Source organism: Dendrobates tinctorius, unplaced genomic scaffold (genome assembly GCF_039654945.1).
Source record: "Dendrobates tinctorius isolate UK_male_01 unplaced genomic scaffold, ASM3965494v1 ptg000019l, whole genome shotgun sequence".
In the NCBI taxonomy this organism is placed as follows: Eukaryota; Metazoa; Chordata; class Amphibia; order Anura; family Dendrobatidae; genus Dendrobates; species Dendrobates tinctorius.
Genome location: NW_027361687.1, coordinates 11447943 through 11520031, shown reverse-complemented (window position 1 = coordinate 11520031; position 72089 = coordinate 11447943).

Below are 72089 nucleotides of genomic sequence, written 5' to 3'. Positions count from 1 at the left end.
AATGATTATGACATCATCAAATCATTATGACATCAACAAAATGATTATGACATCAACAAAATGATTATGACATCATCAAATGATTATGACATCAACAAAATGATTATGACATCATCAAATGATTATGACATCAACAAAATGATTATGACATCATCTAATGATTATGACATCATCAAATGATTATGACATCAACAAAATGATTATGACATCATCCAATGATTATGACATCAAATGATTATGACATCATCAAATCATTATGACATCAACAAAATGATTATGACATCATCAAATGATTATGACATCAACAAAATGATTATGACATCATCCAATGATTATGACCTCAAATGATTATGACATCATCAAATGATCATGACATCAAAAAAATGATTATGACATCATCTAATGATTATGACATCATCAAATGATTATGACATCAACAAAATGATTATGACATCATCCAATGATTATGACATCAAATGATTATGACATCATCAAATGATTATGACATCAACAAAATGATTATGACATCAACAAAATGATTATGACATCAAATGATTATGACATCAACAAAATGATTATGACATCATCCAATGATTATGACATCAAATGATTATGACATCATCAAATGATTATGACATCAACAAAATATTTATGACATCATCCAACGATTATGACATCAAATGATTATGACATCATCAAATCATTATGACATCAACAAAATGATTGACATCAACAAAATGATTATGACATCATCAAATGATTATGACATCAACAAAATGATTATGACATCATCTAATGATGATGACATCATCAAATGATTATGACATCAACAAAATGATTATGACATCATCAAATGATTATGACATCAACAAAATGATTATGACATCATCTAATGATTATGACATCATCAAATGATTATGGCATCATCAAATGATTATGACATCAACAAAATGATTATGACATCATCTAATGATTATGACATCATCAAATGATTATGACATCAACAAAATGATTATGACATCATCCAATGATTATGACATCAAATGATTATGACATCATCAAATGATTATGACATGAACAAAATGATTATGACATCATCTAATGATTATGACATCATCAAATGATTATGACATCAACAAAATGATTATGACATCATCCAATGATTATGACATCAAATGATTATGACATCATCAAATGATTATGACATCAACAAAATGATTATGACATCATCCAATGATTATGACATCAAATGATTATGACATCATCAAATCATTATGACATCAACAAAATGATTATGACATCAACAAAATGATTACGACATCATCAAATGATTATGACATCAACAAAATGATTATGACATCATCTAATGATGATGACATCATCAAATGATTATGACATCAACAAAATGATTATGACATCATCAAATGATTATGACATCAACAAAATGACTATGACATCATCTAATGATCATGACATCATCAAATGATTATGGCATCATCAAATGATTATGACATCAACAAAATGATTATGACATCATCCAATGATTATGACCTCAAATCATTATGACATCATCAAATCATTATGACATCAACAAAATGATTATTACATCAAAAAAATGATTATGACATCATCAAATGATTATGACATCAACAAAATGATTATGTCATCATCCAATGATCATGACATCAAATGATTATGACATCATCTAATGATTATGACATCAACAAAATGATTATGACATCATCCAATGATTGTGACATCAAATGATTATGATATCATCAAATGATTATGACATCAACAAAATGATTATGACATCATCAAATGATTATGACATCAACAAAATGATTATGACATCATCTAATGATTATGACATAATCAAATGATTATGACATCAACAAAATGATTATGACATCATCTAATGATTATGACATCATCAAATGATTATGACATCAACAAAATGATTATGACATCATCCAATGATTATGACATCAAATGATTATGACATCATGAAATCATATGACATCAACAAAATGATTATGACATCAACAAAATGATTATGACATCATCAAATGATTCTGACATCAACAAAATGATTATGACATCATCAAATGACTCTGACATCAACAAAATGATTATGACATCATCTAATGATTATGACATCATAAAATGATTATGACATCAACAAAATGATTATGACATCATCCAATGATTATGACATCAAATGATTATGACATCATCAAATGATTATGACATCAACAAAATGATTATGACATCATCAAATGGTTATGACATCAACAAAATGATTATGACATCATCCAATGATTATGACATCAAATGATTATGACATCATCAAATGATTATGACATCATCCAACGATTATGACATCAAATGATTATGACATCATCAAATCATTATGACATCAACAAAATACTTGCTCCCGTGTCTCAGTGGGGTTCAGTAACGTCAGCTGATCCCCTGCTGTGTGGATGGCAGTCTCTCCTGCTGTCACCTCATTCAAAATTCAGTAGGCCTCTGCCTACACCCTCCTATTTCCTGGGCTTCAACACAGCCAGTTGTAGTTCGGAAGTGCCGTCCACACGGAAAGAGATACTTGCTCCCGTGTCTCAGTGGGGTTCAGTAACGTCAGCTGATCCCCTGCTGTGTGGATGGCAGTCTCTCCTGCTGTCACCTCATTCAAAATTCAGTAGGCCTCTGCCTACACCCTCCTATTTCCTGGGCTTCAACACAGCCAGTTGTAGTTCGGAAGTGCCGTCCACACGGAAAGAGATACTTGCTCCCGTGTCTCAGTGGGGTTCAGTAACGTCAGCTGATCCCCTGCTGTGTGGATGGCAGTCTCTCCTGCTGTCACCTCATTCAAAATTCAGTAGGCCTCTGCCTACACCCTCCTATTTCCTGGGCTTCAACACAGCCAGTTGTAGTTCGGAAGTGCCGTCCACACGGAAAGAGACACTTGCTCCCATGTCTCAGTGGGGTTCAGTAACGTCAGCTGATCCCCTGCTGTGTGGATGGCAGTCTCTCCTGCTGTCACCTCATTCAAAATTCAGTAGGCCTCTGCCTACACCCTCCTATTTCCTGGGCTTCAACACAGCCAGTTGTAGTTCGGAAGTGCCGTCCACACGGAAAGAGACACTTGCTCCCGTGTCTCAGTGGGGTTCAGTAACGTCAGCTGATCCCCTGCTGTGTGGATGGCAGTCTCTCCTGCTGTAAACTCATTCAAAATTCAGTAGGCCTCTGCCTACACCCTCCTATTTCCTGGGCTTCAACACAGCCAGTTGTAGTTCGGAAGTGCCGTCCACACGGAAAGAGATACTTGCTCCCGTGTCTCAGTGGGGTTCAGTAATGTCAGCTGATCCCCTGCTGTGTGGATGGCAGTCTCTCCTGCTGTCACCTCATTCAAAATACAGTAGGCCTCTGCCTACACCCTCCTATTTCCTGGGCTTCAACACAGCCAGTTGTAGTTCGGAAGTGCCGTCCACACGGAAAGAGACACTTGCTCCCGTGTCTCAGTGGGGTTCAGTAACGTCAGCTGATCCCCTGCTGTGTGGATGGCAGTCTCTCCTGCTGTAAACTCATTCAAAATACAGTAGGCCTCTGCCTACACCCTCCTATTTCCTGGTCTTCAACACAGCCAGTTGTAGTTCGGAAGTGCCGTCCACACGGAAAGAGATACTTGCTCCCGTGTCTCAGTGGGGTTCAGTAACGTCAGCTGATCCCCTGCTGTGTGGATGGCAGTCTCTCCTGCTGTAAACTCATTCAAAATACAGTAGGCCTCTGCCTACACCCTCCTATTTCCTGGGCTTCAACACAGCCAGTTGTAGTTCGGAAGTGCCGTCCACACGGAAAGAGACACTTGCTCCCGTGTCTCAGTGGGGTTCAGTAATGTCAGCTGATCCCCTGCTGTGTGGATGGCAAAGTCTCCTGCTGCCTACACAGTCGTACCACTACTGATTTTTAACCGTGCTCCAATTAGGCCTGTGGCTACACTGTCTCTCGTATTTCCCCTGTCCTCCAACCCCGCCAGTTACAGCTCCGAAGTGGCGTCTGCACAATCCACACTTGTTCCTGTGTTACAGGTGTTCAGTCCGGTCAGTTAATCCCCTGATGTGTGTCCGGCAATGTCGCCTGCTCTGTCCACATTCCCATTATCGGAATGTGAATCAGTGAAGCCACAGGCCTAAGTGGAGCTTGGTTCAAATTAGTAGTCTACAACCGATCTTAAAATTTCTTCAATGCAGCCTAAGCCTGCTCCGTGCTTGTCCCTGGGCTTCAACACAGCCAGTTGTTGCTCGGAAGTGCCGTCTTCACAGAGTAAAACACTAGCTCCTGTGTTTGTGGGGTTCAGTAACGTCAGCTGTTCCCCTGCTGTTTTGATGGCAATCTGTCCTGCTGCCTCCCAATTGACAGCACATCAGGCCTCAGCCTGCTAAGTGCTTGTCCTGGGCTCCAACATCGCCAGTTGCTGCTCATAACTGACTTTGGCACGGGTACTCCCTCCTGCCCAGCTTGGTTCCAGCCCTGCCTGCTGTTTCCGGGAAGTGTCAATGTCAGTTTGCCACCCCAAGTTGCCATGTCGTGTTGCGGTTGGGTTAGCCGAGGCTAGGGTGCCAGCAGTTTAGGTGCTTCCTATGTGGACTGCGGGTTCTGGTAAGAAAGGTTTGTTCCATAGTGCCAGTAGGACAAGCACCCCCTGTAGGACTGTGTGATTCGGTAACTGCGGCCAGCTTGCGGCATGCCAACTTTGCTTTTCAGGGGTAACTTCTGATACCCCTTTCGGGTTCCAGCACCGTCAGCTGGTTCTCATCAGAGCCTTTGGCCTAGGTGCCTCCATCTCGGTATCCGAGTTCCGGCAACGTCTGCTGGTCCTTGGTAGTGCTTTGTAGCACAGGTACCTCCTGCTTAGTAACCGGGTTCCAGCACCGTCAGCTGGTCCTCGGTTGTGCCATTGGCTCTTATTCCTTCTGCTGCCCCTCCGGGTGCCAGCACTGTCAGCTGGTCCTCGCTATTTCCATTTGCTCTTGCAGCTTATGCTACCCCTCCGGGTTCCAGCACCGTCAGCTGGTTCTCGTCAGAGCCTTTGGCCTAGGTGCCTCCATCTCGGTATCCGAGTTCCGGCAACGTCTGCTGGTCCTTGGTAGTGCGTTGTAGCACAGGTACCTCCTGCTTAGTAACCGGGTTCCAGCACCGTCAGCTGGTCCTCGGTTGTGCCATTGGCTCTTATTCCTTCTGCTGCCCCTCCGGGTGCCAGCACTGTCAGCTGGTCCTCGCTATTTCCATTTGCTCTTGCAGCTTATGCTACCCCTCCGGGTTCCAGCATCGTCAGCTGGTTCTCGTCAGAGCCTTTGGCCTAGGTGCCTCCATCTCGGTATCCGAGTTCCGGCAACGTCTGCTGGTCCTTGGTAGTGCTTTGTAGCACAGGTACCTCCTGCTTAGTAACCGGGTTCCAGCACCGTCAGCTGGTCCTCGGTAGTGCCATTGGCTCTTGTTCCTTCTGCTGCCCCTCCGGGTGCCAGTACCGTCAGCTGGTTCAAGAGGACAAAGAACAGGAAGACAACCACCAAGATGCAGAACAACAAGAGAGAGAAGACAAAGAAGCATAAAAAAAACAAAGCAGAAGAACATTAAGCATAAGACTAATACTCTGAGCAAATGATATTATCTTATTTATAAGCAGAAGAAGACTAAGCAGTGTATGGGGGTGAGTCCGTTCCTCCTCGTGGTGCCCCTGGAAAAGGCCTGCTTCTGCAGGCCAAACTGAACGCGGACAAATCCTGTTGTAAATCTTTTGTGACAGGCAGAACGGAAGGTGTAAACTTCTAACTTTTCTAGATAACAACTACAGGAATGCCTGACACAAACAAGAATATGATGAAGAAGAATAGGAAGAAGATGAAGAAGCTGAATATGTAGAATAATAATTGTTGAATAAGAAGAATATGAAGAATGTAAGAAAAGGAAGAAGAAGAAGAAGAAGAAGAAGAAGAATGTAAAAAAGGAAGTAGAAGAGGAAGAAGAAGAATGTAAAAAAAGGAAGTAGAAGAAGAAGAAGAAGAATGTAAAAAAAGGAAGTAGAAGAAGAAGAAGAAGAATGTAAAAAAAGGAAGTAGAAGAAGAAGAAGAAGAATGTAAAAAAAGGAAGTAGAAGAAGAAGAAGAAGAATGTAAAAAAAGGAATAAGAAGAAGAATGTAAAAAAAGGAAGTAGAAGAAGAAGAAGAAGAATGTAAAAAAAGGAAGTAGAAGAAGAAGAAGAAGAATGTTAAAAAATTAAGTAGAAGAAGAAGAAGAAGAAGAATGTAAAAAAAGGAAGTAGAAGAAGAAGACATACATGTCTGGCAAAATATAAATGAGGCTAACATAGTCAATATCTTTGTAACTCCTAACATCTTTAAAAAAAAAAGTTTAATTCCTGCTATTCCATTTGATTGGGCTAAACCTCTATGGCTTTAATGTCTCCTCCACCTCCCACAATACATTCTACATTATTCTTAGTTGTTTTTCTTCATGTAGAATTAACCTACAAGGAAAGAAAGGGTTTTTTTTAATTCCGATATTTTGGCCCCATTGACTTGCATTGGTTCCCGGTATCGGAATCGGCGATACCGATACTTTTTTTAAAGATCGGCCGATCCATTCCGATCCGATATTTTCAAGTATCGGCTGGTATCGCTCAACTCTAGACATCATCCAATGATTATGACATCAAATGATTATGACATCATCAAATCATTATGACATCAACAAAATGATTATGACATCAACAAAATGATTACGACATCATCAAATGATTATGACATCAACAAAATGATTATGACATCATCTAATGATGATGATATCATCAAATGATTATGACATCAACAAAATGATTATGACATCATCAAATGATTATGACATCAACAAAATGATTATGACATCATCTAATGATCATGACATCATCAAATGATTATGGCATCATCAAATGATTATGACATCAACAAAATGATTATGATATCAAAAAAATGATTATGACATCATCAAATGATTATGACATCAACAAAATGATTATGTCATCATCCAATGATCATGACATCAAATGATTATGACATCATCTAATGATTATGACATTAACAAAATGATTATGACATCATCCAATGATTGTGACATCAAATGATTATGATATCATCAAATGATTATGACATCAACAAAATGATTATGACATCATCAAATGATTATGACATCAACAAAATGATTATGACATCATCTAATGATTATGACATAATCAAATGATTATGACATCAACAAAATGATTATGACATCATCTAATGATTATGACATCATCAAATGATTATGACATCAACAAAATGATTATGACATCATCCAATGATTATGACATCAAATGATTATGACATCATGAAATCATATGACATCAACAAAATGATTATGACATCAACAAAATGATTATGACATCATCAAATGATTCTGACATCAACAAAATGATTATGACATCATCCAATGATTATAACATCAAATGATTATGACATCATCAAATGATTATGACATCAACAAAATGATTATTACATCATCCAATGATTATGACATCAAATGATTATGACATCATCAAATGATTATGACATCAACAAAATGATTATGACATCATCAAATGATTATGACATCAACAAAATGATTATGACATCATCCAATGATTATGACATCAAATGATTATGACATCATCAAATGATTATGACATCATCCAACGATTATGACATCAAATGATTATGACATCATCAAATCATTATGACATCAACAAAATGATTATGACATCAACAAAATGATTATGACATCATCAAATGATTATGACATCAACAAAATGATTATGACATCATCTAATGATGATGACATCATCAAATGATTATGACATCAACAAAATGATTATGACATCATCAAATGATTATGACATCAACAAAATGATTATGACATCATCTAATGATTATGACATCATCAAATGATTATGGCATCATCAAATGATTATGACATCAACAAAATGATTATGACATCATCCAATGATTATGACATAAAATGATTATGACATCATCAAATCATTATGACATCAACAAAATGATTATGACATCAACAAAATGATTATGACATCATCAAATGATTATGACATCATCAAATGATAATGACATCTACAAAATGATAATGATATCATCCAATGATTATGACATCATCAAATGATTATGACATCAACAAAATAATTATGACATCAAATGATTATGACATCATCAAATGATTATGACATCATCCAATGATTATGACATCAAATGATTATGACATCATCAAATCATTATGACATCAACAAAATGATTATGACATCATCAAATGATTATGACATCAACAAAATGATTATGACATCATCTAATGATTATGACATCATCAAATGATTATGACATCAACAAAATGATTATGACATCATCAAATGATTATGACATCAACAAAATGATTATGACATCATCTAATGATTATGACATCATCAAATGATTATGACATCAACAAAATTATTATGACATCATCCAATGATTATGACATCATCAAATGATTATGACATCTACAAAATGATTATGACATCATCAAATGATTATGACATCAACAAAATGATTATGACATCATCTAACGATTATGACATCATCAAATGATTATGACATCAACAAAATTATTATGACATCATCCAATGATTATGACATCAACAAAATGATTATGACATCAAATGATTATGACATCATCAAATGATTATGACATCATCCAATGATTATGACATCAAATGATTATGACATCATCAAATGATTATGACATCAACAAAATGATTATGACATCATCAAATGATTATGACATCAATAAAATGATTATGACATCATCTAATGATTATGACATCAACAAAATGATTATGACATCATCAAATGATTATGACATCAACAAAATGATTATGACATCATCAAATGATTATGACATCAACAAAATTATTATGACATCATCCAACGATTATGACATCAAATGATTATGACATCATCAAATGATTATGACATCAACAAAATGATTATGACATCAAATGATTATGACATCATCAAATGATTATGACATCATCCAATGATTATGACATCAAATGATTATGACATCATCAAATCATTATGACATCAACAAAATGATTATGACATCATCAAATGATTATGACATCAACAAAATGATTATGACATCATCAAATGATTATGACATCAACAAAATGATTATGACATCATCAAATGATTATGACATCAACAAAATGATTATGACATCATCTAATGATTATGACATCATCAAATGATTATGACATCAACAAAATTATTATGACATCATCCAATGATTATGACATCATCAAATGATTATGACATCAACAAAATGATTATGACATCATCAAATGATTATGACATCATCTAATGATTATGACATCATCAAATGATTATGACATCAACAAAATGATTATGACATCATCCAATGATTGTGACATCAAATGATTATGATATCATCAAATGATTATGACATCAACAAAATGATTATGACATCATCAAATGATTATGACATCAACAAAATGATTATGACATCAAATGATTATGACATCATCAAATGATTATGATATCATCCAATGATTATGACATCAAATGATTATGACATCATCAAATCATTATGACATCAACAAAATGATTATGACATCAACAAATGATTATGACATCAACAAAATGATTATTACATCATCTAATGATTATGACATCATCAAATGATTATGACATCAACAAAATGATTATGACATCATCAAATGATTATGACATCAACAAAATGATTATGACATCATCTAATGATTATGACATCATCAAATGATTATGACATCAACAAAATGATTATGACATCATCAAATGATTATGACATCAACAAAATGATTATGACATCATCAAATGATTATGACATCATCTAATGATTATGACATCATCAAATGATTATGACATCAACAAAATGATTATGACATCATCCAATGATTATGACATCAAATGATTATGACATCATGAAATCATATGACATCAACAAAATGATTATGACATCATCCAATGATTATGACATCAAATGATTATGACATCAACAAAATGATTACGACATCATCAAATGATTATGACATCAACAAAATGATTATGACATCATCTAATGATGATGATATCATCAAATGATTATGACATCAACAAAATGATTATGACATCATCAAATGATTATGACATCAAATGATTATGACATCATCAAATCATTATGACATCAACAAAATGATTATGACATCAACAAAATGATTACGACATCATCAAATGATTATGACATCAACAAAATGATTATGACATCATCTAATGATGATGACATCATCAAATGATTATGACATCAACAAAATGATTATGACATCATCAAATGATTATGACATCAACAAAATGACTATGACATCATCTAATGATCATGACATCATCAAATGATTATGGCATCATCAAATGATTATGACATCAACAAAATGATTATGACATCATCCAATGATTATGACCTCAAATCATTATGACATCATCAAATCATTATGACATCAACAAAATGATTATTACATCAAAAAAATGATTATGACATCATCAAATGATTATGACATCAACAAAATGATTATGTCATCATCCAATGATCATGACATCAAATGATTATGACATCATCTAATGATTATGACATCAACAAAATGATTATGACATCATCCAATGATTGTGACATCAAATGATTATGATATCATCAAATGATTATGACATCAACAAAATGATTATGACATCATCAAATGATTATGACATCAACAAAATGATTATGACATCATCTAATGATTATGACATAATCAAATGATTATGACATCAACAAAATGATTATGACATCATCTAATGATTATGACATCATCAAATGATTATGACATCAACAAAATGATTATGACATCATCCAATGATTATGACATCAAATGATTATGACATCATGAAATCATATGACATCAACAAAATGATTATGACATCAACAAAATGATTATGACATCATCAAATGATTCTGACATCAACAAAATGATTATGACATCATCAAATGACTCTGACATCAACAAAATGATTATGACATCATCTAATGATTATGACATCATAAAATGATTATGACATCAACAAAATGATTATGACATCATCCAATGATTATGACATCAAATGATTATGACATCATCAAATGATTATGACATCAACAAAATGATTATGACATCATCAAATGGTTATGACATCAACAAAATGATTATGACATCATCCAATGATTATGACATCAAATGATTATGACATCATCAAATGATTATGACATCATCCAACGATTATGACATCAAATGATTATGACATCATCAAATCATTATGACATCAACAAAATACTTGCTCCCGTGTCTCAGTGGGGTTCAGTAACGTCAGCTGATCCCCTGCTGTGTGGATGGCAGTCTCTCCTGCTGTCACCTCATTCAAAATTCAGTAGGCCTCTGCCTACACCCTCCTATTTCCTGGGCTTCAACACAGCCAGTTGTAGTTCGGAAGTGCCGTCCACACGGAAAGAGATACTTGCTCCCGTGTCTCAGTGGGGTTCAGTAACGTCAGCTGATCCCCTGCTGTGTGGATGGCAGTCTCTCCTGCTGTCACCTCATTCAAAATTCAGTAGGCCTCTGCCTACACCCTCCTATTTCCTGGGCTTCAACACAGCCAGTTGTAGTTCGGAAGTGCCGTCCACACGGAAAGAGATACTTGCTCCCGTGTCTCAGTGGGGTTCAGTAACGTCAGCTGATCCCCTGCTGTGTGGATGGCAGTCTCTCCTGCTGTCACCTCATTCAAAATTCAGTAGGCCTCTGCCTACACCCTCCTATTTCCTGGGCTTCAACACAGCCAGTTGTAGTTCGGAAGTGCCGTCCACACGGAAAGAGACACTTGCTCCCATGTCTCAGTGGGGTTCAGTAACGTCAGCTGATCCCCTGCTGTGTGGATGGCAGTCTCTCCTGCTGTCACCTCATTCAAAATTCAGTAGGCCTCTGCCTACACCCTCCTATTTCCTGGGCTTCAACACAGCCAGTTGTAGTTCGGAAGTGCCGTCCACACGGAAAGAGACACTTGCTCCCGTGTCTCAGTGGGGTTCAGTAACGTCAGCTGATCCCCTGCTGTGTGGATGGCAGTCTCTCCTGCTGTAAACTCATTCAAAATTCAGTAGGCCTCTGCCTACACCCTCCTATTTCCTGGGCTTCAACACAGCCAGTTGTAGTTCGGAAGTGCCGTCCACACGGAAAGAGATACTTGCTCCCGTGTCTCAGTGGGGTTCAGTAATGTCAGCTGATCCCCTGCTGTGTGGATGGCAGTCTCTCCTGCTGTCACCTCATTCAAAATACAGTAGGCCTCTGCCTACACCCTCCTATTTCCTGGGCTTCAACACAGCCAGTTGTAGTTCGGAAGTGCCGTCCACACGGAAAGAGACACTTGCTCCCGTGTCTCAGTGGGGTTCAGTAACGTCAGCTGATCCCCTGCTGTGTGGATGGCAGTCTCTCCTGCTGTAAACTCATTCAAAATACAGTAGGCCTCTGCCTACACCCTCCTATTTCCTGGTCTTCAACACAGCCAGTTGTAGTTCGGAAGTGCCGTCCACACGGAAAGAGATACTTTCTCCCGTGTCTCAGTGGGGTTCAGTAACGTCAGCTGATCCCCTGCTGTGTGGATGGCAGTCTCTCCTGCTGTAAACTCATTCAAAATACAGTAGGCCTCTGCCTACACCCTCCTATTTCCTGGGCTTCAACACAGCCAGTTGTAGTTCGGAAGTGCCGTCCACACGGAAAGAGACACTTGCTCCCGTGTCTCAGTGGGGTTCAGTAATGTCAGCTGATCCCCTGCTGTGTGGATGGCAAAGTCTCCTGCTGCCTACACAGTCGTACCACTACTGATTTTTAACCGTGCTCCAATTAGGCCTGTGGCTACACTGTCTCTCGTATTTCCCCTGTCCTCCAACCCCGCCAGTTACAGCTCCGAAGTGGCGTCTGCACAATCCACACTTGTTCCTGTGTTACAGGTGTTCAGTCCGGTCAGTTAATCCCCTGATGTGTGTCCGGCAATGTCGCCTGCTCTGTCCACATTCCCATTATCGGAATGTGAATCAGTGAAGCCACAGGCCTAAGTGGAGCTTGGTTCAAATTAGTAGTCTACAACCGATCTTAAAATTTCTTCAATGCAGCCTAAGCCTGCTCCGTGCTTGTCCCTGGGCTTCAACACAGCCAGTTGTTGCTCGGAAGTGCCGTCTTCACAGAGTAAAACACTAGCTCCTGTGTTTGTGGGGTTCAGTAACGTCAGCTGTTCCCCTGCTGTTTTGATGGCAATCTGTCCTGCTGCCTCCCAATTGACAGCACATCAGGCCTCAGCCTGCTAAGTGCTTGTCCTGGGCTCCAACATCGCCAGTTGCTGCTCATAACTGACTTTGGCACGGGTACTCCCTCCTGCCCAGCTTGGTTCCAGCCCTGCCTGCTGTTTCCGGGAAGTGTCAATGTCAGTTTGCCACCCCAAGTTGCCATGTCGTGTTGCGGTTGGGTTAGCCGAGGCTAGGGTGCCAGCAGTTTAGGTGCTTCCTATGTGGACTGCGGGTTCTGGTAAGAAAGGTTTGTTCCATAGTGCCAGTAGGACAAGCACCCCCTGTAGGACTGTGTGATTCGGTAACTGCGGCCAGCTTGCGGCATGCCAACTTTGCTTTTCAGGGGTAACTTCTGATACCCCTTTCGGGTTCCAGCACCGTCAGCTGGTTCTCATCAGAGCCTTTGGCCTAGGTGCCTCCATCTCGGTATCCGAGTTCCGGCAACGTCTGCTGGTCCTTGGTAGTGCTTTGTAGCACAGGTACCTCCTGCTTAGTAACCGGGTTCCAGCACCGTCAGCTGGTCCTCGGTTGTGCCATTGGCTCTTATTCCTTCTGCTGCCCCTCCGGGTGCCAGCACTGTCAGCTGGTCCTCGCTATTTCCATTTGCTCTTGCAGCTTATGCTACCCCTCCGGGTTCCAGCACCGTCAGCTGGTTCTCGTCAGAGCCTTTGGCCTAGGTGCCTCCATCTCGGTATCCGAGTTCCGGCAACGTCTGCTGGTCCTTGGTAGTGCGTTGTAGCACAGGTACCTCCTGCTTAGTAACCGGGTTCCAGCACCGTCAGCTGGTCCTCGGTTGTGCCATTGGCTCTTATTCCTTCTGCTGCCCCTCCGGGTGCCAGCACTGTCAGCTGGTCCTCGCTATTTCCATTTGCTCTTGCAGCTTATGCTACCCCTCCGGGTTCCAGCATCGTCAGCTGGTTCTCGTCAGAGCCTTTGGCCTAGGTGCCTCCATCTCGGTATCCGAGTTCCGGCAACGTCTGCTGGTCCTTGGTAGTGCTTTGTAGCACAGGTACCTCCTGCTTAGTAACCGGGTTCCAGCACCGTCAGCTGGTCCTCGGTAGTGCCATTGGCTCTTGTTCCTTCTGCTGCCCCTCCGGGTGCCAGTACCGTCAGCTGGTTCAAGAGGACAAAGAACAGGAAGACAACCACCAAGATGCAGAACAACAAGAGAGAGAAGACAAAGAAGCATAAAAAAAACAAAGCAGAAGAACATTAAGCATAAGACTAATACTCTGAGCAAATGATATTATCTTATTTATAAGCAGAAGAAGACTAAGCAGTGTATGGGGGTGAGTCCGTTCCTCCTCGTGGTGCCCCTGGAAAAGGCCTGCTTCTGCAGGCCAAACTGAACGCGGACAAATCCTGTTGTAAATCTTTTGTGACAGGCAGAACGGAAGGTGTAAACTTCTAACTTTTCTAGATAACAACTACAGGAATGCCTGACACAAACAAGAATATGATGAAGAAGAATAGGAAGAAGATGAAGAAGCTGAATATGTAGAATAATAATTGTTGAATAAGAAGAATATGAAGAATGTAAGAAAAGGAAGAAGAAGAAGAAGAAGAAGAAGAAGAAGAAGAAGAAGAATGTAAAAAAGGAAGTAGAAGAGGAAGAAGAAGAATGTAAAAAAAGGAAGTAGAAGAAGAAGAAGAAGAATGTAAAAAAAGGAAGTAGAAGAAGAAGAAGAAGAATGTAAAAAAAGGAAGTAGAAGAAGAAGAAGAAGAATGTAAAAAAAGGAAGTAGAAGAAGAAGAAGAAGAATGTAAAAAAAGGAATAAGAAGAAGAATGTAAAAAAAGGAAGTAGAAGAAGAAGAAGAAGAATGTAAAAAAAGGAAGTAGAAGAAGAAGAAGAAGAATGTTAAAAAATTAAGTAGAAGAAGAAGAAGAAGAAGAATGTAAAAAAAGGAAGTAGAAGAAGAAGACATACATGTCTGGCAAAATATAAATGAGGCTAACATAGTCAATATCTTTGTAACTCCTAACATCTTTAAAAAAAAAAGTTTAATTCCTGCTATTCCATTTGATTGGGCTAAACCTCTATGGCTTTAATGTCTCCTCCACCTCCCACAATACATTCTACATTATTCTTAGTTGTTTTTCTTCATGTAGAATTAACCTACAAGGAAAGAAAGGGTTTTTTTTAATTCCGATATTTTGGCCCCATTGACTTGCATTGGTTCCCGGTATCGGAATCGGCGATACCGATACTTTTTTTAAAGATCGGCCGATCCATTCCGATCCGATATTTTCAAGTATCGGCTGGTATCGCTCAACTCTAGACATCATCCAATGATTATGACATCAAATGATTATGACATCATCAAATCATTATGACATCAACAAAATGATTATGACATCAACAAAATGATTACGACATCATCAAATGATTATGACATCAACAAAATGATTATGACATCATCTAATGATGATGATATCATCAAATGATTATGACATCAACAAAATGATTATGACATCATCAAATGATTATGACATCAACAAAATGATTATGACATCATCTAATGATCATGACATCATCAAATGATTATGGCATCATCAAATGATTATGACATCAACAAAATGATTATGATATAAAAAAAATGATTATGACATCATCAAATGATTATGACATCAACAAAATGATTATGTCATCATCCAATGATCATGACATCAAATGATTATGACATCATCTAATGATTATGACATTAACAAAATGATTATGACATCATCCAATGATTGTGACATCAAATGATTATGATATCATCAAATGATTATGACATCAACAAAATGATTATGACATCATCAAATGATTATGACATCAACAAAATGATTATGACATCATCTAATGATTATGACATAATCAAATGATTATGACATCAACAAAATGATTATGACATCATCTAATGATTATGACATCATCAAATGATTATGACATCAACAAAATGATTATGACATCATCCAATGATTATGACATCAAATGATTATGACATCATGAAATCATATGACATCAACAAAATGATTATGACATCAACAAAATGATTATGACATCATCAAATGATTCTGACATCAACAAAATGATTATGACATCATCCAATGATTATAACATCAAATGATTATGACATCATCAAATGATTATGACATCAACAAAATGATTATTACATCATCCAATGATTATGACATCAAATGATTATGACATCATCAAATGATTATGACATCAACAAAATGATTATGACATCATCAAATGATTATGACATCAACAAAATGATTATGACATCATCCAATGATTATGACATCAAATGATTATGACATCATCAAATGATTATGACATCATCCAACGATTATGACATCAAATGATTATGACATCATCAAATCATTATGACATCAACAAAATGATTATGACATCAACAAAATGATTATGACATCATCAAATGATTATGACATCAACAAAATGATTATGACATCATCTAATGATGATGACATCATCAAATGATTATGACATCAACAAAATGATTATGACATCATCAAATGATTATGACATCAACAAAATGATTATGACATCATCTAATGATTATGACATCATCAAATGATTATGGCATCATCAAATGATTATGACATCAACAAAATGATTATGACATCATCCAATGATTATGACATAAAATGATTATGACATCATCAAATCATTATGACATCAACAAAATGATTATGACATCAACAAAATGATTATGACATCATCAAATGATTATGACATCATCAAATGATAATGACATCTACAAAATGATAATGATATCATCCAATGATTATGACATCATCAAATGATTATGACATCAACAAAATAATTATGACATCAAATGATTATGACATCATCAAATGATTATGACATCATCCAATGATTATGACATCAAATGATTATGACATCATCAAATCATTATGACATCAACAAAATGATTATGACATCATCAAATGATTATGACATCAACAAAATGATTATGACATCATCTAATGATTATGACATCATCAAATGATTATGACATCAACAAAATGATTATGACATCATCAAATGATTATGACATCAACAAAATGATTATGACATCATCTAATGATTATGACATCATCAAATGATTATGACATCAACAAAATTATTATGACATCATCCAATGATTATGACATCATCAAATGATTATGACATCTACAAAATGATTATGACATCATCAAATGATTATGACATCAACAAAATGATTATGACATCATCTAACGATTATGACATCATCAAATGATTATGACATCAACAAAATTATTATGACATCATCCAATGATTATGACATCAACAAAATGATTATGACATCAAATGATTATGACATCATCAAATGATTATGACATCATCCAATGATTATGACATCAAATGATTATGACATCATCAAATGATTATGACATCAACAAAATGATTATGACATCATCAAATGATTATGACATCAATAAAATGATTATGACATCATCTAATGATTATGACATCAACAAAATGATTATGACATCATCAAATGATTATGACATCAACAAAATGATTATGACATCATCAAATGATTATGACATCAACAAAATTATTATGACATCATCCAACGATTATGACATCAAATGATTATGACATCATCAAATGATTATGACATCAACAAAATGATTATGACATCAAATGATTATGACATCATCAAATGATTATGACATCATCCAATGATTATGACATCAAATGATTATGACATCATCAAATCATTATGACATCAACAAAATGATTATGACATCATCAAATGATTATGACATCAACAAAATGATTATGACATCATCAAATGATTATGACATCAACAAAATGATTATGACATCATCAAATGATTATGACATCAACAAAATGATTATGACATCATCTAATGATTATGACATCATCAAATGATTATGACATCAACAAAATTATTATGACATCATCCAATGATTATGACATCATCAAATGATTATGACATCAACAAAATGATTATGACATCATCAAATGATTATGACATCATCTAATGATTATGACATCATCAAATGATTATGACATCAACAAAATGATTATGACATCATCCAATGATTGTGACATCAAATGATTATGATATCATCAAATGATTATGACATCAACAAAATGATTATGACATCATCAAATGATTATGACATCAACAAAATGATTATGACATCAAATGATTATGACATCATCAAATGATTATGATATCATCCAATGATTATGACATCAAATGATTATGACATCATCAAATCATTATGACATCAACAAAATGATTATGACATCAACAAATGATTATGACATCAACAAAATGATTATTACATCATCTAATGATTATGACATCATCAAATGATTATGACATCAACAAAATGATTATGACATCATCAAATGATTATGACATCAACAAAATGATTATGACATCATCTAATGATTATGACATCATCAAATGATTATGACATCAACAAAATGATTATGACATCATCAAATGATTATGACATCAACAAAATGATTATGACATCATCAAATGATTATGACATCATCTAATGATTATGACATCATCAAATGATTATGACATCAACAAAATGATTATGACATCATCCAATGATTATGACATCAAATGATTATGACATCATGAAATCATATGACATCAACAAAATGATTATGACATCATCCAATGATTATGACATCAAATGATTATGACATCAACAAAATGATTACGACATCATCAAATGATTATGACATCAACAAAATGATTATGACATCATCTAATGATGATGATATCATCAAATGATTATGACATCAACAAAATGATTATGACATCATCAAATGATTATGACATCAAATGATTATGACATCATCAAATCATTATGACATCAACAAAATGATTATGACATCAACAAAATGATTACGACATCATCAAATGATTATGACATCAACAAAATGATTATGACATCATCTAATGATGATGACATCATCAAATGATTATGACATCAACAAAATGATTATGACATCATCAAATGATTATGACATCAACAAAATGACTATGACATCATCTAATGATTATGACATCATCAAATGATTATGACATCTACAAAATGATTATGACATCATCAAATGATTATGACATCAACAAAATGATTATGACATCATCTAACGATTATGACATCATCAAATGATTATGACATCAACAAAATTATTATGACATCATCAAATGATTATGACATCAACAAAATTATTATGACATCATCCAATGATTATGACATCATCAAATGATTATGACATCTACAAAATGATTATGACATCATCAAATGATTATGACATCAACAAAATGATTATGACATCATCTAACGATTATGACATCATCAAATGATTATGACATCAACAAAATTATTATGACATCATCCAATGATTATGACATCAACAAAATGATTATGACATCAAATGATTATGACATCATCAAATGATTATGACATCATCCAATGATTATGACATCAAATGATTATGACATCATCAAATGATTATGACATCAACAAAATGATTATGACATCATCAAATGATTATGACATCAATAAAATGATTATGACATCATCTAATGATTATGACATCAACAAAATGATTATGACATCATCAAATGATTATGACATCAACAAAATGATTATGACATCATCAAATGATTATGACATCAACAAAATTATTATGACATCATCCAACGATTATGACATCAAATGATTATGACATCATCAAATGATTATGACATCAACAAAATGATTATGACATCAAATGATTATGACATCATCAAATGATTATGACATCATCCAATGATTATGACATCAAATGATTATGACATCATCAAATCATTATGACATCAACAAAATGATTATGACATCATCAAATGATTATGACATCAACAAAATGATTATGACATCATCAAATGATTATGACATCAACAAAATGATTATGACATCATCAAATGATTATGACATCAACAAAATGATTATGACATCATCTAATGATTATGACATCATCAAATGATTATGACATCAACAAAATTATTATGACATCATCCAATGATTATGACATCATCAAATGATTATGACATCAACAAAATGATTATGACATCATCAAATGATTATGACATCATCTAATGATTATGACATCATCAAATGATTATGACATCAACAAAATGATTATGACATCATCCAATGATTGTGACATCAAATGATTATGATATCATCAAATGATTATGACATCAACAAAATGATTATGACATCATCAAATGATTATGACATCAACAAAATGATTATGACATCAAATGATTATGACATCATCAAATGATTATGACATCATCCAATGATTATGACATCAAATGATTATGACATCATCAAATCATTATGACATCAACAAAATGATTATGACATCAACAAATGATTATGACATCAACAAAATGATTATTACATCATCTAATGATTATGACATCATCAAATGATTATGACATCAACAAAATGATTATGACATCATCAAATGATTATGACATCAACAAAATGATTATGACATCATCTAATGATTATGACATCATCAAATGATTATGACATCAACAAAATGATTATGACATCATCAAATGATTATGACATCAACAAAATGATTATGACATCATCAAATGATTATGACATCATCTAATGATTATGACATCATCAAATGATTATGACATCAACAAAATGATTATGACATCATCCAATGATTATGACATCAAATGATTATGACATCATGAAATCATATGACATCAACAAAATGATTATGACATCATCCAATGATTATGACATCAAATGATTATGACATCAACAAAATGATTACGACATCATCAAATGATTATGACATCAACAAAATGATTATGACATCATCTAATGATGATGATATCATCAAATGATTATGACATCAACAAAATGATTATGACATCATCAAATGATTATGACATCAACAAAATGATTATGACATCATCTAATGATCATGACATCATCAAATGATTATGGCATCATCAAATGATTATGACATCAACAAAATGATTATGATATCAAAAAAATGATTATGACATCATCAAATGATTATGACATCAACAAAATGATTATGTCATCATCCAATGATCATGACATCAAATGATTATGACATCATCTAATGATTATGACATTAACAAAATGATTATGACATCATCCAATGATTGTGACATCAAATGATTATGATATCATCAAATGATTATGACATCAACAAAATGATTATGACATCTTCAAATGATTATGACATCAACAAAATGATTATGACATCATCAAATCATTATGACATCAACAAAATGATTATGACATCAACAAAATGATTATGACATCATCAAATGATTATGACATCAACAAAATGATTATGACATCATCTAATGATGATGACATCATCAAATGATTATGACATCAACAAAATGATTATGACATCATCAAATGATTATGACATCAACAAAATGATTATGACATCATCTAATGATTATGACATCATCAAATGATTATGGCATCATCAAATGATTATGACATCAACAAAATGATTATGACATCATCTAATGATTATGACATCATCAAATGATTATGACATCAACAAAATGATTATGACATCATCCAATGATTATGACATCAAATGATTATGACATCATCAAATGATTATGACATGAACAAAATGATTATGACATCATCTAATGATTATGACATCATCAAATGATTATGACATCAACAAAATGATTATGACATCATCCAATGATTATGACATCAAATGATTATGACATCATCAAATGATTATGACATCAACAAAATGATTATGACATCATCCAATGATTATGACATCAAATGATTATGACATCATCAAATCATTATGACATCAACAAAATGATTATGACATCAACAAAATGATTACGACATCATCAAATGATTATGACATCAACAAAATGATTATGACATCATCTAATGATGATGACATCATCAAATGATTATGACATCAACAAAATGATTATGACATCATCAAATGATTATGACATCAACAAAATGACTATGACATCATCTAATGATCATGACATCATCAAATGATTATGGCATCATCAAATGATTATGACATCAACAAAATGATTATGACATCATCCAATGATTATGACCTCAAATCATTATGACATCATCAAATCATTATGACATCAACAAAATGATTATTACATCAAAAAAATGATTATGACATCATCAAATGATTATGACATCAACAAAATGATTATGTCATCATCCAATGATCATGACATCAAATGATTATGACATCATCTAATGATTATGACATCAACAAAATGATTATGACATCATCCAATGATTGTGACATCAAATGATTATGATATCATCAAATGATTATGACATCAACAAAATGATTATGACATCATCAAATGATTATGACATCAACAAAATGATTATGACATCATCTAATGATTATGACATAATCAAATGATTATGACATCAACAAAATGATTATGACATCATCTAATGATTATGACATCATCAAATGATTATGACATCAACAAAATGATTATGACATCATCCAATGATTATGACATCAAATGATTATGACATCATGAAATCATATGACATCAACAAAATGATTATGACATCAACAAAATGATTATGACATCATCAAATGATTCTGACATCAACAAAATTATTATGACATCATCAAATGACTCTGACATCAACAAAATGATTATGACATCATCTAATGATTATGACATCATAAAATGATTATGACATCAACAAAATGATTATGACATCATCCAATGATTATGACATCAAATGATTATGACATCATCAAATGATTATGACATCAACAAAATGATTATGACATCATCAAATGGTTATGACATCAACAAAATGATTATGACATCATCCAATGATTATGACATCAAATGATTATGACATCATCAAATGATTATGACATCATCCAACGATTATGACATCAAATGATTATGACATCATCAAATCATTATGACATCAACAAAATACTTGCTCCCGTGTCTCAGTGGGGTTCAGTAACGTCAGCTGATCCCCTGCTGTGTGGATGGCAGTCTCTCCTGCTGTAAACTCATTCAAAATTCAGTAGGCCTCTGCCTACACCCTCCTATTTCCTGGGCTTCAACACAGCCAGTTGTAGTTCGGAAGTGCCGTCCACACGGAAAGAGATACTTGCTCCCGTGTCTCAGTGGGGTTCAGTAATGTCAGCTGATCCCCTGCTGTGTGGATGGCAGTCTCTCCTGCTGTCACCTCATTCAAAATACAGTAGGCCTCTGCCTACACCCTCCTATTTCCTGGGCTTCAACACAGCCAGTTGTAGTTCGGAAGTGCCGTCCACACGGAAAGAGACACTTGCTCCCGTGTCTCAGTGGGGTTCAGTAACGTCAGCTGATCCCCTGCTGTGTGGATGGCAGTCTCTCCTGCTGTAAACTCATTCAAAATACAGTAGGCCTCTGCCTACACCCTCCTATTTCCTGGTCTTCAACACAGCCAGTTGTAGTTCGGAAGTGCCGTCCACACGGAAAGAGATACTTGCTCCCGTGTCTCAGTGGGGTTCAGTAACGTCAGCTGATCCCCTGCTGTGTGGATGGCAGTCTCTCCTGCTGTAAACTCATTCAAAATACAGTAGGCCTCTGCCTACACCCTCCTATTTCCTGGGCTTCAACACAGCCAGTTGTAGTTCGGAAGTGCCGTCCACACGGAAAGAGACACTTGCTCCCGTGTCTCAGTGGGGTTCAGTAATGTCAGCTGATCCCCTGCTGTGTGGATGGCAAAGTCTCCTGCTGCCTACACAGTCGTACCACTACTGATTTTTAACCGTGCTCCAATTAGGCCTGTGGCTACACTGTCTCTCGTATTTCCCCTGTCCTCCAACCCCGCCAGTTACAGCTCCGAAGTGGCGTCTGCACAATCCACACTTGTTCCTGTGTTACAGGTGTTCAGTCCGGTCAGTTAATCCCCTGATGTGTGTCCGGCAATGTCGCCTGCTCTGTCCACATTCCCATTATCGGAATGTGAATCAGTGAAGCCACAGGCCTAAGTGGAGCTTGGTTCAAATTAGTAGTCTACAACCGATCTTAAAATTTCTTCAATGCAGCCTAAGCCTGCTCCGTGCTTGTCCCTGGGCTTCAACACAGCCAGTTGTTGCTCGGAAGTGCCGTCTTCACAGAGTAAAACACTAGCTCCTGTGTTTGTGGGGTTCAGTAACGTCAGCTGTTCCCCTGCTGTTTTGATGGCAATCTGTCCTGCTGCCTCCCAATTGACAGCACATCAGGCCTCAGCCTGCTAAGTGCTTGTCCTGGGCTCCAACATCGCCAGTTGCTGCTCATAACTGACTTTGGCACGGGTACTCCCTCCTGCCCAGCTTGGTTCCAGCCCTGCCTGCTGTTTCCGGGAAGTGTCAATGTCAGTTTGCCACCCCAAGTTGCCATGTCGTGTTGCGGTTGGGTTAGCCGAGGCTAGGGTGCCAGCAGTTTAGGTGCTTCCTATGTGGACTGCGGGTTCTGGTAAGAAAGGTTTGTTCCATAGTGCCAGTAGGACAAGCACCCCCTGTAGGACTGTGTGATTCGGTAACTGCGGCCAGCTTGCGGCATGCCAACTTTGCTTTTCAGGGGTAACTTCTGATACCCCTTTCGGGTTCCAGCACCGTCAGCTGGTTCTCATCAGAGCCTTTGGCCTAGGTGCCTCCATCTCGGTATCCGAGTTCCGGCAACGTCTGCTGGTCCTTGGTAGTGCTTTGTAGCACAGGTACCTCCTGCTTAGTAACCGGGTTCCAGCACCATCAGCTGGTCCTCGGTTGTGCCATTGGCTCTTATTCCTTCTGCTGCCCCTCCGGGTGCCAGCACTGTCAGCTGGTCCTCGCTATTTCCATTTGCTCTTGCAGCTTATGCTACCCCTCCGGGTTCCAGCACCGTCAGCTGGTTCTCGTCAGAGCCTTTGGCCTAGGTGCCTCCATCTCGGTATCCGAGTTCCGGCAACGTCTGCTGGTCCTTGGTAGTGCGTTGTAGCACAGGTACCTCCTGCTTAGTAACCGGGTTCCAGCACCGTCAGCTGGTCCTCGGTTGTGCCATTGGCTCTTATTCCTTCTGCTGCCCCTCCGGGTGCCAGCACTGTCAGCTGGTCCTCGCTATTTCCATTTGCTCTTGCAGCTTATGCTACCCCTCCGGGTTCCAGCATCGTCAGCTGGTTCTCGTCAGAGCCTTTGGCCTAGGTGCCTCCATCTCGGTATCCGAGTTCCGGCAACGTCTGCTGGTCCTTGGTAGTGCTTTGTAGCACAGGTACCTCCTGCTTAGTAACCGGGTTCCAGCACCGTCAGCTGGTCCTCGGTAGTGCCATTGGCTCTTGTTCCTTCTGCTGCCCCTCCGGGTGCCAGTACCGTCAGCTGGTTCAAGAGGACAAAGAACAGGAAGACAACCACCAAGATGCAGAACAACAAGAGAGAGAAGACAAAGAAGCATAAAAAAAACAAAGCAGAAGAACATTAAGCATAAGACTAATACTCTGAGCAAATGATATTATCTTATTTATAAGCAGAAGAAGACTAAGCAGTGTATGGGGGTGAGTCCGTTCCTCCTCGTGGTGCCCCTGGAAAAGGCCTGCTTCTGCAGGCCAAACTGAACGCGGACAAATCCTGTTGTAAATCTTTTGTGACAGGCAGAACGGAAGGTGTAAACTTCTAACTTTTCTAGATAACAACTACAGGAATGCCTGACACAAACAAGAATATGATGAAGAAGAATAGGAAGAAGATGAAGAAGCTGAATATGTAGAATAATAATTGTTGAATAAGAAGAATATGAAGAATGTAAGAAAAGGAAGAAGAAGAAGAAGAAGAAGAAGAAGAAGAAGAATGTAAAAAAGGAAGTAGAAGAGGAAGAAGAAGAATGTAAAAAAAGGAAGTAGAAGAAGAAGAAGAAGAATGTAAAAAAAGGAAGTAGAAGAAGAAGAAGAAGAATGTAAAAAAAGGAAGTAGAAGAAGAAGAAGAAGAATGTAAAAAAAGGAAGTAGAAGAAGAAGAAGAAGAATGTAAAAAAAGGAATAAGAAGAAGAATGTAAAAAAAGGAAGTAGAAGAAGAAGAAGAAGAATGTAAAAAAAGGAAGTAGAAGAAGAAGAAGAAGAATGTTAAAAAATTAAGTAGAAGAAGAAGAAGAAGAAGAATGTAAAAAAAGGAAGTAGAAGAAGAAGACATACATGTCTGGCAAAATATAAATGAGGCTAACATAGTCAATATCTTTGTAACTCCTAACATCTTTAAAAAAAAAAGTTTAATTCCTGCTATTCCATTTGATTGGGCTAAACCTCTATGGCTTTAATGTCTCCTCCACCTCCCACAATACATTCTACATTATTCTTAGTTGTTTTTCTTCATGTAGAATTAACCTACAAGGAAAGAAAGGGTTTTTTTTAATTCCGATATTTTGGCCCCATTGACTTGCATTGGTTCCCGGTATCGGAATCGGCGATACCGATACTTTTTTTAAAGATCGGCCGATCCATTCCGATCCGATATTTTCAAGTATCGGCTGGTATCGCTCAACTCTAGACATCATCCAATGATTATGACATCAAATGATTATGACATCATCAAATCATTATGACATCAACAAAATGATTATGACATCAACAAAATGATTACGACATCATCAAATGATTATGACATCAACAAAATGATTATGACATCATCTAATGATGATGATATCATCAAATGATTATGACATCAACAAAATGATTATGACATCATCAAATGATTATGACATCAACAAAATGATTATGACATCATCTAATGATCATGACATCATCAAATGATTATGGCATCATCAAATGATTATGACATCAACAAAATGATTATGATATCAAAAAAATGATTATGACATCATCAAATGATTATGACATCAACAAAATGATTATGTCATCATCCAATGATCATGACATCAAATGATTATGACATCATCTAATGATTATGACATTAACAAAATGATTATGACATCATCCAATGATTGTGACATCAAATGATTATGATATCATCAAATGATTATGACATCAACAAAATGATTATGACATCATCAAATGATTATGACATCAACAAAATGATTATGACATCATCTAATGATTATGACATAATCAAATGATTATGACATCAACAAAATGATTATGACATCATCTAATGATTATGACATCATCAAATGATTATGACATCAACAAAATGATTATGACATCATCCAATGATTATGACATCAAATGATTATGACATCATGAAATCATATGACATCAACAAAATGATTATGACATCAACAAAATGATTATGACATCATCAAATGATTCTGACATCAACAAAATGATTATGACATCATCCAATGATTATAACATCAAATGATTATGACATCATCAAATGATTATGACATCAACAAAATGATTATTACATCATCCAATGATTATGACATCAAATGATTATGACATCATCAAATGATTATGACATCAACAAAATGATTATGACATCATCAAATGATTATGACATCAACAAAATGATTATGACATCATCCAATGATTATGACATCAAATGATTATGACATCATCAAATGATTATGACATCATCCAACGATTATGACATCAAATGATTATGACATCATCAAATCATTATGACATCAACAAAATGATTATGACATCAACAAAATGATTATGACATCATCAAATGATTATGACATCAACAAAATGATTATGACATCATCTAATGATGATGACATCATCAAATGATTATGACATCAACAAAATGATTATGACATCATCAAATGATTATGACATCAACAAAATGATTATGACATCATCTAATGATTATGACATCATCAAATGATTATGGCATCATCAAATGATTATGACATCAACAAAATGATTATGACATCATCCAATGATTATGACATAAAATGATTATGACATCATCAAATCATTATGACATCAACAAAATGATTATGACATCAACAAAATGATTATGACATCATCAAATGATTATGACATCATCAAATGATAATGACATCTACAAAATGATAATGATATCATCCAATGATTATGACATCATCAAATGATTATGACATCAACAAAATAATTATGACATCAAATGATTATGACATCATCAAATGATTATGACATCATCCAATGATTATGACATCAAATGATTATGACATCATCAAATCATTATGACATCAACAAAATGATTATGACATCATCAAATGATTATGACATCAACAAAATGATTATGACATCATCTAATGATTATGACATCATCAAATGATTATGACATCAACAAAATGATTATGACATCATCAAATGATTATGACATCAACAAAATGATTATGACATCATCTAATGATTATGACATCATCAAATGATTATGACATCAACAAAATTATTATGACATCATCCAATGATTATGACATCATCAAATGATTATGACATCTACAAAATGATTATGACATCATCAAATGATTATGACATCAACAAAATGATTATGACATCATCTAACGATTATGACATCATCAAATGATTATGACATCAACAAAATTATTATGACATCATCCAATGATTATGACATCAACAAAATGATTATGACATCAAATGATTATGACATCATCAAATGATTATGACATCATCCAATGATTATGACATCCAATGATTATGACATCATCAAATGATTATGACATCAACAAAATGATTATGACATCATCAAATGATTATGACATCAATAAAATGATTATGACATCATCTAATGATTATGACATCAACAAAATGATTATGACATCATCAAATGATTATGACATCAACAAAATTATTATGACATCATCCAACGATTATGACATCAAATGATTATGACATCATCAAATGATTATGACATCAACAAAATGATTATGACATCAAATGATTATGACATCATCAAATGATTATGACATCATCCAATGATTATGACATCAAATGATTATGACATCATCAAATCATTATGACATCAACAAAATGATTATGACATCATCAAATGATTATGACATCAACAAAATGATTATGACATCATCAAATGATTATGACATCAACAAAATGATTATGACATCATCAAATGATTATGACATCAACAAAATGATTATGACATCATCTAATGATTATGACATCATCAAATGATTATGACATCAACAAAATTATTATGACATCATCCAATGATTATGACATCATCAAATGATTATGACATCAACAAAATGATTATGACATCATCAAATGATTATGACATCATCTAATGATTATGACATCATCAAATGATTATGACATCAACAAAATGATTATGACATCATCCAATGATTGTGACATCAAATGATTATGATATCATCAAATGATTATGACATCAACAAAATGATTATGACATCATCAAATGATTATGACATCAACAAAATGATTATGACATCAAATGATTATGACATCATCAAATGATTATGACATCATCCAATGATTATGACATCAAATGATTATGACATCATCAAATCATTATGACATCAACAAAATGATTATGACATCAACAAATGATTATGACATCAACAAAATGATTATTACATCATCTAATGATTATGACATCATCAAATGATTATGACATCAACAAAATGATTATGACATCATCAAATGATTATGACATCAACAAAATGATTATGACATCATCTAATGATTATGACATCATCAAATGATTATGACATCAACAAAATGATTATGACATCATCAAATGATTATGACATCAACAAAATGATTATGACATCATCAAATGATTATGACATCATCTAATGATTATGACATCATCAAATGATTATGACATCAACAAAATGATTATGACATCATCCAATGATTATGACATCAAATGATTATGACATCATGAAATCATATGACATCAACAAAATGATTATGACATCATCCAATGATTATGACATCAAATGATTATGACATCAACAAAATGATTACGACATCATCAAATGATTATGACATCAACAAAATGATTATGACATCATCTAATGATGATGATATCATCAAATGATTATGACATCAACAAAATGATTATGACATCATCAAATGATTATGACATCAACAAAATGATTATGACATCATCTAATGATCATGACATCATCAAATGATTATGGCATCATCAAATGATTATGACATCAACAAAATGATTATGATATCAAAAAAATGATTATGACATCATCAAATGATTATGACATCAACAAAATGATTATGTCATCATCCAATGATCATGACATCAAATGATTATGACATCATCTAATGATTATGACATTAACAAAATGATTATGACATCATCCAATGATTGTGACATCAAATGATTATGATATCATCAAATGATTATGACATCAACAAAATGATTATGACATCTTCAAATGATTATGACATCAACAAAATGATTATGACATCATCAAATCATTATGACATCAACAAAATGATTATGACATCAACAAAATGATTATGACATCATCAAATGATTATGACATCAACAAAATGATTATGACATCATCTAATGATGATGACATCATCAAATGATTATGACATCAACAAAATGATTATGACATCATCAAATGATTATGACATCAACAAAATGATTATGACATCATCTAATGATTATGACATCATCAAATGATTATGGCATCATCAAATGATTATGACATCAACAAAATGATTATGACATCATCTAATGATTATGACATCATCAAATGATTATGACATCAACAAAATGATTATGACATCATCCAATGATTATGACATCAAATGATTATGACATCATCAAATGATTATGACATGAACAAAATGATTATGACATCATCTAATGATTATGACATCATCAAATGATTATGACATCAACAAAATGATTATGACATCATCCAATGATTATGACATCAAATGATTATGACATCATCAAATGATTATGACATCAACAAAATGATTATGACATCATCCAATGATTATGACATCAAATGATTATGACATCATCAAATCATTATGACATCAACAAAATGATTATGACATCAACAAAATGATTACGACATCATCAAATGATTATGACATCAACAAAATGATTATGACATCATCTAATGATGATGACATCATCAAATGATTATGACATCAACAAAATGATTATGACATCATCAAATGATTATGACATCAACAAAATGACTATGACATCATCTAATGATCATGACATCATCAAATGATTATGGCATCATCAAATGATTATGACATCAACAAAATGATTATGACATCATCCAATGATTATGACCTCAAATCATTATGACATCATCAAATCATTATGACATCAACAAAATGATTATTACATCAAAAAAATGATTATGACATCATCAAATGATTATGACATCAACAAAATGATTATGTCATCATCCAATGATCATGACATCAAATGATTATGACATCATCTAATGATTATGACATCAACAAAATGATTATGACATCATCCAATGATTGTGACATCAAATGATTATGATATCATCAAATGATTATGACATCAACAAAATGATTATGACATCATCAAATGATTATGACATCAACAAAATGATTATGACATCATCTAATGATTATGACATAATCAAATGATTATGACATCAACAAAATGATTATGACATCATCTAATGATTATGACATCATCAAATGATTATGACATCAACAAAATGATTATGACATCATCCAATGATTATGACATCAAATGATTATGACATCATGAAATCATATGACATCAACAAAATGATTATGACATCAACAAAATGATTATGACATCATCAAATGATTCTGACATCAACAAAATGATTATGACATCATCAAATGACTCTGACATCAACAAAATGATTATGACATCATCTAATGATTATGACATCATAAAATGATTATGACATCAACAAAATGATTATGACATCATCCAATGATTATGACATCAAATGATTATGACATCATCAAATGATTATGACATCAACAAAATGATTATGACATCATCAAATGGTTATGACATCAACAAAATGATTATGACATCATCCAATGATTATGACATCAAATGATTATGACATCATCAAATGATTATGACATCATCCAACGATTATGACATCAAATGATTATGACATCATCAAATCATTATGACATCAACAAAATACTTGCTCCCGTGTCTCAGTGGGGTTCAGTAACGTCAGCTGATCCCCTGCTGTGTGGATGGCAGTCTCTCCTGCTGTCACCTCATTCAAAATTCAGTAGGCCTCTGCCTACACCCTCCTATTTCCTGGGCTTCAACACAGCCAGTTGTAGTTCGGAAGTGCCGTCCACACGGAAAGAGATACTTGCTCCCGTGTCTCAGTGGGGTTCAGTAACGTCAGCTGATCCCCTGCTGTGTGGATGGCAGTCTCTCCTGCTGTCACCTCATTCAAAATTCAGTAGGCCTCTGCCTACACCCTCCTATTTCCTGGGCTTCAACACAGCCAGTTGTAGTTCGGAAGTGCCGTCCACACGGAAAGAGATACTTGCTCCCGTGTCTCAGTGGGGTTCAGTAACGTCAGCTGATCCCCTGCTGTGTGGATGGCAGTCTCTCCTGCTGTCACCTCATTCAAAATTCAGTAGGCCTCTGCCTACACCCTCCTATTTCCTGGGCTTCAACACAGCCAGTTGTAGTTCGGAAGTGCCGTCCACACGGAAAGAGACACTTGCTCCCATGTCTCAGTGGGGTTCAGTAACGTCAGCTGATCCCCTGCTGTGTGGATGGCAGTCTCTCCTGCTGTCACCTCATTCAAAATTCAGTAGGCCTCTGCCTACACCCTCCTATTTCCTGGGCTTCAACACAGCCAGTTGTAGTTCGGAAGTGCCGTCCACACGGAAAGAGACACTTGCTCCCGTGTCTCAGTGGGGTTCAGTAACGTCAGCTGATCCCCTGCTGTGTGGATGGCAGTCTCTCCTGCTGTAAACTCATTCAAAATTCAGTAGGCCTCTGCCTACACCCTCCTATTTCCTGGGCTTCAACACAGCCAGTTGTAGTTCGGAAGTGCCGTCCACACGGAAAGAGATACTTGCTCCCGTGTCTCAGTGGGGTTCAGTAATGTCAGCTGATCCCCTGCTGTGTGGATGGCAGTCTCTCCTGCTGTCACCTCATTCAAAATACAGTAGGCCTCTGCCTACACCCTCCTATTTCCTGGGCTTCAACACAGCCAGTTGTAGTTCGGAAGTGCCGTCCACACGGAAAGAGACACTTGCTCCCGTGTCTCAGTGGGGTTCAGTAACGTCAGCTGATCCCCTGCTGTGTGGATGGCAGTCTCTCCTGCTGTAAACTCATTCAAAATACAGTAGGCCTCTGCCTACACCCTCCTATTTCCTGGTCTTCAACACAGCCAGTTGTAGTTCGGAAGTGCCGTCCACACGGAAAGAGATACTTGCTCCCGTGTCTCAGTGGGGTTCAGTAACGTCAGCTGATCCCCTGCTGTGTGGATGGCAGTCTCTCCTGCTGTAAACTCATTCAAAATACAGTAGGCCTCTGCCTACACCCTCCTATTTCCTGGGCTTCAACACAGCCAGTTGTAGTTCGGAAGTGCCGTCCACACGGAAAGAGACACTTGCTCCCGTGTCTCAGTGGGGTTCAGTAATGTCAGCTGATCCCCTGCTGTGTGGATGGCAAAGTCTCCTGCTGCCTACACAGTCGTACCACTACTGATTTTTAACCGTGCTCCAATTAGGCCTGTGGCTACACTGTCTCTCGTATTTCCCCTGTCCTCCAACCCCGCCAGTTACAGCTCCGAAGTGGCGTCTGCACAATCCACACTTGTTCCTGTGTTACAGGTGTTCAGTCCGGTCAGTTAATCCCCTGATGTGTGTCCGGCAATGTCGCCTGCTCTGTCCACATTCCCATTATCGGAATGTGAATCAGTGAAGCCACAGGCCTAAGTGGAGCTTGGTTCAAATTAGTAGTCTACAACCGATCTTAAAATTTCTTCAATGCAGCCTAAGCCTGCTCCGTGCTTGTCCCTGGGCTTCAACACAGCCAGTTGTTGCTCGGAAGTGCCGTCTTCACAGAGTAAAACACTAGCTCCTGTGTTTGTGGGGTTCAGTAACGTCAGCTGTTCCCCTGCTGTTTTGATGGCAATCTGTCCTGCTGCCTCCCAATTGACAGCACATCAGGCCTCAGCCTGCTAAGTGCTTGTCCTGGGCTCCAACATCGCCAGTTGCTGCTCATAACTGACTTTGGCACGGGTACTCCCTCCTGCCCAGCTTGGTTCCAGCCCTGCCTGCTGTTTCCGGGAAGTGTCAATGTCAGTTTGCCACCCCAAGTTGCCATGTCGTGTTGCGGTTGGGTTAGCCGAGGCTAGGGTGCCAGCAGTTTAGGTGCTTCCTATGTGGACTGCGGGTTCTGGTAAGAAAGGTTTGTTCCATAGTGCCAGTAGGACAAGCACCCCCTGTAGGACTGTGTGATTCGGTAACTGCGGCCAGCTTGCGGCATGCCAACTTTGCTTTTCAGGGGTAACTTCTGATACCCCTTTCGGGTTCCAGCACCGTCAGCTGGTTCTCATCAGAGCCTTTGGCCTAGGTGCCTCCATCTCGGTATCCGAGTTCCGGCAACGTCTGCTGGTCCTTGGTAGTGCTTTGTAGCACAGGTACCTCCTGCTTAGTAACCGGGTTCCAGCACCGTCAGCTGGTCCTCGGTTGTGCCATTGGCTCTTATTCCTTCTGCTGCCCCTCCGGGTGCCAGCACTGTCAGCTGGTCCTCGCTATTTCCATTTGCTCTTGCAGCTTATGCTACCCCTCCGGGTTCCAGCACCGTCAGCTGGTTCTCGTCAGAGCCTTTGGCCTAGGTGCCTCCATCTCGGTATCCGAGTTCCGGCAACGTCTGCTGGTCCTTGGTAGTGCGTTGTAGCACAGGTACCTCCTGCTTAGTAACCGGGTTCCAGCACCGTCAGCTGGTCCTCGGTTGTGCCATTGGCTCTTATTCCTTCTGCTGCCCCTCCGGGTGCCAGCACTGTCAGCTGGTCCTCGCTATTTCCATTTGCTCTTGCAGCTTATGCTACCCCTCCGGGTTCCAGCATCGTCAGCTGGTTCTCGTCAGAGCCTTTGGCCTAGGTGCCTCCATCTCGGTATCCGAGTTCCGGCAACGTCTGCTGGTCCTTGGTAGTGCTTTGTAGCACAGGTACCTCCTGCTTAGTAACCGGGTTCCAGCACCGTCAGCTGGTCCTCGGTAGTGCCATTGGCTCTTGTTCCTTCTGCTGCCCCTCCGGGTGCCAGTACCGTCAGCTGGTTCAAGAGGACAAAGAACAGGAAGACAACCACCAAGATGCAGAACAACAAGAGAGAGAAGACAAAGAAGCATAAAAAAAACAAAGCAGAAGAACATTAAGCATAAGACTAATACTCTGAGCAAATGATATTATCTTATTTATAAGCAGAAGAAGACTAAGCAGTGTATGGGGGTGAGTCCGTTCCTCCTCGTGGTGCCCCTGGAAAAGGCCTGCTTCTGCAGGCCAAACTGAACGCGGACAAATCCTGTTGTAAATCTTTTGTGACAGGCAGAACGGAAGGTGTAAACTTCTAACTTTTCTAGATAACAACTACAGGAATGCCTGACACAAACAAGAATATGATGAAGAAGAATAGGAAGAAGATGAAGAAGCTGAATATGTAGAATAATAATTGTTGAATAAGAAGAATATGAAGAATGTAAGAAAAGGAAGAAGAAGAAGAAGAAGAAGAAGAAGAAGAAGAAGAATGTAAAAAAGGAAGTAGAAGAGGAAGAAGAAGAATGTAAAAAAAGGAAGTAGAAGAAGAAGAAGAAGAATGTAAAAAAAGGAAGTAGAAGAAGAAGAAGAATGTAAAAAAAGGAAGTAGAAGAAGAAGAAGAAGAATGTAAAAAAAGGAAGTAGAAGAAGAAGAAGAAGAATGTAAAAAAAGGAAGTAGAAGAAGAAGAAGAAGAATGTAAAAAAAGGAATAAGAAGAAGAATGTAAAAAAAGGAAGTAGAAGAAGAAGAAGAAGAATGTAAAAAAAGGAAGTAGAAGAAGAAGAAGAAGAATGTTAAAAAATTAAGTAGAAGAAGAAGAAGAAGAAGAATGTAAAAAAAGGAAGTAGAAGAAGAAGACATACATGTCTGGCAAAATATAAATGAGGCTAACATAGTCAATATCTTTGTAACTCCTAACATCTTTAAAAAAAAAAGTTTAATTCCTGCTATTCCATTTGATTGGGCTAAACCTCTATGGCTTTAATGTCTCCTCCACCTCCCACAATACATTCTACATTATTCTTAGTTGTTTTTCTTCATGTAGAATTAACCTACAAGGAAAGAAAGGGTTTTTTTTAATTCCGATATTTTGGCCCCATTGACTTGCATTGGTTCCCGGTATCGGAATCGGCGATACCGATACTTTTTTTAAAGATCGGCCGATCCATTCCGATCCGATATTTTCAAGTATCGGCTGGTATCGCTCAACTCTAGACATCATCCAATGATTATGACATCAAATGATTATGACATCATCAAATCATTATGACATCAACAAAATGATTATGACATCAACAAAATGATTACGACATCATCAAATGATTATGACATCAACAAAATGATTATGACATCATCTAATGATGATGATATCATCAAATGATTATGACATCAACAAAATGATTATGACATCATCAAATGATTATGACATCAACAAAATGATTATGACATCATCTAATGATCATGACATCATCAAATGATTATGGCATCATCAAATGATTATGACATCAACAAAATGATTATGATATCAAAAAAATGATTATGACATCATCAAATGATTATGACATCAACAAAATGATTATGTCATCATCCAATGATCATGACATCAAATGATTATGACATCATCTAATGATTATGACATTAACAAAATGATTATGACATCATCCAATGATTGTGACATCAAATGATTATGATATCATCAAATGATTATGACATCAACAAAATGATTATGACATCATCAAATGATTATGACATCAACAAAATGATTATGACATCATCTAATGATTATGACATAATCAAATGATTATGACATCAACAAAATGATTATGACATCATCTAATGATTATGACATCATCAAATGATTATGACATCAACAAAATGATTATGACATCATCCAATGATTATGACATCAAATGATTATGACATCATGAAATCATATGACATCAACAAAATGATTATGACATCAACAAAATGATTATGACATCATCAAATGATTCTGACATCAACAAAATGATTATGACATCATCCAATGATTATAACATCAAATGATTATGACATCATCAAATGATTATGACATCAACAAAATGATTATTACATCATCCAATGATTATGACATCAAATGATTATGACATCATCAAATGATTATGACATCAACAAAATGATTATGACATCATCAAATGATTATGACATCAACAAAATGATTATGACATCATCCAATGATTATGACATCAAATGATTATGACATCATCAAATGATTATGACATCATCCAACGATTATGACATCAAATGATTATGACATCATCAAATGATTATGACATCAACAAAATGATTATGACATCAACAAAATGATTATGACATCATCAAATGATTATGACATCAACAAAATGATTATGACATCATCTAATGATGATGACATCATCAAATGATTATGACATCAACAAAATGATTATGACATCATCAAATGATTATGACATCAACAAAATGATTATGACATCATCTAATGATTATGACATCATCAAATGATTATGGCATCATCAAATGATTATGACATCAACAAAATGATTATGACATCATCCAATGATTATGACATAAAATGATTATGACATCATCAAATCATTATGACATCAACAAAATGATTATGACATCAACAAAATGATTATGACATCATCAAATGATTATGACATCATCAAATGATAATGACATCTACAAAATGATAATGATATCATCCAATGATTATGACATCATCAAATGATTATGACATCAACAAAATAATTATGACATCAAATGATTATGACATCATCAAATGATTATGACATCATCCAATGATTATGACATCAAATGATTATGACATCATCAAATCATTATGACATCAACAAAATGATTATGACATCATCAAATGATTATGACATCAACAAAATGATTATGACATCATCTAATGATTATGACATCATCAAATGATTATGACATCAACAAAATGATTATGACATCATCAAATGATTATGACATCAACAAAATGATTATGACATCATCTAATGATTATGACATCATCAAATGATTATGACATCAACAAAATTATTATGACATCATCCAATGATTATGACATCATCAAATGATTATGACATCTACAAAATGATTATGACATCATCAAATGATTATGACATCAACAAAATGATTATGACATCATCTAACGATTATGACATCATCAAATGATTATGACATCAACAAAATTATTATGACATCATCCAATGATTATGACATCAACAAAATGATTATGACATCAAATGATTATGACATCATCAAATGATTATGACATCATCCAATGATTATGACATCAAATGATTATGACATCATCAAATGATTATGACATCAACAAAATGATTATGACATCATCAAATGATTATGACATCAATAAAATGATTATGACATCATCTAATGATTATGACATCAACAAAATGATTATGACATCATCAAATGATTATGACATCAACAAAATGATTATGACATCATCAAATGATTATGACATCAACAAAATTATTATGACATCATCCAACGATTATGACATCAAATGATTATGACATCATCAAATGATTATGACATCAACAAAATGATTATGACATCAAATGATTATGACATCATCAAATGATTATGACATCATCCAATGATTATGACATCAAATGATTATGACATCATCAAATCATTATGACATCAACAAAATGATTATGACATCATCAAATGATTATGACATCAACAAAATGATTATGACATCATCAAATGATTATGACATCAACAAAATGATTATGACATCATCAAATGATTATGACATCAACAAAATGATTATGACATCATCTAATGATTATGACATCATCAAATGATTATGACATCAACAAAATCATTATGACATCATCCAATGATTATGACATCATCAAATGATTATGACATCAACAAAATGATTATGACATCATCAAATGATTATGACATCATCTAATGATTATGACATCATCAAATGATTATGACATCAACAAAATGATTATGACATCATCCAATGATTGTGACATCAAATGATTATGATATCATCAAATGATTATGACATCAACAAAATGATTATGACATCATCAAATGATTATGACATCAACAAAATGATTATGACATCAAATGATTATGACATCATCAAATGATTATGACATCATCCAATGATTATGACATCAAATGATTATGACATCATCAAATCATTATGACATCAACAAAATGATTATGACATCAACAAATGATTATGACATCAACAAAATGATTATTACATCATCTAATGATTATGACATCATCAAATGATTATGACATCAACAAAATGATTATGACATCATCAAATGATTATGACATCAACAAAATGATTATGACATCATCTAATGATTATGACATCATCAAATGATTATGACATCAACAAAATGATTATGACATCATCAAATGATTATGACATCAACAAAATGATTATGACATCATCAAATGATTATGACATCATCTAATGATTATGACATCATCAAATGATTATGACATCAACAAAATGATTATGACATCATCCAATGATTATGACATCAAATGATTATGACATCATGAAATCATATGACATCAACAAAATGATTATGACATCATCCAATGATTATGACATCAAATGATTATGACATCAACAAAATGATTACGACATCATCAAATGATTATGACATCAACAAAATGATTATGACATCATCTAATGATGATGATATCATCAAATGATTATGACATCAACAAAATGATTATGACATCATCAAATGATTATGACATCAACAAAATGATTATGACATCATCTAATGATCATGACATCATCAAATGATTATGGCATCATCAAATGATTATGACATCAACAAAATGATTATGATATAAAAAAAATGATTATGACATCATCAAATGATTATGACATCAACAAAATGATTATGTCATCATCCAATGATCATGACATCAAATGATTATGACATCATCTAATGATTATGACATTAACAAAATGATTATGACATCATCCAATGATTGTGACATCAAATGATTATGATATCATCAAATGATTATGACATCAACAAAATGATTATGACATCTTCAAATGATTATGACATCAACAAAATGATTATGACATCATCAAATCATTATGACATCAACAAAATGATTATGACATCAACAAAATGATTATGACATCATCAAATGATTATGACATCAACAAAATGATTATGACATCATCTAATGATGATGACATCATCAAATGATTATGACATCAACAAAATGATTATGACATCATCAAATGATTATGACATCAACAAAATGATTATGACATCATCTAATGATTATGACATCATCAAATGATTATGGCATCATCAAATGATTATGACATCAACAAAATGATTATGACATCATCTAATGATTATGACATCATCAAATGATTATGACATCAACAAAATGATTATGACATCATCCAATGATTATGACATCAAATGATTATGACATCATCAAATGATTATGACATGAACAAAATGATTATGACATCATCTAATGATTATGACATCATCAAATGATTATGACATCAACAAAATGATTATGACATCATCCAATGATTATGACATCAAATGATTATGACATCATCAAATGATTATGACATCAACAAAATGATTATGACATCATCCAATGATTATGACATCAAATGATTATGACATCATCAAATCATTATGACATCAACAAAATGATTATGACATCAACAAAATGATTACGACATCATCAAATGATTATGACATCAATAAAATGATTATGACATCATCTAATGATTATGACATCAACAAAATGATTATGACATCATCAAATGATTATGACATCAATAAAATGATTATGACATCATCTAATGATTATGACATCAACAAAATGATTATGACATCATCAAATGATTATGACATCAACAAAATGATTATGACATCATCAAATGATTATGACATCAACAAAATTATTATGACATCATCCAACGATTATGACATCAAATGATTATGACATCATCAAATGATTATGACATCAACAAAATGATTATGACATCAAATGATTATGACATCATCAAATGATTATGACATCATCCAATGATTATGACATCAAATGATTATGACATCATCAAATCATTATGACATCAACAAAATGATTATGACATCATCAAATGATTATGACATCAACAAAATGATTATGACATCATCAAATGATTATGACATCAACAAAATGATTATGACATCATCAAATGATTATGACATCAACAAAATGATTATGACATCATCTAATGATTATGACATCATCAAATGATTATGACATCAACAAAATTATTATGACATCATCCAATGATTATGACATCATCAAATGATTATGACATCAACAAAATGATTATGACATCATCAAATGATTATGACATCATCTAATGATTATGACATCATCAAATGATTATGACATCAACAAAATGATTATGACATCATCCAATGATTGTGACATCAAATGATTATGATATCATCAAATGATTATGACATCAACAAAATGATTATGACATCATCAAATGATTATGACATCAACAAAATGATTATGACATCAAATGATTATGACATCATCAAATGATTATGACATCATCCAATGATTATGACATCAAATGATTATGACATCATCAAATCATTATGACATCAACAAAATGATTATGACATCAACAAATGATTATGACATCAACAAAATGATTATTACATCATCTAATGATTATGACATCATCAAATGATTATGACATCAACAAAATGATTATGACATCATCAAATGATTATGACATCAACAAAATGATTATGACATCATCTAATGATTATGACATCATCAAATGATTATGACATCAACAAAATGATTATGACATCATCAAATGATTATGACATCAACAAAATGATTATGACATCATCAAATGATTATGACATCATCTAATGATTATGACATCATCAAATGATTATGACATCAACAAAATGATTATGACATCATTCAATGATTATGACATCAAATGATTATGACATCATGAAATCATATGACATCAACAAAATGATTATGACATCATCCAATGATTATGACATCAAATGATTATGACATCAACAAAATGATTACGACATCATCAAATGATTATGACATCAACAAAATGATTATGACATCATCTAATGATGATGATATCATCAAATGATTATGACATCAACAAAATGATTATGACATCATCAAATGATTATGACATCAAATGATTATGACATCATCAAATCATTATGACATCAACAAAATGATTATGACATCAACAAAATGATTACGACATCATCAAATGATTATGACATCAACAAAATGATTATGACATCATCTAATGATGATGACATCATCAAATGATTATGACATCAACAAAATGATTATGACATCATCAAATGATTATGACATCAACAAAATGACTATGACATCATCTAATGATCATGACATCATCAAATGATTATGGCATCATCAAATGATTATGACATCAACAAAATGATTATGACATCATCCAATGATTATGACCTCAAATCATTATGACATCATCAAATCATTATGACATCAACAAAATGATTATTACATCAAAAAAATGATTATGACATCATCAAATGATTATGACATCAACAAAATGATTATGTCATCATCCAATGATCATGACATCAAATGATTATGACATCATCTAATGATTATGACATCAACAAAATGATTATGACATCATCCAATGATTGTGACATCAAATGATTATGATATCATCAAATGATTATGACATCAACAAAATGATTATGGCATCATCAAATGATTATGACATCAACAAAATGATTATGACATCATCTAATGATTATGACATAATCAAATGATTATGACATCAACAAAATGATTATGACATCATCTAATGATTATGACATCATCAAATGATTATGACATCAACAAAATGATTATGACATCATCCAATGATTATGACATCAAATGATTATGACATCATGAAATCATATGACATCAACAAAATGATTATGACATCAACAAAATGATTATGACATCATCAAATGATTCTGACATCAACAAAATGATTATGACATCATCAAATGACTCTGACATCAACAAAATGATTATGACATCATCTAATGATTATGACATCATAAAATGATTATGACATCAACAAAATGATTATGACATCATCCAATGATTATGACATCAAATGATTATGACATCATCAAATGATTATGACATCAACAAAATGATTATGACATCATCAAATGGTTATGACATCAACAAAATGATTATGACATCATCCAATGATTATGACATCAAATGATTATGACATCATCAAATGATTATGACATCATCCAACGATTATGACATCAAATGATTATGACATCATCAAATCATTATGACATCAACAAAATACTTGCTCCCGTGTCTCAGTGGGGTTCAGTAACGTCAGCTGATCCCCTGCTGTGTGGATGGCAGTCTCTCCTGCTGTCACCTCATTCAAAATTCAGTAGGCCTCTGCCTACACCCTCCTATTTCCTGGGCTTCAACACAGCCAGTTGTAGTTCGGAAGTGCCGTCCACACGGAAAGAGATACTTGCTCCCGTGTCTCAGTGGGGTTCAGTAACGTCAGCTGATCCCCTGCTGTGTGGATGGCAGTCTCTCCTGCTGTCACCTCATTCAAAATTCAGTAGGCCTCTGCCTACACCCTCCTATTTCCTGGGCTTCAACACAGCCAGTTGTAGTTCGGAAGTGCCGTCCACACGGAAAGAGATACTTGCTCCCGTGTCTCAGTGGGGTTCAGTAACGTCAGCTGATCCCCTGCTGTGTGGATGGCAGTCTCTCCTGCTGTCACCTCATTCAAAATTCAGTAGGCCTCTGCCTACACCCTCCTATTTCCTGGGCTTCAACACAGCCAGTTGTAGTTCGGAAGTGCCGTCCACACGGAAAGAGACACTTGCTCCCATGTCTCAGTGGGGTTCAGTAACGTCAGCTGATCCCCTGCTGTGTGGATGGCAGTCTCTCCTGCTGTCACCTCATTCAAAATTCAGTAGGCCTCTGCCTACACCCTCCTATTTCCTGGGCTTCAACACAGCCAGTTGTAGTTCGGAAGTGCCGTCCACACGGAAAGAGACACTTGCTCCCGTGTCTCAGTGGGGTTCAGTAACGTCAGCTGATCCCCTGCTGTGTGGATGGCAGTCTCTCCTGCTGTAAACTCATTCAAAATTCAGTAGGCCTCTGCCTACACCCTCCTATTTCCTGGGCTTCAACACAGCCAGTTGTAGTTCGGAAGTGCCGTCCACACGGAAAGAGATACTTGCTCCCGTGTCTCAGTGGGGTTCAGTAATGTCAGCTGATCCCCTGCTGTGTGGATGGCAGTCTCTCCTGCTGTCACCTCATTCAAAATACAGTAGGCCTCTGCCTACACCCTCCTATTTCCTGGGCTTCAACACAGCCAGTTGTAGTTCGGAAGTGCCGTCCACACGGAAAGAGACACTTGCTCCCGTGTCTCAGTGGGGTTCAGTAACGTCAGCTGATCCCCTGCTGTGTGGATGGCAGTCTCTCCTGCTGTAAACTCATTCAAAATACAGTAGGCCTCTGCCTACACCCTCCTATTTCCTGGTCTTCAACACAGCCAGTTGTAGTTCGGAAGTGCCGTCCACACGGAAAGAGATACTTGCTCCCGTGTCTCAGTGGGGTTCAGTAACGTCAGCTGATCCCCTGCTGTGTGGATGGCAGTCTCTCCTGCTGTAAACTCATTCAAAATACAGTAGGCCTCTGCCTACACCCTCCTATTTCCTGGGCTTCAACACAGCCAGTTGTAGTTCGGAAGTGCCGTCCACACGGAAAGAGACACTTGCTCCCGTGTCTCAGTGGGGTTCAGTAATGTCAGCTGATCCCCTGCTGTGTGGATGGCAAAGTCTCCTGCTGCCTACACAGTCGTACCACTACTGATTTTTAACCGTGCTCCAATTAGGCCTGTGGCTACACTGTCTCTCGTATTTCCCCTGTCCTCCAACCCCGCCAGTTACAGCTCCGAAGTGGCGTCTGCACAATCCACACTTGTTCCTGTGTTACAGGTGTTCAGTCCGGTCAGTTAATCCCCTGATGTGTGTCCGGCAATGTCGCCTGCTCTGTCCACATTCCCATTATCGGAATGTGAATCAGTGAAGCCACAGGCCTAAGTGGAGCTTGGTTCAAATTAGTAGTCTACAACCGATCTTAAAATTTCTTCAATGCAGCCTAAGCCTGCTCCGTGCTTGTCCCTGGGCTTCAACACAGCCAGTTGTTGCTCGGAAGTGCCGTCTTCACAGAGTAAAACACTAGCTCCTGTGTTTGTGGGGTTCAGTAACGTCAGCTGTTCCCCTGCTGTTTTGATGGCAATCTGTCCTGCTGCCTCCCAATTGACAGCACATCAGGCCTCAGCCTGCTAAGTGCTTGTCCTGGGCTCCAACATCGCCAGTTGCTGCTCATAACTGACTTTGGCACGGGTACTCCCTCCTGCCCAGCTTGGTTCCAGCCCTGCCTGCTGTTTCCGGGAAGTGTCAATGTCAGTTTGCCACCCCAAGTTGCCATGTCGTGTTGCGGTTGGGTTAGCCGAGGCTAGGGTGCCAGCAGTTTAGGTGCTTCCTATGTGGACTGCGGGTTCTGGTAAGAAAGGTTTGTTCCATAGTGCCAGTAGGACAAGCACCCCCTGTAGGACTGTGTGATTCGGTAACTGCGGCCAGCTTGCGGCATGCCAACTTTGCTTTTCAGGGGTAACTTCTGATACCCCTTTCGGGTTCCAGCACCGTCAGCTGGTTCTCATCAGAGCCTTTGGCCTAGGTGCCTCCATCTCGGTATCCGAGTTCCGGCAACGTCTGCTGGTCCTTGGTAGTGCTTTGTAGCACAGGTACCTCCTGCTTAGTAACCGGGTTCCAGCACCGTCAGCTGGTCCTCGGTTGTGCCATTGGCTCTTATTCCTTCTGCTGCCCCTCCGGGTGCCAGCACTGTCAGCTGGTCCTCGCTATTTCCATTTGCTCTTGCAGCTTATGCTACCCCTCCGGGTTCCAGCACCGTCAGCTGGTTCTCGTCAGAGCCTTTGGCCTAGGTGCCTCCATCTCGGTATCCGAGTTCCGGCAACGTCTGCTGGTCCTTGGTAGTGCGTTGTAGCACAGGTACCTCCTGCTTAGTAACCGGGTTCCAGCACCGTCAGCTGGTCCTCGGTTGTGCCATTGGCTCTTATTCCTTCTGCTGCCCCTCCGGGTGCCAGCACTGTCAGCTGGTCCTCGCTATTTCCATTTGCTCTTGCAGCTTATGCTACCCCTCCGGGTTCCAGCATCGTCAGCTGGTTCTCGTCAGAGCCTTTGGCCTAGGTGCCTCCATCTCGGTATCCGAGTTCCGGCAACGTCTGCTGGTCCTTGGTAGTGCTTTGTAGCACAGGTACCTCCTGCTTAGTAACCGGGTTCCAGCACCGTCAGCTGGTCCTCGGTAGTGCCATTGGCTCTTGTTCCTTCTGCTGCCCCTCCGGGTGCCAGTACCGTCAGCTGGTTCAAGAGGACAAAGAACAGGAAGACAACCACCAAGATGCAGAACAACAAGAGAGAGAAGACAAAGAAGCATAAAAAAAACAAAGCAGAAGAACATTAAGCATAAGACTAATACTCTGAGCAAATGATATTATCTTATTTATAAGCAGAAGAAGACTAAGCAGTGTATGGGGGTGAGTCCGTTCCTCCTCGTGGTGCCCCTGGAAAAGGCCTGCTTCTGCAGGCCAAACTGAACGCGGACAAATCCTGTTGTAAATCTTTTGTGACAGGCAGAACGGAAGGTGTAAACTTCTAACTTTTCTAGATAACAACTACAGGAATGCCTGACACAAACAAGAATATGATGAAGAAGAATAGGAAGAAGATGAAGAAGCTGAATATGTAGAATAATAATTGTTGAATAAGAAGAATATGAAGAATGTAAGAAAAGGAAGAAGAAGAAGAAGAAGAATGTAAAAAAGGAAGTAGAAGAGGAAGAAGAAGAATGTAAAAAAAGGAAGTAGAAGAAGAAGAAGAAGAATGTAAAAAAAGGAAGTAGAAGAAGAAGAAGAAGAATGTAAAAAAAGGAAGTAGAAGAAGAAGAAGAAGAATGTAAAAAAAGGAAGTAGAAGAAGAAGAAGAAGAATGTAAAAAAAGGAATAAGAAGAAGAATGTAAAAAAAGGAAGTAGAAGAAGAAGAAGAAGAATGTAAAAAAAGGAAGTAGAAGAAGAAGAAGAAGAATGTTAAAAAATTAAGTAGAAGAAGAAGAAGAAGAAGAATGTAAAAAAAGGAAGTAGAAGAAGAAGACATACATGTCTGGCAAAATATAAATGAGGCTAACATAGTCAATATCTTTGTAACTCCTAACATCTTTAAAAAAAAAAGTTTAATTCCTGCTATTCCATTTGATTGGGCTAAACCTCTATGGCTTTAATGTCTCCTCCACCTCCCACAATACATTCTACATTATTCTTAGTTGTTTTTCTTCATGTAGAATTAACCTACAAGGAAAGAAAGGGTTTTTTTTTATTCCGATATTTTGGCCCCATTGACTTGCATTGGTTCCCGGTATCGGAATCGGCGATACCGATACTTTTTTTAAAGATCGGCCGATCCATTCCGATCCGATATTTTCAAGTATCGGCTGGTATCGCTCAACTCTAGACATCATCCAATGATTATGACATCAAATGATTATGACATCATCAAATCATTATGACATCAACAAAATGATTATGACATCAACAAAATGATTACGACATCATCAAATGATTATGACATCAACAAAATGATTATGACATCATCTAATGATGATGATATCATCAAATGATTATGACATCAACAAAATGATTATGACATCATCAAATGATTATGACATCAACAAAATGATTATGACATCATCTAATGATCATGACATCATCAAATGATTATGGCATCATCAAATGATTATGACATCAACAAAATGATTATGATATCAAAAAAATGATTATGACATCATCAAATGATTATGACATCAACAAAATGATTATGTCATCATCCAATGATCATGACATCAAATGATTATGACATCATCTAATGATTATGACATTAACAAAATGATTATGACATCATCCAATGATTGTGACATCAAATGATTATGATATCATCAAATGATTATGACATCAACAAAATGATTATGACATCATCAAATGATTATGACATCAACAAAATGATTATGACATCATCTAATGATGATGATATCATCAAATGATTATGACATCAACAAAATGATTATGACATCATCAAATGATTATGACATCAACAAAATGATTATGACATCATCTAATGATCATGACATCATCAAATGATTATGGCATCATCAAATGATTATGACATCAACAAAATGATTATGATATCAAAAAAATGATTATGACATCATCAAATGATTATGACATCAACAAAATGATTATGTCATCATCCAATGATCATGACATCAAATGATTATGACATCATCTAATGATTATGACATTAACAAAATGATTATGACATCATCCAATGATTGTGACATCAAATGATTATGATATCATCAAATGATTATGACATCAACAAAATGATTATGACATCATCAAATGATTATGACATCAACAAAATGATTATGACATCATCTAATGATTATGACATAATCAAATGATTATGACATCAACAAAATGATTATGACATCATCTAATGATTATGACATCATCAAATGATTATGACATCAACAAAATGATTATGACATCATCCAATGATTATGACATCAAATGATTATGACATCATGAAATCATATGACATCAACAAAATGATTATGACATCAACAAAATGATTATGACATCATCAAATGATTCTGACATCAACAAAATGATTATGACATCATCCAATGATTATAACATCAAATGATTATGACATCATCAAATGATTATGACATCAACAAAATGATTATTACATCATCCAATGATTATGACATCAAATGATTATGACATCATCAAATGATTATGACATCAACAAAATGATTATGACATCATCAAATGATTATGACATCAACAAAATGATTATGACATCATCCAATGATTATGACATCAAATGATTATGACATCATCAAATGATTATGACATCATCCAACGATTATGACATCAAATGATTATGACATCATCAAATCATTATGACATCAACAAAATGATTATGACATCAACAAAATGATTATGACATCATCAAATGATTATGACATCAACAAAATGATTATGACATCATCTAATGATGATGACATCATCAAATGATTATGACATCAACAAAATGATTATGACATCATCAAATGATTATGACATCAACAAAATGATTATGACATCATCTAATGATTATGACATCATCAAATGATTATGGCATCATCAAATGATTATGACATCAACAAAATGATTATGACATCATCCAATGATTATGACATAAAATGATTATGACATCATCAAATCATTATGACATCAACAAAATGATTATGACATCAACAAAATGATTATGACATCATCAAATGATTATGACATCATCAAATGATAATGACATCTACAAAATGATAATGATATCATCCAATGATTATGACATCATCAAATGATTATGACATCAACAAAATAATTATGACATCAAATGATTATGACATCATCAAATGATTATGACATCATCCAATGATTATGACATCAAATGATTATGACATCATCAAATCATTATGACATCAACAAAATGATTATGACATCATCAAATGATTATGACATCAACAAAATGATTATGACATCATCTAATGATTATGACATCATCAAATGATTATGACATCAACAAAATGATTATGACATCATCAAATGATTATGACATCAACAAAATGATTATGACATCATCTAATGATTATGACATCATCAAATGATTATGACATCAACAAAATTATTATGACATCATCCAATGATTATGACATCATCAAATGATTATGACATCTACAAAATGATTATGACATCATCAAATGATTATGACATCAACAAAATGATTATGACATCATCTAACGATTATGACATCATCAAATGATTATGACATCAACAAAATTATTATGACATCATCCAATGATTATGACATCAACAAAATGATTATGACATCAAATGATTATGACATCATCAAATGATTATGACATCATCCAATGATTATGACATCAAATGATTATGACATCATCAAATGATTATGACATCAACAAAATGATTATGACATCATCAAATGATTATGACATCAATAAAATGATTATGACATCATCTAATGATTATGACATCAACAAAATGATTATGACATCATCAAATGATTATGACATCAACAAAATGATTATGACATCATCAAATGATTATGACATCAACAAAATTATTATGACATCATCCAACGATTATGACATCAAATGATTATGACATCATCCAATGATTATGACATCTAATGATTATGACATCATCAAATGATTATGACATCAACAAAATTATTATGACATCATCCAATGATTATGACATCATCAAATGATTATGACATCAACAAAATGATTATGACATCATCAAATGATTATGACATCATCTAATGATTATGACATCATCAAATGATTATGACATCAACAAAATGATTATGACATCATCCAATGATTGTGACATCAAATGATTATGATATCATCAAATGATTATGACATCAACAAAATGATTATGACATCATCAAATGATTATGACATCAACAAAATGATTATGACATCAAATGATTATGACATCATCAAATGATTATGACATCATCCAATGATTATGACATCAAATGATTATGACATCATCAAATCATTATGACATCAACAAAATGATTATGACATCAACAAATGATTATGACATCAACAAAATGATTATTACATCATCTAATGATTATGACATCATCAAATGATTATGACATCAACAAAATGATTATGACATCATCAAATGATTATGACATCAACAAAATGATTATGACATCATCTAATGATTATGACATCATCAAATGATTATGACATCAACAAAATGATTATGACATCATCCAATGATTATGACATCAAATGATTATGACATCATGAAATCATATGACATCAACAAAATGATTATGACATCATCCAATGATTATGACATCAAATGATTATGACATCAACAAAATGATTACGACATCATCAAATGATTATGACATCAACAAAATGATTATGACATCATCTAATGATGATGATATCATCAAATGATTATGACATCAACAAAATGATTATGACATCATCAAATGATTATGACATCAACAAAATGATTATGACATCATCTAATGATCATGACATCATCAAATGATTATGGCATCATCAAATGATTATGACATCAACAAAATGATTATGATATCAAAAAAATGATTATGACATCATCAAATGATTATGACATCAACAAAATGATTATGTCATCATCCAATGATCATGACATCAAATGATTATGACATCATCTAATGATTATGACATTAACAAAATGATTATGACATCATCCAATGATTGTGACATCAAATGATTATGATATCATCAAATGATTATGACATCAACAAAATGATTATGACATCTTCAAATGATTATGACATCAACAAAATGATTATGACATCATCAAATCATTATGACATCAACAAAATGATTATGACATCAACAAAATGATTATGACATCATCAAATGATTATGACATCAACAAAATGATTATGACATCATCTAATGATGATGACATCATCAAATGATTATGACATCAACAAAATGATTATGACATCATCAAATGATTATGACATCAACAAAATGATTATGACATCATCTAATGATTATGACATCATCAAATGATTATGGCATCATCAAATGATTATGACATCAACAAAATGATTATGACATCATCTAATGATTATGACATCATCAAATGATTATGACATCAACAAAATGATTATGACATCATCCAATGATTATGACATCAAATGATTATGACATCATCAAATGATTATGACATGAACAAAATGATTATGACATCATCTAATGATTATGACATCATCAAATGATTATGACATCAACAAAATGATTATGACATCATCCAATGATTATGACATCAAATGATTATGACATCATCAAATGATTATGACATCAACAAAATGATTATGACATCATCCAATGATTATGACATCAAATGATTATGACATCATCAAATCATTATGACATCAACAAAATGATTATGACATCAACAAAATGATTACGACATCATCAAATGATTATGACATCAACAAAATGATTATGACATCATCTAATGATGATGACATCATCAAATGATTATGACATCAACAAAATGATTATGACATCATCAAATGATTATGACATCAACAAAATGACTATGACATCATCTAATGATCATGACATCATCAAATGATTATGGCATCATCAAATGATTATGACATCAACAAAATGATTATGACATCATCCAATGATTATGACCTCAAATCATTATGACATCATCAAATCATTATGACATCAACAAAATGATTATTACATCAAAAAAATGATTATGACATCATCAAATGATTATGACATCAACAAAATGATTATGTCATCATCCAATGATCATGACATCAAATGATTATGACATCATCTAATGATTATGACATCAACAAAATGATTATGACATCATCCAATGATTGTGACATCAAATGATTATGATATCATCAAATGATTATGACATCAACAAAATGATTATGACATCATCAAATGATTATGACATCAACAAAATGATTATGACATCATCTAATGATTATGACATAATCAAATGATTATGACATCAACAAAATGATTATGACATCATCTAATGATTATGACATCATCAAATGATTATGACATCAACAAAATGATTATGACATCATCCAATGATTATGACATCAAATGATTATGACATCATGAAATCATATGACATCAACAAAATGATTATGACATCAACAAAATGATTATGACATCATCAAATGATTCTGACATCAACAAAATGATTATGACATCATCAAATGACTCTGACATCAACAAAATGATTATGACATCATCTAATGATTATGACATCATAAAATGATTATGACATCAACAAAATGATTATGACATCATCCAATGATTATGACATCAAATGATTATGACATCATCAAATGATTATGACATCAACAAAATGATTATGACATCATCAAATGGTTATGACATCAACAAAATGATTATGACATCATCCAATGATTATGACATCAAATGATTATGACATCATCAAATGATTATGACATCATCCAACGATTATGACATCAAATGATTATGACATCATCAAATCATTATGACATCAACAAAATACTTGCTCCCGTGTCTCAGTGGGGTTCAGTAACGTCAGCTGATCCCCTGCTGTGTGGATGGCAGTCTCTCCTGCTGTCACCTCATTCAAAATTCAGTAGGCCTCTGCCTACACCCTCCTATTTCCTGGGCTTCAACACAGCCAGTTGTAGTTCGGAAGTGCCGTCCACACGGAAAGAGATACTTGCTCCCGTGTCTCAGTGGGGTTCAGTAACGTCAGCTGATCCCCTGCTGTGTGGATGGCAGTCTCTCCTGCTGTCACCTCATTCAAAATTCAGTAGGCCTCTGCCTACACCCTCCTATTTCCTGGGCTTCAACACAGCCAGTTGTAGTTCGGAAGTGCCGTCCACACGGAAAGAGATACTTGCTCCCGTGTCTCAGTGGGGTTCAGTAACGTCAGCTGATCCCCTGCTGTGTGGATGGCAGTCTCTCCTGCTGTCACCTCATTCAAAATTCAGTAGGCCTCTGCCTACACCCTCCTATTTCCTGGGCTTCAACACAGCCAGTTGTAGTTCGGAAGTGCCGTCCACACGGAAAGAGACACTTGCTCCCATGTCTCAGTGGGGTTCAGTAACGTCAGCTGATCCCCTGCTGTGTGGATGGCAGTCTCTCCTGCTGTCACCTCATTCAAAATTCAGTAGGCCTCTGCCTACACCCTCCTATTTCCTGGGCTTCAACACAGCCAGTTGTAGTTCGGAAGTGCCGTCCACACGGAAAGAGACACTTGCTCCCGTGTCTCAGTGGGGTTCAGTAACGTCAGCTGATCCCCTGCTGTGTGGATGGCAGTCTCTCCTGCTGTAAACTCATTCAAAATTCAGTAGGCCTCTGCCTACACCCTCCTATTTCCTGGGCTTCAACACAGCCAGTTGTAGTTCGGAAGTGCCGTCCACACGGAAAGAGATACTTGCTCCCGTGTCTCAGTGGGGTTCAGTAATGTCAGCTGATCCCCTGCTGTGTGGATGGCAGTCTCTCCTGCTGTCACCTCATTCAAAATACAGTAGGCCTCTGCCTACACCCTCCTATTTCCTGGGCTTCAACACAGCCAGTTGTAGTTCGGAAGTGCCGTCCACACGGAAAGAGACACTTGCTCCCGTGTCTCAGTGGGGTTCAGTAACGTCAGCTGATCCCCTGCTGTGTGGATGGCAGTCTCTCCTGCTGTAAACTCATTCAAAATACAGTAGGCCTCTGCCTACACCCTCCTATTTCCTGGTCTTCAACACAGCCAGTTGTAGTTCGGAAGTGCCGTCCACACGGAAAGAGATACTTGCTCCCGTGTCTCAGTGGGGTTCAGTAACGTCAGCTGATCCCCTGCTGTGTGGATGGCAGTCTCTCCTGCTGTAAACTCATTCAAAATACAGTAGGCCTCTGCCTACACCCTCCTATTTCCTGGGCTTCAACACAGCCAGTTGTAGTTCGGAAGTGCCGTCCACACGGAAAGAGACACTTGCTCCCGTGTCTCAGTGGGGTTCAGTAATGTCAGCTGATCCCCTGCTGTGTGGATGGCAAAGTCTCCTGCTGCCTACACAGTCGTACCACTACTGATTTTTAACCGTGCTCCAATTAGGCCTGTGGCTACACTGTCTCTCGTATTTCCCCTGTCCTCCAACCCCGCCAGTTACAGCTCCGAAGTGGCGTCTGCACAATCCACACTTGTTCCTGTGTTACAGGTGTTCAGTCCGGTCAGTTAATCCCCTGATGTGTGTCCGGCAATGTCGCCTGCTCTGTCCACATTCCCATTATCGGAATGTGAATCAGTGAAGCCACAGGCCTAAGTGGAGCTTGGTTCAAATTAGTAGTCTACAACCGATCTTAAAATTTCTTCAATGCAGCCTAAGCCTGCTCCGTGCTTGTCCCTGGGCTTCAACACAGCCAGTTGTTGCTCGGAAGTGCCGTCTTCACAGAGTAAAACACTAGCTCCTGTGTTTGTGGGGTTCAGTAACGTCAGCTGTTCCCCTGCTGTTTTGATGGCAATCTGTCCTGCTGCCTCCCAATTGACAGCACATCAGGCCTCAGCCTGCTAAGTGCTTGTCCTGGGCTCCAACATCGCCAGTTGCTGCTCATAACTGACTTTGGCACGGGTACTCCCTCCTGCCCAGCTTGGTTCCAGCCCTGCCTGCTGTTTCCGGGAAGTGTCAATGTCAGTTTGCCACCCCAAGTTGCCATGTCGTGTTGCGGTTGGGTTAGCCGAGGCTAGGGTGCCAGCAGTTTAGGTGCTTCCTATGTGGACTGCGGGTTCTGGTAAGAAAGGTTTGTTCCATAGTGCCAGTAGGACAAGCACCCCCTGTAGGACTGTGTGATTCGGTAACTGCGGCCAGCTTGCGGCATGCCAACTTTGCTTTTCAGGGGTAACTTCTGATACCCCTTTCGGGTTCCAGCACCGTCAGCTGGTTCTCATCAGAGCCTTTGGCCTAGGTGCCTCCATCTCGGTATCCGAGTTCCGGCAACGTCTGCTGGTCCTTGGTAGTGCTTTGTAGCACAGGTACCTCCTGCTTAGTAACCGGGTTCCAGCACCGTCAGCTGGTCCTCGGTTGTGCCATTGGCTCTTATTCCTTCTGCTGCCCCTCCGGGTGCCAGCACTGTCAGCTGGTCCTCGCTATTTCCATTTGCTCTTGCAGCTTATGCTACCCCTCCGGGTTCCAGCACCGTCAGCTGGTTCTCGTCAGAGCCTTTGGCCTAGGTGCCTCCATCTCGGTATCCGAGTTCCGGCAACGTCTGCTGGTCCTTGGTAGTGCGTTGTAGCACAGGTACCTCCTGCTTAGTAACCGGGTTCCAGCACCGTCAGCTGGTCCTCGGTTGTGCCATTGGCTCTTATTCCTTCTGCTGCCCCTCCGGGTGCCAGCACTGTCAGCTGGTCCTCGCTATTTCCATTTGCTCTTGCAGCTTATGCTACCCCTCCGGGTTCCAGCATCGTCAGCTGGTTCTCGTCAGAGCCTTTGGCCTAGGTGCCTCCATCTCGGTATCCGAGTTCCGGCAACGTCTGCTGGTCCTTGGTAGTGCTTTGTAGCACAGGTACCTCCTGCTTAGTAACCGGGTTCCAGCACCGTCAGCTGGTCCTCGGTAGTGCCATTGGCTCTTGTTCCTTCTGCTGCCCCTCCGGGTGCCAGTACCGTCAGCTGGTTCAAGAGGACAAAGAACAGGAAGACAACCACCAAGATGCAGAACAACAAGAGAGAGAAGACAAAGAAGCATAAAAAAAACAAAGCAGAAGAACATTAAGCATAAGACTAATACTCTGAGCAAATGATATTATCTTATTTATAAGCAGAAGAAGACTAAGCAGTGTATGGGGGTGAGTCCGTTCCTCCTCGTGGTGCCCCTGGAAAAGGCCTGCTTCTGCAGGCCAAACTGAACGCGGACAAATCCTGTTGTAAATCTTTTGTGACAGGCAGAACGGAAGGTGTAAACTTCTAACTTTTCTAGATAACAACTACAGGAATGCCTGACACAAACAAGAATATGATGAAGAAGAATAGGAAGAAGATGAAGAAGCTGAATATGTAGAATAATAATTGTTGAATAAGAAGAATATGAAGAATGTAAGAAAAGGAAGAAGAAGAAGAAGAAGAAGAAGAAGAAGAAGAAGAAGAATGTAAAAAAGGAAGTAGAAGAGGAAGAAGAAGAATGTAAAAAAAGGAAGTAGAAGAAGAAGAAGAAGAATGTAAAAAAAGGAAGTAGAAGAAGAAGAAGAAGAATGTAAAAAAAGGAAGTAGAAGAAGAAGAAGAAGAATGTAAAAAAAGGAATAAGAAGAAGAATGTAAAAAAAGGAAGTAGAAGAAGAAGAAGAAGAATGTAAAAAAAGGAAGTAGAAGAAGAAGAAGAAGAATGTTAAAAAATTAAGTAGAAGAAGAAGAAGAAGAAGAATGTAAAAAAAGGAAGTAGAAGAAGAAGACATACATGTCTGGCAAAATATAAATGAGGCTAACATAGTCAATATCTTTGTAACTCCTAACATCTTTAAAAAAAAAAGTTTAATTCCTGCTATTCCATTTGATTGGGCTAAACCTCTATGGCTTTAATGTCTCCTCCACCTCCCACAATACATTCTACATTATTCTTAGTTGTTTTTCTTCATGTAGAATTAACCTACAAGGAAAGAAAGGGTTTTTTTTAATTCCGATATTTTGGCCCCATTGACTTGCATTGGTTCCCGGTATCGGAATCGGCGATACCGATACTTTTTTTAAAGATCGGCCGATCCATTCCGATCCGATATTTTCAAGTATCGGCTGGTATCGCTCAACTCTAGACATCATCCAATGATTATGACATCAAATGATTATGACATCATCAAATCATTATGACATCAACAAAATGATTATGACATCAACAAAATGATTACGACATCATCAAATGATTATGACATCAACAAAATGATTATGACATCATCTAATGATGATGATATCATCAAATGATTATGACATCAACAAAATGATTATGACATCATCAAATGATTATGACATCAACAAAATGATTATGACATCATCTAATGATCATGACATCATCAAATGATTATGGCATCATCAAATGATTATGACATCAACAAAATGATTATGATATCAAAAAAATGATTATGACATCATCAAATGATTATGACATCAACAAAATGATTATGTCATCATCCAATGATCATGACATCAAATGATTATGACATCATCTAATGATTATGACATTAACAAAATGATTATGACATCATCCAATGATTGTGACATCAAATGATTATGATATCATCAAATGATTATGACATCAACAAAATGATTATGACATCATCAAATGATTATGACATCAACAAAATGATTATGACATCATCTAATGATTATGACATAATCAAATGATTATGACATCAACAAAATGATTATGACATCATCTAATGATTATGACATCATCAAATGATTATGACATCAACAAAATGATTATGACATCATCCAATGATTATGACATCAAATGATTATGACATCATGAAATCATATGACATCAACAAAATGATTATGACATCAACAAAATGATTATGACATCATCAAATGATTCTGACATCAACAAAATGATTATGACATCATCCAATGATTATAACATCAAATGATTATGACATCATCAAATGATTATGACATCAACAAAATGATTATTACATCATCCAATGATTATGACATCAAATGATTATGACATCATCAAATGATTATGACATCAACAAAATGATTATGACATCATCAAATGATTATGACATCAACAAAATGATTATGACATCATCCAATGATTATGACATCAAATGATTATGACATCATCAAATGATTATGACATCATCCAACGATTATGACATCAAATGATTATGACATCATCAAATCATTATGACATCAACAAAATGATTATGACATCAACAAAATGATTATGACATCATCAAATGATTATGACATCAACAAAATGATTATGACATCATCTAATGATGATGACATCATCAAATGATTATGACATCAACAAAATGATTATGACATCATCAAATGATTATGACATCAACAAAATGATTATGACATCATCTAATGATTATGACATCATCAAATGATTATGGCATCATCAAATGATTATGACATCAACAAAATGATTATGACATCATCCAATGATTATGACATAAAATGATTATGACATCATCAAATCATTATGACATCAACAAAATGATTATGACATCAACAAAATGATTATGACATCATCAAATGATTATGACATCATCAAATGATAATGACATCTACAAAATGATAATGATATCATCCAATGATTATGACATCATCAAATGATTATGACATCAACAAAATAATTATGACATCAAATGATTATGACATCATCAAATGATTATGACATCATCCAATGATTATGACATCAAATGATTATGACATCATCAAATCATTATGACATCAACAAAATGATTATGACATCATCAAATGATTATGACATCAACAAAATGATTATGACATCATCTAATGATTATGACATCATCAAATGATTATGACATCAACAAAATGATTATGACATCATCAAATGATTATGACATCAACAAAATGATTATGACATCATCTAATGATTATGACATCATCAAATGATTATGACATCAACAAAATTATTATGACATCATCCAATGATTATGACATCATCAAATGATTATGACATCTACAAAATGATTATGACATCATCAAATGATTATGACATCAACAAAATGATTATGACATCATCTAACGATTATGACATCATCAAATGATTATGACATCAACAAAATTATTATGACATCATCCAATGATTATGACATCAACAAAATGATTATGACATCAAATGATTATGACATCATCAAATGATTATGACATCATCCAATGATTATGACATCAAATGATTATGACATCATCAAATGATTATGACATCAACAAAATGATTATGACATCATCAAATGATTATGACATCAATAAAATGATTATGACATCATCTAATGATTATGACATCAACAAAATGATTATGACATCATCAAATGATTATGACATCAACAAAATGATTATGACATCATCAAATGATTATGACATCAACAAAATTATTATGACATCATCCAACGATTATGACATCAAATGATTATGACATCATCAAATGATTATGACATCAACAAAATGATTATGACATCAAATGATTATGACATCATCAAATGATTATGACATCATCCAATGATTATGACATCAAATGATTATGACATCATCAAATCATTATGACATCAACAAAATGATTATGACATCATCAAATGATTATGACATCAACAAAATGATTATGACATCATCAAATGATTATGACATCAACAAAATGATTATGACATCATCAAATGATTATGACATCAACAAAATGATTATGACATCATCTAATGATTATGACATCATCAAATGATTATGACATCAACAAAATTATTATGACATCATCCAATGATTATGACATCATCAAATGATTATGACATCAACAAAATGATTATGACATCATCAAATGATTATGACATCATCTAATGATTATGACATCATCAAATGATTATGACATCAACAAAATGATTATGACATCATCCAATGATTGTGACATCAAATGATTATGATATCATCAAATGATTATGACATCAACAAAATGATTATGACATCATCAAATGATTATGACATCAACAAAATGATTATGACATCAAATGATTATGACATCATCAAATGATTATGACATCATCCAATGATTATGACATCAAATGATTATGACATCATCAAATCATTATGACATCAACAAAATGATTATGACATCAACAAATGATTATGACATCAACAAAATGATTATTACATCATCTAATGATTATGACATCATCAAATGATTATGACATCAACAAAATGATTATGACATCATCAAATGATTATGACATCAACAAAATGATTATGACATCATCTAATGATTATGACATCATCAAATGATTATGACATCAACAAAATGATTATGACATCATCAAATGATTATGACATCAACAAAATGATTATGACATCATCAAATGATTATGACATCATCTAATGATTATGACATCATCAAATGATTATGACATCAACAAAATGATTATGACATCATCCAATGATTATGACATCAAATGATTATGACATCATGAAATCATATGACATCAACAAAATGATTATGACATCATCCAATGATTATGACATCAAATGATTATGACATCAACAAAATGATTACGACATCATCAAATGATTATGACATCAACAAAATGATTATGACATCATCTAATGATGATGATATCATCAAATGATTATGACATCAACAAAATGATTATGACATCATCAAATGATTATGACATCAACAAAATGATTATGACATCATCTAATGATCATGACATCATCAAATGATTATGGCATCATCAAATGATTATGACATCAACAAAATGATTATGATATCAAAAAAATGATTATGACATCATCAAATGATTATGACATCAACAAAATGATTATGTCATCATCCAATGATCATGACATCAAATGATTATGACATCATCTAATGATTATGACATTAACAAAATGATTATGACATCATCCAATGATTGTGACATCAAATGATTATGATATCATCAAATGATTATGACATCAACAAAATGATTATGACATCTTCAAATGATTATGACATCAACAAAATGATTATGACATCATCAAATCATTATGACATCAACAAAATGATTATGACATCAACAAAATGATTATGACATCATCAAATGATTATGACATCAACAAAATGATTATGACATCATCTAATGATGATGACATCATCAAATGATTATGACATCAACAAAATGATTATGACATCATCAAATGATTATGACATCAACAAAATGATTATGACATCATCTAATGATTATGACATCATCAAATGATTATGGCATCATCAAATGATTATGACATCAACAAAATGATTATGACATCATCTAATGATTATGACATCATCAAATGATTATGACATCAACAAAATGATTATGACATCATCCAATGATTATGACATCAAATGATTATGACATCATCAAATGATTATGACATGAACAAAATGATTATGACATCATCTAATGATTATGACATCATCAAATGATTATGACATCAACAAAATGATTATGACATCATCCAATGATTATGACATCAAATGATTATGACATCATCAAATGATTATGACATCAACAAAATGATTATGACATCATCCAATGATTATGACATCAAATGATTATGACATCATCAAATCATTATGACATCAACAAAATGATTATGACATCAACAAAATGATTACGACATCATCAAATGATTATGACATCAATAAAATGATTATGACATCATCTAATGATTATGACATCAACAAAATGATTATGACATCATCAAATGATTATGACATCAATAAAATGATTATGACATCATCTAATGATTATGACATCAACAAAATGATTATGACATCATCAAATGATTATGACATCAACAAAATGATTATGACATCATCAAATGATTATGACATCAACAAAATTATTATGACATCATCCAACGATTATGACATCAAATGATTATGACATCATCAAATGATTATGACATCAACAAAATGATTATGACATCAAATGATTATGACATCATCAAATGATTATGACATCATCCAATGATTATGACATCAAATGATTATGACATCATCAAATCATTATGACATCAACAAAATGATTATGACATCATCAAATGATTATGACATCAACAAAATGATTATGACATCATCAAATGATTATGACATCAACAAAATGATTATGACATCATCAAATGATTATGACATCAACAAAATGATTATGACATCATCTAATGATTATGACATCATCAAATGATTATGACATCAACAAAATTATTATGACATCATCCAATGATTATGACATCATCAAATGATTATGACATCAACAAAATGATTATGACATCATCAAATGATTATGACATCATCTAATGATTATGACATCATCAAATGATTATGACATCAACAAAATGATTATGACATCATCCAATGATTGTGACATCAAATGATTATGATATCATCAAATGATTATGACATCAACAAAATGATTATGACATCATCAAATGATTATGACATCAACAAAATGATTATGACATCAAATGATTATGACATCATCAAATGATTATGACATCATCCAATGATTATGACATCAAATGATTATGACATCATCAAATCATTATGACATCAACAAAATGATTATGACATCAACAAATGATTATGACATCAACAAAATGATTATTACATCATCTAATGATTATGACATCATCAAATGATTATGACATCAACAAAATGATTATGACATCATCAAATGATTATGACATCAACAAAATGATTATGACATCATCTAATGATTATGACATCATCAAATGATTATGACATCAACAAAATGATTATGACATCATCAAATGATTATGACATCAACAAAATGATTATGACATCATCAAATGATTATGACATCATCTAATGATTATGACATCATCAAATGATTATGACATCAACAAAATGATTATGACATCATCCAATGATTATGACATCAAATGATTATGACATCATGAAATCATATGACATCAACAAAATGATTATGACATCATCCAATGATTATGACATCAAATGATTATGACATCAACAAAATGATTACGACATCATCAAATGATTATGACATCAACAAAATGATTATGACATCATCTAATGATGATGATATCATCAAATGATTATGACATCAACAAAATGATTATGACATCATCAAATGATTATGACATCAAATGATTATGACATCATCAAATCATTATGACATCAACAAAATGATTATGACATCAACAAAATGATTACGACATCATCAAATGATTATGACATCAACAAAATGATTATGACATCATCTAATGATGATGACATCATCAAATGATTATGACATCAACAAAATGATTATGACATCATCAAATGATTATGACATCAACAAAATGACTATGACATCATCTAATGATCATGACATCATCAAATGATTATGGCATCATCAAATGATTATGACATCAACAAAATGATTATGACATCATCCAATGATTATGACCTCAAATCATTATGACATCATCAAATCATTATGACATCAACAAAATGATTATTACATCAAAAAAATGATTATGACATCATCAAATGATTATGACATCAACAAAATGATTATGTCATCATCCAATGATCATGACATCAAATGATTATGACATCATCTAATGATTATGACATCAACAAAATGATTATGACATCATCCAATGATTGTGACATCAAATGATTATGATATCATCAAATGATTATGACATCAACAAAATGATTATGACATCATCAAATGATTATGACATCAACAAAATGATTATGACATCATCTAATGATTATGACATAATCAAATGATTATGACATCAACAAAATGATTATGACATCATCTAATGATTATGACATCATCAAATGATTATGACATCAACAAAATGATTATGACATCATCCAATGATTATGACATCAAATGATTATGACATCATGAAATCATATGACATCAACAAAATGATTATGACATCAACAAAATGATTATGACATCATCAAATGATTCTGACATCAACAAAATGATTATGACATCATCAAATGACTCTGACATCAACAAAATGATTATGACATCATCTAATGATTATGACATCATAAAATGATTATGACATCAACAAAATGATTATGACATCATCCAATGATTATGACATCAAATGATTATGACATCATCAAATGATTATGACATCAACAAAATGATTATGACATCATCAAATGGTTATGACATCAACAAAATGATTATGACATCATCCAATGATTATGACATCAAATGATTATGACATCATCAAATGATTATGACATCATCCAACGATTATGACATCAAATGATTATGACATCATCAAATCATTATGACATCAACAAAATACTTGCTCCCGTGTCTCAGTGGGGTTCAGTAACGTCAGCTGATCCCCTGCTGTGTGGATGGCAGTCTCTCCTGCTGTCACCTCATTCAAAATTCAGTAGGCCTCTGCCTACACCCTCCTATTTCCTGGGCTTCAACACAGCCAGTTGTAGTTCGGAAGTGCCGTCCACACGGAAAGAGATACTTGCTCCCGTGTCTCAGTGGGGTTCAGTAACGTCAGCTGATCCCCTGCTGTGTGGATGGCAGTCTCTCCTGCTGTCACCTCATTCAAAATTCAGTAGGCCTCTGCCTACACCCTCCTATTTCCTGGGCTTCAACACAGCCAGTTGTAGTTCGGAAGTGCCGTCCACACGGAAAGAGATACTTGCTCCCGTGTCTCAGTGGGGTTCAGTAACGTCAGCTGATCCCCTGCTGTGTGGATGGCAGTCTCTCCTGCTGTCACCTCATTCAAAATTCAGTAGGCCTCTGCCTACACCCTCCTATTTCCTGGGCTTCAACACAGCCAGTTGTAGTTCGGAAGTGCCGTCCACACGGAAAGAGACACTTGCTCCCATGTCTCAGTGGGGTTCAGTAACGTCAGCTGATCCCCTGCTGTGTGGATGGCAGTCTCTCCTGCTGTCACCTCATTCAAAATTCAGTAGGCCTCTGCCTACACCCTCCTATTTCCTGGGCTTCAACACAGCCAGTTGTAGTTCGGAAGTGCCGTCCACACGGAAAGAGACACTTGCTCCCGTGTCTCAGTGGGGTTCAGTAACGTCAGCTGATCCCCTGCTGTGTGGATGGCAGTCTCTCCTGCTGTAAACTCATTCAAAATTCAGTAGGCCTCTGCCTACACCCTCCTATTTCCTGGGCTTCAACACAGCCAGTTGTAGTTCGGAAGTGCCGTCCACACGGAAAGAGATACTTGCTCCCGTGTCTCAGTGGGGTTCAGTAATGTCAGCTGATCCCCTGCTGTGTGGATGGCAGTCTCTCCTGCTGTCACCTCATTCAAAATACAGTAGGCCTCTGCCTACACCCTCCTATTTCCTGGGCTTCAACACAGCCAGTTGTAGTTCGGAAGTGCCGTCCACACGGAAAGAGACACTTGCTCCCGTGTCTCAGTGGGGTTCAGTAACGTCAGCTGATCCCCTGCTGTGTGGATGGCAGTCTCTCCTGCTGTAAACTCATTCAAAATACAGTAGGCCTCTGCCTACACCCTCCTATTTCCTGGTCTTCAACACAGCCAGTTGTAGTTCGGAAGTGCCGTCCACACGGAAAGAGATACTTGCTCCCGTGTCTCAGTGGGGTTCAGTAACGTCAGCTGATCCCCTGCTGTGTGGATGGCAGTCTCTCCTGCTGTAAACTCATTCAAAATACAGTAGGCCTCTGCCTACACCCTCCTATTTCCTGGGCTTCAACACAGCCAGTTGTAGTTCGGAAGTGCCGTCCACACGGAAAGAGACACTTGCTCCCGTGTCTCAGTGGGGTTCAGTAATGTCAGCTGATCCCCTGCTGTGTGGATGGCAAAGTCTCCTGCTGCCTACACAGTCGTACCACTACTGATTTTTAACCGTGCTCCAATTAGGCCTGTGGCTACACTGTCTCTCGTATTTCCCCTGTCCTCCAACCCCGCCAGTTACAGCTCCGAAGTGGCGTCTGCACAATCCACACTTGTTCCTGTGTTACAGGTGTTCAGTCCGGTCAGTTAATCCCCTGATGTGTGTCCGGCAATGTCGCCTGCTCTGTCCACATTCCCATTATCGGAATGTGAATCAGTGAAGCCACAGGCCTAAGTGGAGCTTGGTTCAAATTAGTAGTCTACAACCGATCTTAAAATTTCTTCAATGCAGCCTAAGCCTGCTCCGTGCTTGTCCCTGGGCTTCAACACAGCCAGTTGTTGCTCGGAAGTGCCGTCTTCACAGAGTAAAACACTAGCTCCTGTGTTTGTGGGGTTCAGTAACGTCAGCTGTTCCCCTGCTGTTTTGATGGCAATCTGTCCTGCTGCCTCCCAATTGACAGCACATCAGGCCTCAGCCTGCTAAGTGCTTGTCCTGGGCTCCAACATCGCCAGTTGCTGCTCATAACTGACTTTGGCACGGGTACTCCCTCCTGCCCAGCTTGGTTCCAGCCCTGCCTGCTGTTTCCGGGAAGTGTCAATGTCAGTTTGCCACCCCAAGTTGCCATGTCGTGTTGCGGTTGGGTTAGCCGAGGCTAGGGTGCCAGCAGTTTAGGTGCTTCCTATGTGGACTGCGGGTTCTGGTAAGAAAGGTTTGTTCCATAGTGCCAGTAGGACAAGCACCCCCTGTAGGACTGTGTGATTCGGTAACTGCGGCCAGCTTGCGGCATGCCAACTTTGCTTTTCAGGGGTAACTTCTGATACCCCTTTCGGGTTCCAGCACCGTCAGCTGGTTCTCATCAGAGCCTTTGGCCTAGGTGCCTCCATCTCGGTATCCGAGTTCCGGCAACGTCTGCTGGTCCTTGGTAGTGCTTTGTAGCACAGGTACCTCCTGCTTAGTAACCGGGTTCCAGCACCGTCAGCTGGTCCTCGGTTGTGCCATTGGCTCTTATTCCTTCTGCTGCCCCTCCGGGTGCCAGCACTGTCAGCTGGTCCTCGCTATTTCCATTTGCTCTTGCAGCTTATGCTACCCCTCCGGGTTCCAGCACCGTCAGCTGGTTCTCGTCAGAGCCTTTGGCCTAGGTGCCTCCATCTCGGTATCCGAGTTCCGGCAACGTCTGCTGGTCCTTGGTAGTGCGTTGTAGCACAGGTACCTCCTGCTTAGTAACCGGGTTCCAGCACCGTCAGCTGGTCCTCGGTTGTGCCATTGGCTCTTATTCCTTCTGCTGCCCCTCCGGGTGCCAGCACTGTCAGCTGGTCCTCGCTATTTCCATTTGCTCTTGCAGCTTATGCTACCCCTCCGGGTTCCAGCATCGTCAGCTGGTTCTCGTCAGAGCCTTTGGCCTAGGTGCCTCCATCTCGGTATCCGAGTTCCGGCAACGTCTGCTGGTCCTTGGTAGTGCTTTGTAGCACAGGTACCTCCTGCTTAGTAACCGGGTTCCAGCACCGTCAGCTGGTCCTCGGTAGTGCCATTGGCTCTTGTTCCTTCTGCTGCCCCTCCGGGTGCCAGTACCGTCAGCTGGTTCAAGAGGACAAAGAACAGGAAGACAACCACCAAGATGCAGAACAACAAGAGAGAGAAGACAAAGAAGCATAAAAAAAACAAAGCAGAAGAACATTAAGCATAAGACTAATACTCTGAGCAAATGATATTATCTTATTTATAAGCAGAAGAAGACTAAGCAGTGTATGGGGGTGAGTCCGTTCCTCCTCGTGGTGCCCCTGGAAAAGGCCTGCTTCTGCAGGCCAAACTGAACGCGGACAAATCCTGTTGTAAATCTTTTGTGACAGGCAGAACGGAAGGTGTAAACTTCTAACTTTTCTAGATAACAACTACAGGAATGCCTGACACAAACAAGAATATGATGAAGAAGAATAGGAAGAAGATGAAGAAGCTGAATATGTAGAATAATAATTGTTGAATAAGAAGAATATGAAGAATGTAAGAAAAGGAAGAAGAAGAAGAAGAAGAAGAAGAAGAAGAAGAAGAATGTAAAAAAGGAAGTAGAAGAGGAAGAAGAAGAATGTAAAAAAAGGAAGTAGAAGAAGAAGAAGAAGAATGTAAAAAAAGGAAGTAGAAGAAGAAGAAGAAGAATGTAAAAAAAGGAAGTAGAAGAAGAAGAAGAAGAATGTAAAAAAAGGAAGTAGAAGAAGAAGAAGAAGAATGTAAAAAAAGGAATAAGAAGAAGAATGTAAAAAAAGGAAGTAGAAGAAGAAGAAGAAGAATGTAAAAAAAGGAAGTAGAAGAAGAAGAAGAAGAATGTTAAAAAATTAAGTAGAAGAAGAAGAAGAAGAAGAATGTAAAAAAAGGAAGTAGAAGAAGAAGACATACATGTCTGGCAAAATATAAATGAGGCTAACATAGTCAATATCTTTGTAACTCCTAACATCTTTAAAAAAAAAAGTTTAATTCCTGCTATTCCATTTGATTGGGCTAAACCTCTATGGCTTTAATGTCTCCTCCACCTCCCACAATACATTCTACATTATTCTTAGTTGTTTTTCTTCATGTAGAATTAACCTACAAGGAAAGAAAGGGTTTTTTTTAATTCCGATATTTTGGCCCCATTGACTTGCATTGGTTCCCGGTATCGGAATCGGCGATACCGATACTTTTTTTAAAGATCGGCCGATCCATTCCGATCCGATATTTTCAAGTATCGGCTGGTATCGCTCAACTCTAGACATCATCCAATGATTATGACATCAAATGATTATGACATCATCAAATCATTATGACATCAACAAAATGATTATGACATCAACAAAATGATTACGACATCATCAAATGATTATGACATCAACAAAATGATTATGACATCATCTAATGATGATGATATCATCAAATGATTATGACATCAACAAAATGATTATGACATCATCAAATGATTATGACATCAACAAAATGATTATGACATCATCTAATGATCATGACATCATCAAATGATTATGGCATCATCAAATGATTATGACATCAACAAAATGATTATGATATCAAAAAAATGATTATGACATCATCAAATGATTATGACATCAACAAAATGATTATGTCATCATCCAATGATCATGACATCAAATGATTATGACATCATCTAATGATTATGACATTAACAAAATGATTATGACATCATCCAATGATTGTGACATCAAATGATTATGATATCATCAAATGATTATGACATCAACAAAATGATTATGACATCATCAAATGATTATGACATCAACAAAATGATTATGACATCATCTAATGATTATGACATCATCAAATGATTATGACATCAACAAAATGATTATGACATCATCCAATGATTATGACATCAAATGATTATGACATCATGAAATCATATGACATCAACAAAATGATTATGACATCAACAAAATGATTATGACATCATCAAATGATTCTGACATCAACAAAATGATTATGACATCATCCAATGATTATAACATCAAATGATTATGACATCATCAAATGATTATGACATCAACAAAATGATTATTACATCATCCAATGATTATGACATCAAATGATTATGACATCATCAAATGATTATGACATCAACAAAATGATTATGACATCATCAAATGATTATGACATCAACAAAATGATTATGACATCATCCAATGATTATGACATCAAATGATTATGACATCATCAAATGATTATGACATCATCCAACGATTATGACATCAAATGATTATGACATCATCAAATCATTATGACATCAACAAAATGATTATGACATCAACAAAATGATTATGACATCATCAAATGATTATGACATCAACAAAATGATTATGACATCATCTAATGATGATGACATCATCAAATGATTATGACATCAACAAAATGATTATGACATCATCAAATGATTATGACATCAACAAAATGATTATGACATCATCTAATGATTATGACATCATCAAATGATTATGGCATCATCAAATGATTATGACATCAACAAAATGATTATGACATCATCCAATGATTATGACATAAAATGATTATGACATCATCAAATCATTATGACATCAACAAAATGATTATGACATCAACAAAATGATTATGACATCATCAAATGATTATGACATCATCAAATGATAATGACATCTACAAAATGATAATGATATCATCCAATGATTATGACATCATCAAATGATTATGACATCAACAAAATAATTATGACATCAAATGATTATGACATCATCAAATGATTATGACATCATCCAATGATTATGACATCAAATGATTATGACATCATCAAATCATTATGACATCAACAAAATGATTATGACATCATCAAATGATTATGACATCAACAAAATGATTATGACATCATCTAATGATTATGACATCATCAAATGATTATGACATCAACAAAATGATTATGACATCATCAAATGATTATGACATCAACAAAATGATTATGACATCATCTAATGATTATGACATCATCAAATGATTATGACATCAACAAAATTATTATGACATCATCCAATGATTATGACATCATCAAATGATTATGACATCTACAAAATGATTATGACATCATCAAATGATTATGACATCAACAAAATGATTATGACATCATCTAACGATTATGACATCATCAAATGATTATGACATCAACAAAATTATTATGACATCATCCAATGATTATGACATCAACAAAATGATTATGACATCAAATGATTATGACAT